At 37.7% G+C, this 72089-nt stretch overlaps 2 protein-coding genes and 2 pseudogenes across 2 annotated transcripts; 2 read left to right on the top strand and 2 right to left on the bottom strand.

Moving 5' to 3' along the window:
* Positions 1-40690: 40690 nt before the first annotated feature.
* Positions 40691-43463, top strand: LOC143593097 (G-type lectin S-receptor-like serine/threonine-protein kinase At4g27290). The gene is made up of 7 exons (XM_077072831.1): positions 40691-41657; positions 41746-41880; positions 41963-42120; positions 42183-42393; positions 42522-42759; positions 42849-42999; positions 43111-43463. The coding sequence occupies exons 1-7, from the start codon at positions 40760-40762 to the stop codon at positions 43396-43398; spliced, it is 2079 nt and encodes a 692-aa protein (XP_076928946.1). The 5' UTR covers positions 40691-40759; the 3' UTR covers positions 43399-43463.
* Positions 43464-47267: 3804 nt separating this feature from the next.
* On the top strand, positions 47268-47870 carry LOC143593094 (secreted RxLR effector protein 161 pseudogene; annotated as a pseudogene).
* Positions 47871-49609: 1739 nt separating this feature from the next.
* LOC143593096 (chlorophyll a-b binding protein 6A, chloroplastic-like) lies at positions 49610-51396 on the bottom strand. Its single transcript, XM_077072830.1, has 4 exons — positions 51161-51396; positions 50403-50505; positions 49923-50211; positions 49610-49827 (listed from the first exon to the last, which is right to left on the bottom strand). Exons 1-4 carry the CDS (start codon positions 51352-51354, stop codon positions 49673-49675), a joined length of 741 nt encoding a protein of 246 aa, XP_076928945.1. The 5' UTR covers positions 51355-51396; the 3' UTR covers positions 49610-49672.
* A 4589-nt stretch (positions 51397-55985) lies between these two features.
* On the bottom strand, positions 55986-56543 carry LOC143593093 (secreted RxLR effector protein 161 pseudogene; annotated as a pseudogene).
* Positions 56544-72089: the final 15546 nt, after the last annotated feature.

The raw sequence follows: 72089 nt of genomic DNA, 5'->3' as shown, positions 1-72089 counted from the left end.
GTCATATTGCTAGAAACTGTCCACACCGTCCATATGTGCCTCACTATGGATTTTACCAGAGGAATATGCCTCGTGATACCTATCGACGAAATTTTTGGTATCACAAGGCAAATCCTTCTGACGGTGATTGGAATAGGAACAAAACTGGTAGGTTTAGTCCTCATCAGACCAAGCCTAACATGTCTAGTAAAAGAAATAGAAACTATGTTTCTACTTCGAAAACGAACTCGATTTCTAAGCCTCGACCTGTCGAGAGAACAAATTCATTTGTTCCCTCTACACGCAAACCGGAGATTAAACCATCTATTCATACAAACAACATTAAATCTTTCAATGGTAAATATAAATGGATGCCTAAGTCTCCGGTAAAGAAGGTTTCTTCTTCCGTTCTAGATAATCGAGAAGATATGTCATGGAAGCCCGTAACCAGGATAGACAAGTCAGGAGTACCCAGTGTCACTATGGACTGGGTGCCAAAATCTAATTAATCCCGCACTTTGTGCAGGAGCAGCTATGGAGGAATATCATCAGACCTTGGTATGTTGATAGTGGCTGTTCCAGACACATGACATTAGACGTTTCCCAGCTGCACGACATTCAAACTTTTAATGGTGGGTATGTGTCCTTTGCGGGTGGAGAAAAGGGGAATATCACACAGAAGGGTACTGTAAGCAACGGTGTTCTGAAATTTGAGAATGTTAATTTTGTTCCAGAGCTGAAACATAGTTTGTTGAGCATGTCACAAATCTGTGATAAAGGGTTATCAACTCATTTTACTAAAAGGGAGTGTTTGATTTTGAAATCGGGTATCATTATACCTGAAGACTGGATTCTTGTTCGATCGCAAAGAAAAGATAATGCTTACGTGATCGACATGAACAAAAATGTTCCTGATGAAATAACCTGTTTGTTCTCAAAAGTGTCTGAACATAATACAATGCTTTGGCATCGTCGTCTAGGTCACGCTAATATGAAAAATCTAAATCTTCTTGCTAAAAATGATTTGGTACGTGGATTACCCGTTAAAAATTTTGTTACCATTGAAAAATGTGTGGCCTTTGCTCTGGGCAAGCATCATCGAAAATCTCACAAGCATCTCATCAGTTTTTCAACTATTACATATGGATCTTTTTAGTCCAGTTCATGTCTTAAGTCTTTCTCGCAGCTCTTATTGTTTGGTTATCACTGATGATTACTCACGTTTTACTAGGGTATTTTTCTTGTCAAATAAGAGTGAAATTGCAGAGCTGATCAAGAGGTTCGTGGTGCTGATGAAAAATCAGCTGAATCTGAATCTGAAAGGAATTTGTTGTGATAATGGTACGGAGTTCAAGAATGCTTCATTGAATTATTTTTGTTCAGAAAAGGGGGTGCTTCGTCAGTACAGCTCGGCTCGGACACCACAACAGAATGGTGTGGCTGAAAGGAGAAACAGGACTCTTATCGAGGCAGCAAGGACCATGTTGTGTGACTCTAAATTGCCTCTGTTCTTCTGGGCTAAAGCCATCAACACGGCATGCTATGTTCAAAATTGGGTGTTAATCAACAAATCAAAAATGAAAACTCCGTACGAGATTGTTTATGGTCATAAGCCTATTGTAGCACACTTCAGAGCCTTTGGTTGTCCATGTACTCTACTGAATCTTGAGCCTACTCCGAAGTTTGGCGCCAAAGCTGATGATTGTTACTTTGTCGGGTATGCTGGTCACACCGCCTACAGAATCTACAATAAGTCAACTAAAAAGATTCTCGAATCTTATGATGTTCGTTGGCTGGAAGAAAACGAGACTGATGCACGTGTTGGTCTTGATTGGCTATTCGATTACAATGAACTCTTCAAGCCATTCAATGTAATTCCGGTCATCAACACAGAAACTTCGGGTGGTGCCACTGAAGATACTGAGAAAGAAGGTTCACATGTAGTATCTCACATATCTCCTCTGTTGGATGATGATGTCGCAGAACCACTTGATGACAAACCACCTGCGTCCGTCAGCCAATCGAAAGAAGTTACAGAAACCGTGCATATTCCAAACTCTTAAGTAAATGATTCAGCAGTTGAGGGGGAGAGTCCTATTCGTCAAATCTTCGGGAGCACTTTGTTTCCCAATGTCATTCCGAATGAATACGTTGCCAGCACTTCGTACTCACATAGTACGACAGCTTCTGGATGGAAGAATCCACTCACTGATGTCGGTGAAAATCTATCTAACTTATTTCCTGTTGGAGATGTTCCTGAATAGCCAATTCCGACAAGAATCCAACGAGATCATCCTATTAAGAATGTTATTGGCTCTCTTGAAGCAGGTGTGTCCACCAGAAGTCAGACAGGACACATAAACAGTTGTTTGTTTTCTTGCTTCATCTCTCAGATTGAGCCAAAGTCGGTGGAAATGGCTCTTCAAGAACCAAGTTGGGTGGATGCCATGCACGAAGAGTTGAATCAGTTCAATAAGCTGAAAGTGTGGAAGTTAGTTGAAATGCCAGAGGGAAAGAAAGCACTAGATACAAGATGGGTTTTCTGAAACAAGCAATATGAGACGGGAGTTATTGTTAGAAACAAGGCACAGTTAGTTGTTTGTGGTTTTCGTCAGGTTGAAGGGTTAGATTACACCGAAGTCTATGCTCCTGTAGCTAGACTTGAGGCCATTCGGCTTTTACTAGCCTATGCGTCCTTCATGGGGTTCACGGTATATCAGATGGATGTTAAGACCGCGTTTTTGTATGGTGAAGTTAACAAAGAAATTTACGTGGATCAGCCACCGGGGTTTGTAGACTCTAAGAATCCTAATCATGTCTACAAGTTGGATAAAGCACTATATGGTCTTCACCAAGCCCCTCGGGCATGGTATGCTATGTTGACGACACATATTCTGGGACATGGTTATGAAAGGGGGACCATTGATCAAACTTTGTTTCTTAAAACAGTCGGGAAAGATTTGATTCTGGTGCAGATTTATGTGGATAACATTATTTTCGGTTCTACCAGTGCGGCACTGTGTTCAGAGTTTGAAGAGTTCATGAAGAAGAGGTTCAAAATGAGCTCGTTGGGGGAGATGACAACATTTCTAGGATTGCAGGTTCGTCAGAGCTCGACGGGAATTTTGCTGCATCAAGGAAAGTACGTTGAAGATATGCTTGCAAAATTTGAAAATTTCAACATTCCAGGAGTGCCGCCACTCCAATGGCAGAAAGGCCTCTTTTGACATCTGATCCTGAAGGGAGTCCCGTAGATCAAACGTACTATCGATCGATGATCGGGTCTCTGATGTATATCACCGCCAGTCGTCCAGACATCATGTTTGAAGTCTGTCAATGTGCTCGCTTCCAGGCTAATCCTAAACTCTCTCATTTAATTGCTGTTAAACGTATATTTAGATATCTGAAGGGACAACCAAAGTTAGGTCTTTGGTATCCTAAAAACTCAGAATTTGATCTTTATGCTTTTGCTGATAGCAATTATGGTGGAGATGACATTGACAGGAAATCCACATCTGCCGGATGCCAGTTTCTAGGAGATCGTCTCATTTCATGGCAGTGCAAAAAAAAACAAACAGTGTCCACTTCGACTGCCGAGGCGGAATATGTTGCTGCGTCAGCTTGCTGTTCACAGGTTATCTGGATGCAACATGAATTGCTAGATTACGGTTTGGAATTTCTTAACACTCCCATATTTTGTGATAATGATGCTGCTATTGCAATTGTTAAAAATCCCGTTCAGCATTCCAAAACCAATCATATTGACATCAAGGTCCACTTTATTCGTGACTATTACGACCGGAAACTGATTCAACTTGAATAAATCCACACTGATAATAATGTGGCGGACCTATTTACAAAACCGGTCGGAATAGCCAGATTTAATGTGCTTGTGGGATTTCTTAAGATGCTGCGTTATGATGACTGAGTATTTTTGAGGTGTAAATTGTGTACATAAAATTTTTCTTTGTGTGTCATAATTTCTATACAAATTTAGGGGGAGAAAAAGAAAAATACAAAAAGAGTGTGTGTGTGAGTGTCTATTAAAAAATAAAAAATAGAAAATTTGTTCCTTTGCTTAAAATCTTGCCGGCCACTCAAGTTCAACGGACATATTTCATATGTTTGGTCCCGTCATCAATGTTTGACTCTAAGGATAGCCATTAACCTTAGGACTGAAAGTGACCGAGGCGACCGAACATTTAAAAAAAAAATTTGGTTTTGATTTAACTATCCCTTTTAATTTCCTCACTGAAAGTTATGTTAGCCGCCTAAAGTTTGAAGGACACATTTTATTATGTGTTTGGTCCTATTATCTACATATAGATACATAGGATAGCCATTTACCAGAAAACTGAAGGCAGCTAGGGTGATTGAGTTTAAATTGTCTTCGGGGTATCATCTGGGAAGTGATATTATTATTCAGCTAAAAGCTTTTTAGAAGCTCAAAATATTTTCAAATGAAAATTGATCCAACTTTTGAGAAATGATAGATCAATTGATTTTGTGTGCCTAACGTGTGAAGTTATTAGGCTAAAAAGGCTTTTGAAGAGTCATTGATGTGTATGGTAGCTTTCCATGAAAATTAAAAGTTTGAAGTGATATAAACTAAATCTGCTAGACTTATTGTGGAGAGTCATTTTGAAGATACTCGTATGTCCCTAGATATATCTCTCCAAATGATAGGCAGAAAAGCAATTACCCAGTCATACACAAGCCCGTTAGTGTCTTGATTGCCAAAAAGATTATATTTCATTTGTGTTAAAAAAATCATAAAATTGTTTTCTAAAAGCTTAAAGGGGTACCAGGGAAGTACAGGGGTGGGGCATTCAAATAAGTCTTAAACACCCTGAATGTAAGGCTTGTAAGTCCGGATGGCATGTAAGTCCAACGTTCAACCTTAAAGCTTAAAATTATTTTGTGTAGAGAAAAATATTTTGATCAAGTACTAGGGGGTTGGAATCAAATTGGGGTGATCTGGGGAAAGCCAAATACGCCTTGAGAATAGATAAGGAGCATCAGAGGTCCATAAGTGATGTCCATGTAAGCTTTATGCCTAATCGAAAATAATCATATCACTGGCGCAATGAAATACATGAAAAATTTACCTGCTATCAACCTTTTCACTATGTCATAATAATGCTGAAAATGAATCATTGTGAAAGTACCTTAATCAATATGATTTCATGTTCGGATCTTTTCATAAAAGGTGGTTCGTTTTTAAATAGCTGAAATTTGATCCCAATATATGTTGATTATCTAAAGACTGGATAGGTAAATTTTGTTTTAGTTTAAGTTTTATTTTAATCTTCCTATTTTTTTAATTTTGTTTTTTACCTCATGTTTACCTGTGTCGAAACAAATGGTCTAAGAAATCGTTTTCACATGAATTGGGTTATTGTTTAAAATGCCCTGTGATATATTTTGTGTCTAAAATACATGTTCTCAGTCCTACACATGTTCTTGGTTATACATGTGTCTCGGTTATGCATGTTCTCAGTTATACACAAGTTCTGGGTCCATCAGTTCTCGGCTCATGTGTGTTTACTGCTCAAATGGAGGCGTCTTGGGAGTTTAAAAGGCACTCATTACCTTTGATTTATTAATCCTGATTTGTGTGTCTTCTAATAACTTCTAAAATCTTCCCACATCATATCCATCAAGTTCTCTCTCATCTACTCACCGCCATCAGGTCTTTTCTTGTTCCTTCAAAATTTTTGAGTGACATCATTGCAAGGTACAGTACATCTCACTTGAGTGCTTATATTATTAGTATGGATGAAAGATTTATTGTGATTGGAATATTAGATACAATCGGTGCATGAGTTCGGTAAGCTGGTTCGTTTTTTCTCTTCATAAAGTTACTGAAAGTTGTCTTCATTATCATGTTACAGTTACAGGTTTGGTCTTCAATGGTGATTGGTAATATGGAGATGACAATGAATAGTGTTCTTAAGTTTTCGGTGTGGACTGATTAGATTCTTCTGATCAATCAAAGAGATCTTCAGCTCAAAGATGTTGTGACGAATTCTCGGTCAAACCATGATCGAGGATTTGTTGGTTCTATCAAAGATACATCGTGTTTGACTTTTCTGTGTCAATCAAATCTAATATTTGCTGCTATTCGTGATGACAAATATCATATTCATCTATCTTATACGGATAGTAGCATGACCTGTGCTGGATTACTAGCCAGGTTTTAAATAAAGGCCCTAAATAAGACACTGAACCTCCAAGTGTTTATTTAGAAGCCACAGTATATACACCAAAAGGTCTAAATGAAGATATAGATGTACACTGATCGTCTACAGCAGTAGCAGTTTTGATCAAGCAGTAAACCAAGAGGGAGAATGTTAGGCTATATTTTGTGGTGTATGCTTGTATTTTGGGGCTTAGGTTAGGTGTGTTATGTAAGCCGAGAACCTTATGGTTCTCGGTGGGCTTTGGGCTTTTGTTGGGCTGGTATGTTGGCTACCCTATTTATAGATATCTTGTATAGGGTTGAGGGGGTTGACGAATGTGTGATTTTGGCCGTCTAGTATCATAGATACATTAGACGAGTATTTTAAACATTGTACTTAAGCACCCGACGTTAATCATAGTGTGTGTTTTGAAGCAATCCTTTGTGTTCTTTATAATTACTCTTGTATCATATTATGTTGGATTTCTACACCAACATTAAGATCAGTTGATATCATTCTGAAAGATCCTCCACGGGACTTACAGAAGGATATGATTCTTTGAGTTGTCAATGTGGAAGTACGGAGAGGTCTTTCTCCGTTGTCCATCTTCGTTTCTCTGGAACATTTCTTAGCTGCTGAATACGAGGTTCCGCAGATGTCAGATCCTCCCGAGATGAAGGATACCACCTTAGCTCCGGGTGGTGGAGAAGGTCCCCTTTCAGGTATCTTGACAGGATCCTGGCTTTTGTTCTTGTTTTTTCCAAATAGTTCCTTCAGGTGTCCTTTACTGAGAAGGTATCGTATTTCCTTCCGAAGTGCTATACAATCATCAGTGCGATGGCCAAAGTCTTCGTGGAATGCACACCATTTTGACTTGTCTTTGTTTGATCCAGGCTTCTCATTCTTCTTAGGCCATCTGGCCTTGTCATCTAAATCCTACATGGCACAAATTACACCACCAATATCAAGGTTGGGGATTTCCAAAGCTTCCCTGCTAAATCTGATTATGTAATCCCTTAGGGATTCATTGTTATGCTGAACAATTCTATACAAATCACCTGTCATTTTCTCAAAAGATCTACTACAAGAAAATTGATTATTAAACAAGTTAATTAAATGAGCAAAGGAAGTGATAGTATTGGAAGGAATACTTAATAACCATTTGAGGGCCGGCCCTGTTAGTGTTGAACCAAACCCTTTACATAGACAGGCCTCTTTAATTTCTGCGGGGATAGGGTTGACCTCCATCCTTTCTCTGTATTGAGCCACATGCTCCTCAGGATCCGTAGTGCCGTCATAAAGTTTCATGTTGGGTGTCTGGAATTTCCTGGGGATCTCCACGTCGCATATGGGCCAAGTGAACCTGGAAAGTTTGTGACTGCCCACCGGGACTTCAGCTATGGGACGGATTATCCCGGGGATACTGGAGATCATGTCCTTCATTTTTTGTAACTCCGGGAGATATCCCCTTTTCCTGCACAGATCAACGGTTAGTGTATAAATTAGGATTAAGTAAACTGTTACCAGGATCTTGGTTAGGTCTCTGGTATCCTGAGCTTGGGTGGTTAATTCCTCCATTGATGGTAACCCCAGGATAAGGTGGTGACTGCATAGGGATGTCATCTCCAACATGCACTTCTGAGGGGACATCATAGGGGATCCTGATGAAAATATGCCGGCTGGCATGGTTGAGCGAGGCTGCATGTTGACAGACCCTGGCCTCGTTGGTCCGGGTAACTCCGAGGATACCGAAGGAAAAGCTCCCCAGCATCCTGATTGCTACTGTGGTGGGATCCTTGCCGACTGTGTCCCTAAGGATCCGAGATTCTGAAGGATAGAAGATCCTGGAGAATCAAAATCAAGGACCCTGGGCATGATTGGAGTGGCCTCATGCCCCGGTTTTTTCTTGATTCCTTCAATCTCCTTGAATAGCCTGGAGTTGGTCTTCTCTTGCTACTCCATGTGCGTTTTGACCTGTTTCATGAAAGCAAAAATATCATTGTTAGAAATAACCGGGTCTATCCGTGTGGAGGACCCCGCGAATGGTGGAATTTCTCCTCTGGGCTGGGTATTTTTCTTCGACAGTGGTAGAGGTCCTGGGTTGACACTTGTAGCTGTATTGACCACTGGAGCAGAGACTGAACTGGTTTTTGGTTGTAAGGCTATTGTAAAGATAATGAAGGTGAATGAAATAAACGGAATTAATGGATTAGAGCACCGTTAGCCCCATGGTGGGCGCCAAATTGTTTTGGTCAAAAATTGACAATGGTAATTTCGTAACCAAAATAGTAATCGGGACTAGGTGCTTGTATAAAATGAAAGCAAAAGTGCTTGAACACAAGAATTTGTTGCGAGGAAAAAACCTATTATCCTTAGGATAACAAGCAAAAAACCCCGGGAGGTGAAAACTATCACCACCGATTTATTAATAACAAAGGTGATTACAATGGTGAGCTCAACTTGATCGTGATTACAGAGAATGCGAGTACTAGAAAGTCTCGTGTGTCTAGAGTGTGTGTTATGATCCGGTTTTAAGCTCTATTTATACAAAATAAAAAGCTAACAATATGGCCTATATTTTAGGAAACTTTAGAAGGAGTCCAATTAGCCGTTAATTCCTTTAATCACCACGTTTCCTTATTGGCCACGCTCTAATAACAGCAAGTGCGAATCTTGGGGAGATCATGGCAACTGTCTTTGACCTAGTAAACATGGAAAGTAGCAAAGATCGTGTTAGTTATATAATGTAATTAGGATACTCGTTACCTTGGAGGATACCGCATCCTAATATGCTCTGAACATAACCTTTGCTGAGGATACTGAAAAACCATGCCCTAACAGGAATTACGATTGCATTTAGCGTATGCAGCAAGCCCTTTAAACCCCCGGTAGCCCGGGTGGACGATTGTGGTCCCGTGAGGGTTTTTAGTGAACTACACCCACAAAGTTCAAGTATAAGGGCACGGATTTTCAGTATCTTCAACAAATATTATATTCAGAACAACTCCTGGATGCGGTATCCTCCAAGGTAACATGTATCCAAAATATATTATATAACTAACAAGTTGTTCGCTTGACTTTCCTTGTTTACCAGGTCAAAAGACTTATCAAGATTAGCTGAAGATTCGGACTTGCTGTTAATAGAACGTAGCCGATAAGGAAAACGTGTTTAATTGAGGAATTTCAGGAACGGCTAACTAATACTTAGTCAATCATTTCCATAATTATAGGAAGTTTGTTAGACTCTTTTTGTTATAAATAGAGCAATAAAACTCCGATCAGCACACACTCTAGCACTCGAGAACTTACTAGTACTCGCATTCTCTGTAATCACGATCAAGTTTTAGCTTCACACTTGTAACCACTTTTGATTATTAATAAACCGGTGGTGATAGTTTTCACCGCCAGGGGTTTTTTTCTTATTATCCTCAGGATAACGAGTTTTTTCCTCGCAACAAATCTCTGTGTTCAAGGTCATTATTTACAAGCACCAAGTCCCATTTTACTAATTTGGTTGTAAAATCACTATTGTCAATTTTTGACCAAAACACAAAAATATACACGTGCCTAAATTAACTATAGCAAAATAACATGAAAGCACGTCGGACAGCCTGAACCTCGTAACTTATAATTCTTTCATCGAAACGCTATAAAACTCTGACTTTTCCATATGGCATCCCCACACTTAACTTTTTCTTTAGGGGTATGCTTTAAAAAAAATAGTTAAACAATAATAAAAAGAAAATAATCAAATAAAATAGAATACAAGATGAAAATAAAATCCGGGTTGCCTCCCGGACAGCGCTAAGTTTTAGTTAAGGTCTTCAGTCGGACCGTTACCTGGTTTCGCGGTTGTGGTGGTCGCATCGAACATTTACCTACTGAGTTTCCTACTAAATCTCGGTGGTTAGCATGCCTTGGCTCTATTTCCTTCTTCATGTTCAGCATGTCCAATAAACCAAAACGGGCCAGGGTGAATGCATTTTTACCTTCAGAATTTCCAGCATATGCTCGGTAGCGAATAAGTCGAGCCCACACACTCATTCTTATTTTCGAAACATCAAATATTGATTGAGCTGAACCGAGCATTTTCCGACCGAGCTTCCCTCGTAAGCTCGGTATTTAAGGTGTTGCATCCTACCTTCTTCTTTGTGGTTGAAACGTCTGTAGAACCAATGTAGGACCATTTATTAATATTGTGCCCACTATCCTTCACCTCTACCTTCTTCTTCCTCGAGTTCAAACTAGTATCCCAAACTTTATCAATATGAAGAATATGTAATAGATGCTTATCTGGATGATATTTAACTATCTTAGTCTCTGCCTCTTCTACTAATATATCTTCAGTCAGGTCTAGGTAATCAATTCTATGTTGTAACAAGTACGGATCATCTTCTTTAACTTCATCATTAGCAACTACAACCGATGCATTTGTTGGGTCTTCAGTAACTTACGAAGTTGATGTGGTATTATTCTCAACAACCACCTCCTCAACTCCATTCTCTGAAAGATCAAGAGCCTCTTCTTCCAGTTCATCTTCTTTATCACCAGCCACCATTTCACGGTCTCGCTTAATCTGGGCCAAATCATCAATTAGTTGGCTCATCAATTCATCTTGAGAAACATTAACCTTTTCATGAACTTCCATCCTCAGACCGATGTCCTTAAGTAGTGCCAACACCTCAGAATCTTGATTATTATATTGAGGAATTTCTTCATATGCTAGCTGAAGGTACTCATCTGAATAGTAGTCATACTCCTCCTCTTGATAACTTACAATGTCTCGGGCCCATCACTATCATACTCATCTGACTCATACTATTCCTGATAATTAGGTGGAGGTAGTGAATAATTTTGGTACTTCCTATTGCGACCGAAGTTCCCTTGGATATAAAAATATGACTCCAAATAACATTGAGAATGGTGAAGATGGTTCATCATATGAATGCAGATAGTCCAAATTCATCATCATCCACCACTTTATATCCTTCATGTTGGTCATAAACCCAACTCCACGTCATCTTGAGTTACCTGCACACATGAGACACACAATTACCAAGCATAAAACTGACAAAAATAAAACAAAACTGAAAGTAAACAAAATAATAAACTAGCACTCTGCGCGTTGATTCCCCAGAAACGGCACCATTTTATATGTAGATGCCGTGCTCTAATAAAAACAAGTATTTAAAATCACTTAAATACATATAACTAGTATGACTAAGTAAGGTCGTCTCCACAGGGTTCAATGGAAAGTGCAAGTTTGACTCATGACTTAAGCTAATGTTAAACTAAATGGATAAACAATGTCAAGCAATTCAAAAGGATTGTTTGAAACACACAATTAGTTTTAGTTATTGTAAACAATTATAAGGAAAAGTGATTCACTTCAGGTTCAGGTAATGCGATAACAAACTAATCACGGATTCAATTAATTGATTGTTCAATAATTAGTAAACCTAACAGTTGGTTGTGATGACAGGCGAAACCCTATCCGAATTATTGAAACAACTGAACTCGGGTTACCTAATTACCAGTTTTATATTATGAAAACCAATTGACATGAAATGACTAACGATATTGGTTTAATAACACAAGAATCTAATTCTAAATGTTAATGAATGCAACCGGGTAATTGATGCATACATTGATAACCAAAAATATAAAATGTTTAAGCAATCAATTGCGAAGGTAAAACAAGATCAAATAATAAACTCAATCAAGTTCTTAATCATTCAAACACAAAGAATCCGACCAAAGTAATTTTACACAAAACCCCATCCTAAAGTGAACACAAAGGTTTTAGCCTAACATCAACATGACAATTGACTCCCTTATCTGATGAACGGTTGAGAGCATGCAATCAATTGATGAACTGGAAGCTCTGGGATGGTGTAAAATCACCCTAGGGTAGGTCTCTGGCTGCTGGAACCGAAGATAGGTAAATGGGGGCCGAAAACTAAAAATATATCGATTAGCGTTCTTCTTCTAGTTTTTAAGTCGATTCGCGTAGCGCGAAGGGTTTATGAGCCTCAGTTCGCGTAACACGAACTAAACTAACACCATATTTAGCTTTATCTCATTGAGAAAACTGAAATTCATATATTATGGGTCCCGTATCTCATTTTCTAGGCTGAGATATGCTCGTTTTACTAAAAGACACTTTCCTGATAACCCGTCTTGTTCAGTTTTTGCTTCGGCTTCAAGTTTCTCATCCAAACCTTTCCCAAATCCTTCTTAATCCCTCATATATGTTTCCCTACGCTTCCATCTTCTTGAGTCTTGCTTAACCTTCATCTGGATGTGTAAGTCCCATGACGGATCTTTCAATGTGATATCAATACACTCAACGATTAGGCGGGAACTAACCACTAAGTTGATTCTATAAAACAACCAAGAACACACCAAACACGATACAAAATCTTCAAAACACACGTATATTATACGTCGGGTGCTTAAGCCATTTTATCAACTTACACGGGTAAGATAATAACAATGAACGAACAACTCTAACTTCGTTAACATACATGAATATATATCCTACCAACTAGGCCCAAACCAATCTAAAAGTCCACCGAGATCAACTGATCTCAGCTTACATACAAAAGCCCAAATAAGTCCAGTACTACAAAGCATAAACCATAAACTACGTCCCAACAATCTCCCCCTTGGTTTATTGTTTTTTTCATGCTCAAGGATATCTGCATCCGCTGCACTACGAGCACCTGCCCCTTCACGAATAATTGCTCCTACCATACCAGTATACTCCTTAGCAGCTGGTTCATAAAGTGGCTCAGCAGTTATTTGAAATTTGCTAAGATTCTTGAGATCCTTCTCTCCAAATTTCAGTAAATCCTTAGGATCAACAAGATGATACTGACTTTTGTTCAATCTGATAATAACAGTAGCTGTCACACCATCATATGTCCAAAACTTCATTTCATCAAGTGCTCCTTCAGGAAACCTCTTGGAGATCGGAATTGATTTCACTTTATCCGCCGGTGGCCACATAACATTTACCACGGTCTTATTGGTATGAGGGTCACGAAAACCCTTAGCCTTCTTTAGAAAAGATTCAGCAGTAGGCATGCTTGGAAATCTACGTTCCACTTGAAAGATCAAATACCTCCAACACTTGTCAGCTTTTGGCTCGTTGTTTGGTTTGTGAAACGGAGCACGAGATAAGTTAGCCAGATCAACTTTCGTCGAAGACCCAAAACTTTTCATTTTATCATAATCCTCGGTACTACCGGATTTTCGTTTCACCCACCACATTTCTTTGTCTACTGCGTATCCCCATGAAAGAACTCTAGATCGATCACCGTATTTATCCAAGAAACCCTTGTCAAGACTTACAACAAATTTCTCTGGATGATCAGATGACACCACGTTCTTGTTTGAATTCTTCCTAATCAACATTTTCTTCATTAATTTTTCCTTTTGTTCATCTGTCTTTGGTGGATCGGACAAATATTTCTCAATATCAGCAAAAGTATCAATGTTTGAAGCTGGACGCTTATCATGTTCAATATCTGCCGAGCTTCTAAATTCATCTCCAAATTTCTGAATCAGCTTCTACTGGAGATCAAGATACATCACAGTAAGACCACCCAAGTTAGCTTGAAGTTATAAAATCTTTGAATCTTTATCAAGTTGGCCCTCTTCAAGACCTTTAATGCGAACATCTTTTACAGTCGAGTCTTGTTCAAGTTCGAATACTCTATGTTGTAAAGCATGAATGTCAACTGGATCAGCTTCCAAAGCGATACCCTTGCCCCTATCTTAAAGAAACTTGTCTTGCATTGCCAAAATCTGGGTCACTTTGTCAGCTGCACTTGAGCTTCCTTCACCAATCGGATTAGACGATTCCGATGGTTTAGTGTGGGAATAGGCATCAGTTTCAAAATCAAACATACAAGTAATCTCTTCCATGATTTGTTCTTGAGCAGATGGATCTTGAGAAACTTGAGCTTCAACATTTTCGGGCTCAGCAATAGTTTGAGGTACAATTGAAGTTACTTCAGCAGCCATCACCCCTGGTCTAGGATCTTTCTTTTGTCTATTTCGTGGAATGAGATCAGTGGCCTACTCTTCTTCACCCTCATCTTCTTCTTGTGTTACAGTGACTGATTGAGGAGGTTTCAATGCAGTCGACTGAATCTGTTTCTTGAAAGTTTCAAACTCTTCTAGCTGTTCAGCAGTAGGTACGGACTGTTGTGACAGAGATAGATCAATATCATCATCATCGGACAATACCACAAAAGAAGTTGCCTTTGAACAGGAACCTGATGTTCCTCGACAACAACAGCACCAACATTTCCCGCAATCTCCTCAATCTCAGCAAATTTCCCAAATTTTACTAACAGATGAATTCCTTGATAAACTACTTTTGTTCCTTTCCTTGACTGTTTCATTAACCCGAAGGTGGTTGGTCCCAATGCCTTCACATCAATCGTTTCCAGTGACTTGACCAGATCAAGGTAATGAGAGTCAAATATCATTTGCAGAAACCTTGGATACATTAGAAACATCTCCTTCTTCTTCCCTTAAAGATTGCTCATCATCTCATCAAACACAAAGTTGGAGTAATTATAATTCCAATCCATGATCAGAGCAGTAACAGCTGACATCTGAGTGAGACTTATCTCATCGGTACCTCCCTTAAGTCCAGAGACACACGAAAAGAAGGTGTGAATCAGAAATCTCCAATACGGATGAAAAAGCTTCTTGATGGCAGGTGGGTAATTTCCTTTATAGTTCATTAGTCTGACAATCACTGCCACATCATCAACTGGGAACTCAGTGGGATAGTGAGGTTGATCTCCGAATAACAGTACCTCATGGATAATGGACTCAGAAATAATAACAGGCCATTTCTGAATGTTAGCTTCAATTACAGCCAAGCCTCCAGCACCCCTTGGATTGATAGAAGCAGTCTTCCAAAAATCATTCACCATCTTCTTACAGATGATAGGATTTTCCCGCAAAGCATGAGAAATTTTGCAGGTGTTCAATCAAACAATCATGGACATGAATTCCTTGTGGTTCAATGGGGGATCAGTTAAGCATCCAGCGACATTGTGAGAGTCATACCCCTTCAAAGGTGCTTGATTAGCCATAACTGCAACAAACGAGTCAAATTAGTGATTTATAGAGTAGAATAATTGCAGCTTGTGGATAGAACACATTAGTAGGCATTATCGGTCCAGAAAAGAAGTTTTTCGGTTGTGTTTTCGGTTCATACATTTTAGAACCACCGAGAACAACAACTTCTTGGATGACCGAACAGATTCTCTTGTTGGAATTTGACCGAAAACACAATTGAACTAAAGGACTTCTAGTTTGACCAAGGGATTTCGGTCAACCGTCACCGAAAACCCTTGAATGCACCATCTTCATCTTCACAGACACGCCAATCACTGTTGAAGAGCAACTTGCAACTACATAAGAACTCACAACACCATTAATCACTCCTAATCGTTCAATGCAAACGTCAAAACGAGCATTAACACCCACTACAACCGATTTGAGATAACCCCAATGTATTAGCAAACTTAATTAAAAATCAATTTAGTTCAGGTTGATTACCTTTGATGCTTGACGAAAACGATATGTGAAAGATGATTAAGCTATTTGAGTCTCGATACTTGAAGGCGAGAGAGTTGAGTATTGCAGATTTAAAAAAAAATATAATAACCAGAATTCGTCTCTTAATAATCTAATAATTGTCTGGGCCGAGTGTCCAGATGGGCCAACAAGGAAGAACCTGGGCCAACTTGATTAGGCCGAGAACCAAGACACTTGTTGGGCTGAAGAACTGGCCCACTAATCCAGTCCAGCAATTGTCAAAGTTTCATGGTTAAACAAAATCCCGAGTCATTGAAAAATTGATTTATTAAGAACATCTGTTTCGATACGAGTACACATGAGGCAACAAAAATGGAATAATAATAATAATAAATAAATAAATAAAAATAATTTACATGTCTAGCAGATTTATCAAATATTAGGATCAAATTTCAGCATTTTAAAAACAACCAGCCTTTTAAGAAAAGATCCGAACATGAGATCATATTGATTAAGACACTTTCACAATGATCCATTTTCAGCATTATTATGACATAGTGAGAAGGTTGAAGGCAGGTAATTAAAAACTTAGCATGACTTTCATTGCGCCAGTGATATGCTTAGGTTCAATTAGGCATAAAGCTTATATGGACATCACTTATGGACCTATGATGCCCCCTATGTCTTCTCAATGCTAATTTGGCTTTCCCCAGATCACCCCAATTTGACTCCGACCCCCTAATGCTTGATCAAAAGAATTTTCTTTATACAAAAACAATTTTAAGCTTTAAGATTGAACGTTGGACTTACATGCCATCCGGACTTACAAGCCTTACATTCAGGGTGTTTAGGACTTACTTGTATGCCCCACCCCTGTAGTTCCCTGGTGCCCCTTTAAGCTTATATAAAAAATTTAATTTGTAATAATTTTCATATATATATACAAGTTTTTTTTATCAAGTCACTAACGGGCTCGTGTATGACTGGGTAATTACTTTTCTGCCTATCATTCGGAGAGATGTATCTAGGGACATGCAAACATCTTCAAAATGAATCTCCACAATAAGTTTGGCAGATATAGTTTATATCACTTCATACTTTTACTTATCATGGAAAGCTACCATACACATCAATGACTAATCAAAAGCCTTTTTAGCTTAATAACTTCACACGTTAGGCACACATAATCAATTTATCTATCATTTCTCAAAGGTTGGATCAATTTTCATTTGAAAATATTTTAAGCTTCTATTAAGCTTTAGCTAAATAATAATATCACTTCCCAGATGATAATTTCGAAGACAATTTTAAAATTCAGTCACCCCAGTTACCTTCAGTTTTCAGGTGAATGGCTATCCCATGTGTCTACAGGTAGAGTATAGGACCAAACACATACGAATATATGTCCCTCAAACCTAGGTGACCGACATAATTTTTAGTGAAAGCTTTAGCTGAATAATAATCACTTCCCAGATGATAATTTCGAAGACAATTTTAAAATTCAGTCACCTCAGTCACTTTCAGTTTTCAGGTGAATGGCTATCCCATGTGTCTACAGGTAGAGTATAGGACCAAACACATACGAATATATGTCCTTCAAACCTAGGTGACCGACATAATTTTCAGTTAAAGAATCAAAATAAAGTTTTATGTTCAGTCACCCCAGTCACTCAGTTCTATGGTTAATGGCTATCCCATGAATCAGGAGTTGATAACGGGACCAAACATATTAGATATGTCCGTTGAACTTGAGTAACCGACGTAATTTTAAGCAGCATAACAAAACATATATGTATGTATGTATATATATATATATATATATATATATATGTATGTATATATATGTATGTATGTATATATATATACATTAAATAACGCAGACACACTCTTTTGTCGTTTTCTTTTTCTCCTCCTAAATTTGTACATTAATGAATGAAAAACGAAAAAATTTATGTACAAAATTTAACCTCAAAGGTACTCAATCTTCAAAACGTAACATCTTAAGAAACCATACAAGCACATTGAATCTGGCTGTACCGACCGGTTTCGTAAATAGGTCCACCACATTATTATCAGTGTGGACCTGTTCAAGATAAATTAGCTTCTGGTCATAACAGTCACGAATAAAATGAATTTTTATATCAATGTGCTTGGTTTTAGAATGTTGGACCGGGTTTTTAATAATGGCAATTGCAGCATCATTATCACAGAAAATAGGAATGTCAAGAAATTCCAAACCGTAATCCAGCAATTGATGTTGCATCCATATGAAATGAGAACAACAAGCAGAAGCAGCAACATGTTTAGCCTCAGCAGTGCTTGTGGACACCGTTTGTTGTTTCTTGCATTACCACGAAATGAGTCCCAAAAATTGACACCCAGCAGATGTCAATTTCCTGTCAATATCATCACCTCCATAATTGTTGTCAGCAAAAGCATACAAATCAAATTCTGAATTATTGGGATACCAAAGACCAAGCTTCGGTTGCCCTTTCAGATATCTAAAAATTTGTTTAACAGCAGTTAAATGAGAGAGTTTAGGATTAGCCTGGAAACGGGCACATTGACAGACCGCGAACATGATGTCAGGGCGACTGGCAGTAAGATACATTAGGGACCCGATCATCGACCGATAGTACATTTGATCTAGGGGTTTCCCATCAGGATCCGAAGAAAGAAGAGGTCTTTCAGCCATAGGAGTCGCTGCACTTTTGGAGTCCTGAAACTCAAATTTTGCCAGCATATCCTCTACGTATTTCCCTTGATGTAGCAGAATGCCTGTCGAGCTTTGACGAACTTGCAAACCCAGAAACATGGTCATCTCCCCCAATGAGCTCATTTCAAACCTTTTCTTCATCACCTCTTCAAACTCAAAACAGAGAGCAGTGCTGGTAGAGCCGAAGATGATGTCAACCACATAAATCTGAACCAAAATCAAATCCTTTCCAATAGTCTTTATGAATAGTTTCTGATCAATGGTTCCACGCTTATACACGTGCTCCAAAAGATGAGCAGTCAACGTCGCATACCATGTTCGAGGAGCTTGATGAAGGCCGTAGAGAGCCTTGTCCAGCTTATAGACATACGATGGATGTTGGGAGTCCACAAAACCCGGTGGCTGATCCACATAAATTTCTTCCTTTACCTCACCATATAAGAACGCTATCTTGAAAATCCATCTGATACACCACGAAACCAATGTATGATGCATAAGCTAAGAAGATCCGTATGGCCTCAAGACGAGCCACTGGAGCGTATATCTCAGTATAGTCAAAGCCCTTAACTTGACGAAAACCACGAACCACAAGCCTTGCCTTGTTTCTAACAATAACCCCTGAGTCATCCTGCTTATTACGAAAAACCCATCTCGTATCTAGTGACTTCTTCCCTGCGGGTAGTTCAACCAACCTCCAGACCTTGAGTTTCTCAAACTGATTGAGTTCCTCATGCATGGCGTCAACCCAGCTTGGTTCTTGCAGAGCCATGTCAACTGTCTTGGGCTCAATTTGTGAAATGAAGCAAGAGTACAAGCAGTTGTTGATTATTCCAGTCTAACTTCTGGTTGAGACGCCAGCTTCAAGGGGACCAATAATACTGTCAATGGGGTGATCCCGTTGAATTCTTGATGGAATGGAGTGACCTGGAACAGAACAGTTTACTGGTAAATTGGTTGGATCTTCGAGTGCTTCAGTGAGAGGCTTCCCCCATCCTGATGCCGCAGTACAGTGCGAGTATGAGGTACTGGCAACATATTCATTTGGAATGGCATCAGGGAATAGAGTACTACCAAATATCTGATGAATAGTGCTCTCCCCCTCAACTGATGACATCTTTGCTGGGGAAGGTTCTTGTGGGGGTACAGTGTCAGTGGGATTCTCTTCCAGATCCTCTAATGACGACTGAGTGATGTCTGCAGGTACAGACGGGCCCACACTCAGCATAGGAAGTTCTTGAGTATTAGCAGAAGCATCTTCTTCATCATCGTCAACAGTAGAAGTTCCTCCCCCTGAATTATCTGAATCAATTAGAGGATACAAATTGAATGGCTTGAACAATTTGTCGTAGTCAAACAACCTGTTAGGCCCTACACGAGCATCTTTTTCATTTTCTTCCAACCAGCGCACATCATAAGACTCTACAATTTGTTTCGATGCCTTGTTGTAGACTCTGTAGGCAGTTCGACCAGCATAACCGACGAATTAACAATCATCTGCCTTGGCTTGGAACTTAGGAGCCGACTCAACATTCAATAAGGTGCACGGACACCCAAAGGCTCGAAAGTGTGCAACTGTGGGCTTGTGACTATAAACAATTTCATAGGGAGTCTTCATATGAGATTTGTTTATCAACACCCGATTTTGAACATAACAGGCGGTGTTGATCGCTTCAGCCCAAAAGAATAATTCTAACTTTGAATCACATAACATCTTTCTTGCAGCTTCAATCAAAGTACAGTTTCTTCTTTCAACAACACCATTTTGTTACGGGTACAAAAGTGATTCAACAACACCATTCGCTTCAACCCAGAAAAATTCCCTTTTCGGCACAAAAGTGATTCAGTGTAGAATTCTTGAACTTCGTGTCATTGTCACAACGAATCCCTTTGAGCTTCAAGTTCAACTGATTTTTCGTGAGCACCACGAACTTCTTGATCAATTCAGTTGTCTCACTCTTATTTGATAAGAAAAATACCCAAGTGAAACGAGAGTAGTCGTCGGTGATGACCAGGCAGTTATTGCATCGAAATAGACTCAAGACGTGAACTGGACCGAACGGGTCCATATGAAGCAATTCAAAGACACTTGCAATGGTATTTATCATCTTTGGCTTGTGTGATTTTCCATGATGCTTACCCAACGCACAAGCCACACACTTCTCAATCGTCACAAAATCTTTAACTGGCAAGCCTCATACAATGTTGTTCTCTGCAAGATTATTCAGGTTTTTGATATTGGCATGACCAAGACAACGATGCCACAGCATGGCATTATGTTCTGACGCTTTCGTGAACAAGCATGTAATTTCGTCAGGAACATTCTTGTTCTTATCAATCAAATAAGCATTATCTTTTCTCTGAGATCTGACCAGAACCCACTTCTCTGGTATGACAATACCAGGTTTCAGAATCAAGTATTCTTTGTTGGTGAAATATGTAGAAAAACCCTTATCACAGATCTGTGATACGCTGAGCAGACTGTGTTTTAGTTCTGGAACATAGTTAACATTTTCAAACTTCATTACTCACGGTACCCTTCTGAGTAATCTTTCCATTCTCTCCTCCCGCAAAGGAAACATATCCGCCATTAAATAATTGAATGTCACTCAGCTGTGATATGCCCCTTGTCATGTTCCTAGAACAGCCACTATCAATAAACCATGGTCTGATAATATTCCTCCATAGCTGTTCTTGCACAGTGTGCGAGATTAGTTAGTTTTGGGTACCCAATCCATTGTAGTCCTGGGTAATCCTGACTTGGTTAACCGTGTCACGGGTTGCCATGACATATCCTCATTATTATCAAAAATAGAATTCGAAGACGTTAAGGACTTTGTTACCGGAGACTTGGGCAACCATTTGAAGTTTGGCTTTAAAACTTTGTGACTTACACAAGTGGTTGACTCAGTCTCTAGTCTGCGGACATGAGACACGTTTGAATTTACCCTGGTAAGCGTTCTCGGTTCAGAGGCCCACTTTGGTCTAGGAACCGAGACCGTGTTTCCTTTCCACTTTTGGATCACAATGGGCTTAGACTTGGTCTGATGAGAACTTGACCTGTCCGCCTTATTTTTCTTCCAGTCACCATCAGAGGGCTTTGTCTTGTAATACCTCATGTTATTTGAATTAAAGTTTGTGGAGGTATTCCGAGGCATAGTCCTTTGATGGCGTCTGTAGTATGGAACATAGGGAAGTCTAGAGTAATTTCTTGCAATGTGACTAGGAATGCCACAGTTGAAACAGGTTTGCCTTTTAACGTAAAAATCATTGTGGCCGATTCCGGTCTTTCTCTGTTGTGTGAGCTTGTTTTTCCATCTCTGGATTTATCATTAAAAACTTCACAGCTAACATTACAGGAACCCTTTTCTTTCACAAACTTAGGTGACAAGTGTTTATCTTGATTTTTAAGTTCATCAGTTTTATTAAAGAACAGATCACTGCCTCTTGAAGTTCTAGAAAAGGTAACCAAATGATTGTCTTTGCTCTTAAAAAGAGAGCCCACACACATATCAGTAGCATTGTTATTTAAAACAGACAAAACATGCAAATTTAATGAAACAGTAGAATCAACAGGTGATTCATCATCTTCCTCAGTCCAGTCCTCAAATATTACTTCATCTGCACACGAGCTACACACATTAGAATTGTTCACCCTTGAGGTTGATTCAGTTGCTGAGTCTGTATCAACCTTACCCTTGCCAATTGCAGTTGACTTACCATACCGCATACATTTTTCTTTTTCTTCCTCTTCCTTAGTAAGAGGAAGGCTAGTGTAGTTATTATTATAAGGAAGGGGAACCATGTTGTAACCTAGACCTACACCTTTATTCTCTTTCCATTTTAACTGTTTCTCTATCATTGATTCCACAACAACACTAGAGACGTCAAATTTTTTGAAGTTGAATTCAGCATTTTCGAATTTATTTGTTAGTTTGACTATCTCCAATATCGATGCTTCTAACTCAGTAGTTAGTTCAGCTATTTTCTTTTTAGCATCTAGATGATGACAGAACTTTATGCTAAAATCCGATTGCAGTTTGGAAAAATCTTGTTTTTGCCTTCTGTTTCGATATAATCCAATATTTAATATTTAAAAAAAAAAAGGTTGTGATTGGTTAAGCAATAATTAAAAATTTCATTAATTGTTGAGTTTTCATATTTTACACTTTCCAATTCCCTCATTAAGTTATGGGTATGTATTTTATACAAGCCTACTTTGTCGATGCATGATTGAGAGCAAAGTACGGGACTTACCTCAGTTTGTTTGGTGGAGGTGAAGGCCATGAAAGCATGCTGAAGATCCCTGACCTGCTCCTCAGCTTCGTTCTCCTCTTCATCAACACCCATCTCAGCAAAATTTGCAACCTCATTGCTCAAATTTAGAGCTGCCATTTGATCCTCCCAAGAGAAGTTCTGAACCACCAAACCTCGTTCACCCGTACTCGAACTCGCCACGATCTCTTCTCTTCCACCATTAACCGGAACCATTGCCCTCTCTATTTCCTTCCTTAGCTGGATTGGTACACTAACGTGCGAAATGGCCTGGCTCGTGACAGTTGTAGAACCTTAGAGAACTTTTGTTAAATCCCACTTTTTGATTAGCAGGGACATTCCAGTTGTTCCTGCCTATTCTCTTGGTGAATTTCTTGGCTCTAAAAACGGCCATGGCAATTTGCCATGAAATATCCATCTCCTCCACATCATCAGGGTGTATTTGATCTAGCTCAGCAGCCACAACAGGTTGCACCAGGTCTCTAGCAAGAAAGGCATTGTAGCAGTTCATAAAACCTGCCATTAAGGCTATGTTTTCTTGAGTCTCTTTGGAAATAATAAGAGTTTGAATGAGAGATTGGCTGGAGGTGGCCATGGAGGCTTGTGATTTCGGTGCAGGAGTCGGTTGTGGAAAGAAAACAGGAGTAGCTGGTGCAGATTGAGGAATGGCTTGACTTTGTGATGAATTGAACATGGAGAAAGTCTACTGAGGATGTTGCGATTGAGTTGGCTAACTCTAGAATAATGAGAAATTTTCTTGTGAAACTAAAGCATTGTTAGCAGGAATGCCATAACAAGCAGTATTGTAAGTACTTGCATGATTGATAGCACGTTGCTTGTCGTCCATGTCACAAGCTTTGATAATCGCCATCACCTCGGAGAGAGTCAGTCTAGCTAGATCTTTTGTCTTCTTAATAAAAGCCACATTTAGATCCCAGATTTGTGGCAAAGAGTTGACTAGCTTGCTGTTGATCTCAGCAGATGTGAGGTTTATATTTGCAGACCTATTCTCCGTGATCAACGAGATGAACCGGTGAAGCTGTTTCTCAAGAGACTCTCCCAAGACATGGTTGAACATGTTGAATTGTTGTCTTAGGAGATCTTGCCTACTTCTCCTCATGTCCTCATTTCCTTCGAACACCTCAATGAGAGCCTCCCAGAGTGCTTTAGCAAAATTTAACACTCTAAATCCCAAGGCAATTTTAGGAGAAAGTGCCATGGTCAAGGTAGCCAGAGCTTTCTCATGTTGCTCAACAATGTCAAAATCTGCATCTGTATACGACTCAACTGGCTTTGTCTCCACTTCTTGGGAACCCTCTCTCTGATAGGTAATAATCTGAGAACCTCTAACTATGCTTCTCCACAGTTTTGCATCCTTTGCTTTTATGTACTTATCAAATCTGAATTTCCACTTAACAAACCCTTCTGATTTCAATAGTCGTGGTACACGAGTGGTGGTTCCCATAATAGAGTCAAGTTCATGATGAAGGGTGGCATTGGAAGACGCACTACCATCTGATTGATCCATAATATACCTAACCGAGAACTTGATAAAATGACCAAAAACAGCAAAATTCTTCCGAGAACTCAGAAAGTTGACCGAAAACTGTCAACAATGTCCGTTAACACACACCAGGTTGCCTGAATACGAAGAATTCAATCCGAGAACTTTGAATGTTAGCCGTGGACCCTGAGATCTTCCCGAGAGCTTGGAACTCAAACAAAGAACTGGAGCAAATTTTCCGAGAACCTGGAATGATTCAAGATATCGTAATCTTGAATATTTAACTAAATCCCGAAAATGATGGGATTTAAATTAAATATGAGATATACCAAAATCTATTTCGAACTTAACTTTTACCAACCGAAGAACACGATGAATAATCTTCTTCAAGCTTCAGAAATCTTCAACAAAGAAGAACACCCGCAAATCACCTGTAGAATCCTTGATATCACCAATGAACGAGCCTAGAATAGGTCTATAGGCTTTGATACCAATTGTAAGTCCCGTGACGGATCTTTCAATGTGATATCAATACAGTCAATGGTTAGGCGGAAACTAACCACTAAGTTGATTCTCTAAAACAACCAAGAACACACCAAACACGATAAAGAAGCTTCAAAACACACGTATATTATACGTCGGGTGCTTAAGCCCTTTTGTTAACTTACACGGGTAAGATAATAACAATGAACGAACAACCCTAACTTTGTTAACATACATGAATATATATCCTACCAACTAGGCCCAAACCAATCTAAAAGCCCACCGAGATCAACTGATCTCGGCTTACATATAAAAGCCCAAATAAGTCCAGTACTACAAAGCATAAACCATAAACTACGTCCCAACAGGATGGCTTTGAATTAGCTCGCTTAAGCTCCGAACACCTGTGAACATAAAATAACTTAAAATAATTGTGCTCACCATATATAAACAATTAAAATACATGAAATAACTCATATATACACATGATTTATGCCCGACTATCAATAACTCAAAAAACTAATTACCACTCTCAATCCCTAACTCGGTTTTGACTATTGATGAACCCTAACTTTGTTGCATTAACTTCATTATCTAAAATGTCCAACCATAACTCGGTTTATATAGACTAACCTAACTTGCTACCCAAGACATTACCATATATAATAAAACTCTTTTAATTCTTGGGTTGGACCTTACACTTAAGCCAAACAACAATTGAGCCAACCATCTCCCCCCCCCCCCCCACAATTGTTGTATCCGACTCACTTGACTCACACCCTAATTTCCTACTTGAAACTGGCGGATCTTCAACTTCATGCTTGTCATCCTTTTCTTGATTCTCCTTAGTCTTTTCATGATCTCTTGCAATGTTCTTTAGGCTTCACGTGGCTTGAAGAAACACTTGCTTTGTTTGATCATTACATGTTTCCCTTGAGCTTGAATCACTTTCTTGACCAAGCGTTTAATTTCTTGAACATTCATCTTTGGACTATGAAATTTTGGAACCAGGATCTTTGATTGGAATTTGACTCGTACTCGACTTTCTTCTTTCAGTCCAATTCTTTGAAGATCCCGACCTGCAAAGTTTTTCATTCCAATGATAGTTCGTTTACTAGTACTTGTTATCTTAAGGCTAATCTTGTACAATCGGTTCTTGGTCCTTGTCACCTTCATAAAAAACTTACTTGTATCATCTTTAATGGTTAGCAAATCATGTTTTATGTGAATCTCGCATCCACCTTCTGTTGCTTGACCAAGACTAATAATATTGCACTGTAGGCTCGGGATGTAGTAGACATCGGTTAACAGGCGTTGCTCCGCCGTTTTTTCTTTAATTAAGACTGACCCTTTTCCCCATATATCAATAAAAGATTCATCTCCGAACTTCACCTTTCCCATGACATGTTCATTCAATTCATAAAAATAGGCTTTATTACCTGTCATATGATTCGATGCTCCGTTGCCAAGGTACCAAACATCTTTCTCCATCGGCTCGGTTTCGAAATACTTTCGAATCACACCGTCTTCGTTCAGTAAAACCATCTTTTAATCACCTTTAATTATAAATAAAGATAAAATCATCAATTTTGTTAAAGTTAGATTCTTCCATTTTCTTCATATGCTCCGGCACATAGATGCATAGTGACCGAACTCATCACAACAGTAACACTGAACCAGTAATCTACCCTTTGGCGATCAATCGTTCTTCTTTGACTTGCATGCCTTGACCCACGATGTTGACCATCTCGGTTGTCACAACCGTCTTGTTCCTCATCCTCTCAGTCTTGATCTCCAGTTTCCCGGCCTCTTCCACGTCTCTATGAACTCGATTAACCCTTATCTCGGCTACCAGACTGATCAGATGATTTGCCTTTGTAACTACTATCGGATCGATTGAAAAGTAACTAACCTTGTGAATTTGAAGCGCGTTCTCTCCCTCGTAGACGTTCCTCAAACACCTTAAGTCTTCTAATTGCATCTTCAAACATCATACTATCGAGATCAAACTCTACTTGATTGAGGCTACGAGTTGAAAGTATTTATCTGAAACCGTATCTAGTAACTTCTTCACCAAGACATCTTGCTCGAACACGTGACCTAGGCTCGTTGTTTGTGAAAACATGCTTGTTATTTTTCCTGCAAACTCGTCAACAGTCTCGTTAGCAGTCGAGCCTTTTGAACTCACTCGGCCCAACATACCGTGCCTTCAAAGCCGTCCATATTTATCGGGCATTCTTGTATTGAGAAACTGAAGAAGAATGTCACCTTCCACCACCTGAAACAAAAACGACCTTGCTTTTTATTCATCTTCATATCAATAACCGCATCTTCTTCTGGTTGAACAACTTCCCATAACCCTTGATCATCTAATATCATTTCCACCACAATCGCCCATGTGATGTAATTTGTTCCATTCAACTTTGGAACCTGCAGCGATATCCCCCGTTAGCTTTGGGTTGGATTATCGGATCTTCTTTGTCACCTACCATTGACGATGTCATATCTCCTTGATCCACTTCATTGGAACAAATAGAAATAACTTAGTCCCGAACAACTTTTCAGAACTGAACTCACTTGTTTGTAAAATAAATAAATCAATCCTTGGTTAAAACCTTGTTCATTTAACCCGACAAAATACGAACTCTTAATTGAATCGTCTTGTTTAACCCCACTATTAATTATTAATCAATGTTTAATGGTTTAACCAAATCATTGTTGAACTAACAAAAATCAAAATCAAATTTTCTTTGAATCAAAGTTTCAACAAAAACTTTTGTTGACTTTTGAGTTGCTAAAATCAAACGAATCTTTTTATGTTTTTTTTTTCTAATTGCAGCGTTGGAGCATAAACCTTTTACCTTTTATTATATATCTGCAAATAAATAAAATAAATAAACGGAAGTATGCTATTTTCGTTGCCGCTCCAATTGCAGAAAACCAACCAGTCAAGAACAAATCTGCGTACCACTCTTAAACTTACCTTTCCGATGTACTTCTGCTGCCGATTCTTCCTATTGTTGCCGCCGGACAACAACAAGCCGCCGTAGCAGGTCCGACCGACCTGCTTGTGAAAAGATACTCCGATACGGAAACCCGACCTGGTTCCAATATATGCCTATGATATCTTCTCCTTAAGCCACCACCCGCGCCACCTACCAATTATCGATTTTTTGAACTTGGCTATGATACTAATTAAAGCCCAGATCGATAATTAAACAACTAACTCTCGTTTATATTAATCAGAAAATATAACTCAAAAAACTGATTACGACTCTTAAACTCTAACTCGGTTTTGACTCTTGATGAACATCAACTTCATAATCTATAATGTCTAACCATAACTTGGTTTATATAGATTAATCTAACTTGCTAGTCAAGACATTACCAAATATAATAAAACCATTTTAATTCTTGGGTTGAGCCTTACACTTGGACCAAACTACAATTGAGCCAACCGGAGGTGTTCTTTCTTAGTAACGCATACCGATTTTGGGTACTGATGATGTCTCTCTCCCCTAAGGTACCTAGAGATCCTGAAACTTTACAAATCTTGTTTTTAAAAGTATTATTTATTTTTTTCAAAACTATATAATATTATTTTGACTAACTCGATGATTGTCACTCATAATTATATTGACATCAAGAAGTTGTGATTCTAGTTATGATATATATTCAAGACGATAATATATAATTTGCAATTTTGCATATATCTAAACTAACTACCTAAGCTATAACTCTATTAAGTTGAAAAACTTGATTTTATTGCTCTAGTATATAAGGCTATGGGGTGAAAGTTATGGGTCTATTGACAAAAAAATTGTAGCATTCGTTATTTTTCAAACCCGAAAACCCAGTCCATTTTAAATTTTTGGTTTTGATTATTAATATATATATATATATATATCAAGTTCATTTAATGTATTTTATATTCGTCGATTTTTATTGAAATTGTTAAATCAACCCGGTTTATCGTTTCAATGTATTCTTGTTCGTTATTAATATAATATTCTCGATGATTCACGGTTAACGTTCGTTCATTTCTATTCGTTTTGTTCATTTAATGAAGCTTTGAGATTTATAATTGATTATTTAAACGTTATTCAAGCTATTCAGGTAAAATAAAAAAAAAACAAATAATAAATATTCGAGATCTATAACTTCCAAATATATCATAGTACAAGGGCCAAGTTAACTTATATTTTATTTTGTTTTTAATATAATTTTGAAGGTTTATAAAAATTCAGGGACCAAAACTATAAAATTCATTTAAATCATTTCAACCTAGCCTTCCCTCTCCCTAATCCTATTTTTTCGGTATCACCTGCTCCGCCCACCGTCCGGCGGCTGACGAAGATTCTAGCAACGCGTTAAACTTCCTTAATGCCCGATTTAATCTAATTAATTTGTCGTAACGGCCATGGACCTTAATCATCGATCATAATCAATCGTCCTTGGAACATTATAACAGCTTAAAATACGTGTATTAACCCCACAAATACCCGATAACCGCCGAAAAATAATCAAACACGCATTAACGACCATTAAACCTCGTACATTCAAGTTTATCCTATAAATAGGATCCTAACTTGCATCTAAACTTGTCACAAACATCAAAATACATTACCAAACTCTCAGTAGTCTCTAATTAATCCGTCAAGTTAGTTATCAGGTGAGCCATATTCATCTTCTTTTCTTCACAATACCAAGTAATGCATGTTTATGAATCATTTTTCAGTAATAATCATAAGCCTTAAACTAATTTTAACAAACAAGATATGGAATTAACAGAATCAAATGTTAGGGTTTATGTTGAAGAAGATGATCTAGATTGTTAAGTTATATACATTTTGTTTCCATTTCGTTGACGACAAGACAGTTAGATCAGTTGGTTAAAACACATGTGTGATAACTTTAGGGCTCAGGTTCGAACCCAGGTCATGCCTATTTTATTTTATTTTTTTTTTTGCTTTTTTTAAGCCTTTCTATTTGTTATAAATCAATTAAACTTATTATTTTTTAACGAAACAAAATTTCATAAATTATAATTTATCGTTTTCAACTAAAACCCAATTTCCATATTTCGTTACTTTATTAACTTTAAATCGCTAAAAAAATTGATCTTATAAATTTCCGTTAAATTAGATTTATTTCATTAACTTTAAGATTCATTAATTTTTTTTTGTTTTAACTTTCAATTTGCTAAACTTTATTTTGTTAGCTTATATCCGCTAAGTTAGTTTTATAAATTCGTGAACTCTAATCCACGAGCTTTAGTTCTTTTGTTTGAATTCATTAAACTTTATTTGATAGTATTAATTCGTTAAACTTTAATTCGCTAAACTTTAATTCGCTAACACAATCATTTTCGAGTTAAAATTTTCCAATTAAAATCCGTACATTTTATTATCGTAACTTTCATATTAAAATAATATGAACCGTTAAGAATCGGTTAAAAACTTAAAATAATATTAAGACTTTAAGGTATTCAAATAGTGCAATATATCTAAAACCAAAGCTAATTGAATCCCGATAGTTAGTCTTGATTTTTGTTGCAATTTACATCTATAGTTCGTGACGTTTGATCGCTTTGGTTTCGTTATCATGCTTTCGGTTTTTATTGCAATGCTTATCTTCAATTTCTCAGTTTCTCACACCCCCTTTTTAAACGTTTTCACATTTTGGGGGTAGCATATATATCCTATTCAACCCAATTGTTTATTATGTTCGTTTACAAAGCTGCAATTCATATCATGGACTTGTGTGTTTACGTGCTTACTTGATTATTTGCTCAGCTCATGGTTGCCTCAATAAGTATGATCATACGCCCTCCTTTGCACTCAGGACCATCTTGTTATGAGTGGAAAAGAGACCCACGATCCGAGTACGTTGGTTGTTAGGGACTAGAAAGGACATTGCATGCGAAGTAGTATAATTATCGCAAGCTTCATGGAATTGAATGGTTTTTACGTACTTATACAAAACTTATGTGAACTCCCTAACTAATCAATTAGTTGACCGTATTTTATATATATGCTACAGGTACAAGCATTAGAGGATGATACTTTGAGAAGACACTAAACTTAGGTTATTTATACAAATGGACAAAATGTTTAGTTGTATTTATATTTCCTTGTATTCTTTGTTTACAAACTTGTGTATATGATGTTTAAATCAATTAATGATAATATTGTCACTTAATAGTGTCACGTGTGTCTTGAACAATCTGTACGTCACACTCGGGCGTTTCCGCTTTAGCCTGGGTGTTACAACAATCAAAAGCGACCGGTCAAGAAGATATGTCAATGGTGAAACCAAATATAACCGGTTTCATTATTCCAACATTCTGTTGATTTTAATCGACCTTGTTTCTTCATCTTCCAGTCTAACCACTTATTAGGAACCTTAACTAGTCGCCTGAAGTTTTATATTCAATCCAGTATCCTTTAAATATTCAAACAAGAGGGTTGTCAGTTATGGTGTTGAATCGTTGGGAACTGCTGTTAACATATTTTATTCAATCATCAATGCCATTATTTTTTTACTTATTATTAAATATAACGTGTAATCAACATGGGCATTTTATATTTAATTAACAAATTTGTTTCAACAATTTTGGACTAAAAGCTGAATAGTTAAGCCGTCTCTGTCGCTTTTATAATGGCACCAAAACAAAACAAGGTTAATTATTAAACTATTTTTATGTTGACATGTTGAGAAACACTCTCGAACACAATTCCATGTCGGGTTGGGTCGAGTGGGCCAGTTTTCAGTTATGGATTTGGTCATTTATAAATAAACCATGTAGGGATAAATTAAAGGAGTTAGTATATAGTTTATGATAGTTAATTAGATTAATAGACAAACGTGTGGGTTTTATTTATTGTCTAACTAGGAGTTCTGAATCTATCTCTAATTGTACAAGTCTAGTTAATATGATTGAGAGTTATTCAATTCAAATTCTTGTGTGTTTTTTATTTTGATGAGTTATATAAATTCATTGTTGAACAGGTTCATGCATATATTTAACTGGACCCACATAGGATAGGATGTGGAACACGTCGCTGTTGCTAGTAATAAATTATGACTGAACCGCTCAGAGTCTGATTGGATGGAGGTGGAACAAGTTGCAGTTACCGTACAAGTGGTTGACATTCATAGTTTCATCTCTAAATGAGTTATGAAAGCCATCCTATATCCAATTGCAATACCTCATCCTATTGTACGCCAATGACTTTGCCTGAAACATTTACTATATTGTTCTTAACTACCTTGTTCTTATTATCATCAGATGGTGAAGCATTTGATACCCTATCTACAAATCAAGAACTCAAAGATGGCAAAACGATTGTTTCGCATAGTGAGATGTATGAGCTCGGTTTCTTCAGCCCCGGAAACACCACGAAACGGTATTTGGGGATATGGTACAAAAATATATCAACAGGTACAGTTGTTTGGGTTGCTAGCAGGGAAACCCCACTCCACCATACATCTGGCAAGTTCAAAGTTTGTAAAGATGGAAATTTGTAGATTCTTGGTGGCGATAACAATGTGATCTGGTCATCGAATTCAATAGTGTCGGTATCGGTGGGGAGTAATGATTTCATGTTACAGCTTCTGGATACCGGAAATCTTGTATTATGGGATAAAAATAGAAATGCTGTTTGGGAAAGTTTTGAGTATCCCAGTAACACCATGCTACCAGGAATGAAAATTGGGAAGGATATGGTAGGAGGGTTACTGAGGTCCTTGATATCTGGAACACGTATAGTGACCATAAGCATGCTAATAGATCATTACGTATAACCAGCTATCTTATAGACGAATCTAATAGCTTTCAGCTTTGATACCAATCTGTCACACTCCAACCTACGGAGGAACATGCCGGGCATGACATACACGTATCAATATCTAAATTATTTATTCACAAAAATCATACACAAATAGTTCAAGGAAATAGAAATAATACAACATTTAGACTTTTATAATTTTAGCCTATGTCTAAACTAATTCTTCACTTCATATAACAACCTGCATTATGCGTTTCAAAAACACATGTGATCAAGTAGCAACGGTTTAGTATAATAATAATAATAATAATAATAATAATAATAATAATGAGAAATAAACAATTACGTGCGTATGTGAATTGCATAAATTGTCTTTTCGATCGTACCTAGATTATGGACATGTCTACTCAGACGAATTCGCAACCAATAAAAAAAATAAAGTAAAAGTGTCATTTCCCCTCGAACCAAACATATCGAGTTACTCTGGCGGCATACAATCATACTATGGGGATGAGGGTGAGATACCAACCAACCATAAAAGTAGTAAACACATAATTCATATAGCAATCAACAATTAATTGAGCAATATCACAACCACGCAAAATAATGGAATTGGTTTCGCTATAATACTATACTAATAATAATTTCTAATATGCATAATGCCCCCAAAACAAAAATAGAAAAAAAGGGATGTGATTCCTCACTTTATATAAATAAATGCTGTAAAAAGAAGGCGGGTAAAGTGGCTGGTTAGTTCCATGAGGCGTCCTTGACGAATTATCCTAATTTTATAGTTATAACTAAATAAACAATCTGGCGATGTAAACGAACAAGACATGATAGGTTTATAATGGATTTTGGGTTCGATAAAGCATTTAATAAATTTTATATTAGCTTTGTGAAAGTCAAATTTAGAAACATATGTGGTTTAAATAATATATATATACATATAGGGAGAGAATCAAGAGAAAACTCATCTTTAAAGAGAAAACTTAAAAACTCCATAAAAAATTATTTTTAATTAAAAATAAAAAAAATTTCAAATTTCTATTTTTACCATTATTCTTATATTTTCTTACTCTTTGCTCAAAAAAAATAAAAAAAAATACCCGATGTAATGCACATACGTATTACTGTGTGATACCGTTATATTACACATGTGTATTACTATGTATTTTTGAGTTTAATAGTGTTTAATTACATATATTCAATATTTGTAATATTGTATATGTGTAGTAGTGTTGTGTTATATGGAAAAAAAATAATAATAAAATAAAAGTCGATGTGGTGCACATGTGCGTTAATGTTGCATTACACATACGTACTAAATGTGTATTCAATGTGCGTATTAGTCTTATATTGCATATATACAATAGTGTATATCAAATATGTACAATAGTGTTGTATTCTATGCGATACAAAACTTTTGCATATATGCAATGCACACTATTACACATGTGCACTACACTGACGAAGTTACTGACAAGGTTTTTTTTTTTTTTTGAACCAATAACAACATATAAGAATAATGGAAAAAAAGAAAACTTGAAAAAGAATTTAAAACAAAAAGTTAAAAATAGTTTTTTAAGAGTTTTTAAGTTTTCTCTTTAAGAGGAGTTTTCACTTGATCACACCCCTATATATATATATATATATATATATATATATAAGGGATGAATCTTGCGAGAAGTCGTTTTCAACCATTGATTATCTCTGATTTGTTCAATGCATTAATTCCTCTAATTACTCTTAAAATATTCTCTACATTAATTCTTGTAGAAAATTACAAATTTGAATTATCTATTACCTACATATAAAAAATGTATATTTATGTGAATTGTATTAAATTGATCACCTACACAAGTAGCATAATAATCTACACATAGCTCATATTCAATTATACAAATTGTTAGCTATTTTTATTTTTATCAAAATGTAACTCATATTTACAACACAACTTATTTTCTCCTATACTAATTTTGTTTATTTTATTTTTCACCAACACATAACTAATATTTACCTACACATATATTGTATTCACCTACACAGCTTGCTAGTTCATTTTCTTTTACCTACGTATAAATTATATTCATCTACACATAACTCGTATTTGCCTACACATAAAAGATAAATTATAAAATAATTAAAATTATAAAAAAAATTATGATGTGTTCCTACGTTGCGAATATTTTACAATTTTATGTTAATACTATTAATAATTGTATGCGATATCATGAACAAGGTTGGTTTGTGTAGGTTAATATTCTGATATGTGTAGATAAATACAAATGTGTAGGCTATAACATGAAGTAAATTTGTATATGTAGGTTATTATTATGATTTGTGTATGTTAACATAAACTAGTTATATGCATGTATAAATATTGTGATCTGTGTAGATGATAACATAAATGTATAATTTTTTTGTAACTTAACATTAATTAGTATTAATTATCAAAAGAAACTCCTAAACTTTTTACTAATATACTTCTGCAATTAAATAATCCAAAATTAAAAAGAAAAAACTTATGATTGGCCAGAATCTCTTCTCGCACTTCTTACTCTAAAAACACTTCTGAAATGAACCCAATCTTACACACACACACACACACTGTGTGTGTGGAAACGTTTAAATGAAAATTTTAACTATGAAAGTTTAGCGGGTGTCGGTTCTTAAAACTAATTTACTTTAACTAATATAATTTTAATAGGTTAAACTTGTATGAAGTTAAATATTCAATATAGGTGAATATATATGTGTATATATATATATATACACACACATATAAAAATGGGTAATACGACAAGAGATTTCAAGTTAAGCATGGTGTTTGATTCGTTAATGTAAGGCCCCTAGCCCGGTGCCCTACATTGAGTATTGGATTTACTCATAAACACGGTTCTAAATATCATAGTGAATTAAAACTTTCATGGAATAATAAAAACTTCAACCATTTGTTACAAAAGTCTAAACTCTTTCAAATAATAATAATAATAACACGTTGTCTATCAAATTCAAATGTAAAACATCATATGACTCTTTCTTCTTCCGATGCCAGTTTCTATTCTTCGATGACATGTGTCCCACCTCAAGCTAGTTGTTTCATTCTACTCACCTGTGTACATACTAAAATTCAGCTACACCGAGTGAGTTCAAGGTTAACAAGTCGCAGGTTAATCTTACATATTCGTATCTGTAAATACTATTCTTACCTTTACCCTGTACTTACTTTCTTGCTTCTAATATACACCTTGTTTTACTCTTTCATAAACATATATTTACTCTTACATATTCATACAGTTATTACCTTGTTTTACTCTTACATATACATATATTTACTCTTACACATTCTTACATAATCATACAATTATTCATACAGTCTTGCACAGATATTATAAGGGTCTGCCGCCCTAACTCTTGCACAGATATTGTAACAGTCTGCCGCCCTAACTCTTGCACGGATATTATAAGGGTTTTCCGCCCTAAATTTTGCACACATATTATAAGGTTTTGCCGTCCTAACTCTCGCACCGATATCATAGAGTCCACTACTCTATTCTTGCCCAGGTATTAGAAGGGCCTACCACCCTAACTCTTACATTATACTCTTACTTGGATCTTACAATCACATATAATTAAGAAATTTAAGCACACAAGACAATTTCTTACAAAAATTCTTCCGTTCTTTGCAATGGTTATTCACACTCATCATACACACACACACACACACACATATATATATACACTATATGATCTAGTCTTACAAGTATGCACACAGCCCCAAAAACATTCCAAGAGAAGGGGCTAGAACTCACTTGGATCCGGTTCTTTTCTGAGTTTATAGTCACACCTCTTCTCAGCTGGGCAAGGCTAATTGTTTAACAAGTTACACGCGTCATTTAACTACTTCTAATTATCATAGTCTAGGTTTGTGAAATCCCTAATGAACGGGGGTCTAAGAGAAACGCCCTAGGTAGCGAGGTCTAGGGGCAGCAGCTCCTAGCAGGGTCTAAGGGGCAGAGCCCCTAGTTGGGATCGAGCTAAGTCCATTTTAATCAAATTTCAAACCAATCGAGTCAAGTTTCGACCAATCAATTCGAGTCAACCCAATCGAGTAGAGTCAATCCAATTGAGTTGAGTTATCCTGTTCCATTCGAGTCAATCCAATCGAGTCGAGTTGAGTCAACCCATTATAAGGGTCTGCCGCCCTAACTCTTGCACGGATATTGTAACAGTCTGCTGCCCTAACTCTTGCACAGATATTATAAGGGTCTGCCGCCCTAAATCTTGCACATATATTATAAGGGTCTACCGCCCTAACTCTTGCACCGATTTCATAGAGTCCACCACTTTATTCTTGCCCAGGTATTAGAAGGGCCTACCACCCTGACTCTTACATTATACTCTTACTTGGATCTTACAATCACATATAATTAAGAAATTTAAGCACACAAGACAATTTCTTACAAAAATTCTTCCATTCTTTGCAATGGTTATTCACACTCATCATACACACACACACACACACATATATATACATATATGATCTAGTCTTACAAGTATGCACACAGACCCGAAAACATTCCAAGAGAAGGGGCTAGAACTCACCTGGATCCGGTTCTTTTCTGAGTTTATAGTCACACCTCTTCTCAGCTGGGCAAGGCTAACTGTTTAACAAGTTACAAGCGTCATTTAGCTACTCCTAATTCTCATAATCTAGGTTTGTGAAATCCCTAAGGAACGGGGTCTGAGAGAAGCTCCTTTGGTAGTGGGGTCTAGGGGCAGCAGTTCCTAGCAGGGTCTAAGAGGCAGAGCCCCTGGCTGGGGTCGAGCTAAGTCCATTTTAATCAAATTTCAAACCAATCGAGCCAAGTTTTGACCAATCAATTCGAGTCAACCCAATCGAGTGGAGTCAACCCAATCGACTAGAGTCAATCCAATCGAGTCGAATTATCCCGTCTAGTCGAGTCAATCCAATCGAGTCAAGTTGGTCAACCCATTCGACTCGATTCGTTCCAGTCAAGTCGAGTTATCCCGTTTAACTCAATTTGTTTCGGTTGATTCGAGTATACCATTTGACTCAATTCGAAACTTTTTTTTTGTGCCTTTTCATTCTTGTCACTTCCTTACATCACGTTATGTCCGTTTTACTAATAAAACGAGTTCTGGGCCATAACAACCTCATTTTCTTGCTTTAACATGGTCCGAACACCACTAGTTTGTCCTAGCTTTAACCCAACAACTTGTTTATCAAAAGTTTTTTTGTTTTTCTTACCCTATTAGGCCCGATTTGCCTTAGTATCGGATCTTAAAACAAACGATAACAAAAACCTAACCTTTATATTAAGGACATACCTTACGGGTTCCAGTTGGTTCAGGTCTGGACAAACACGTGAATCTAAACGTGTTTTCTTGTTGTTTGATGATGTGTGAACACGAAATCTCTTTGTTTTCTCTTGGATCTCGGATCTGAATGAGAGGAAGGAGTGTTTGTGTGTGTTTTTGAGTGTGTGTGGAGGCAAAGATGATGGAAATGAGAATTAGTTAGAGTGTTAGGGAGGTTTAAGGAGTTTAAATACTCCAAGCCCATGGACCTCAGGCCTTCAACCATCTCCAAGTCTATGTATTATTTCTAAACTTACCACTTAATCTCATTATTATTTAACATACTTAAATAACAACACACATTTTAATAACAAAACTTTCTTTATTTATTATTTCCAAAATACGGATGTTACAATTAAATGGCTAAAAATGATAGTAGTTATAATAATAATAATAATAATAATAACAACGACAACTTGAAATTGGCTTGTAATTGAGCGCGAAAGATTGACGTGTAGAGTTGATTAATTCCATGATCTTCGGCTTGATTAACGGATTCAAGAATCAAAGGAGGGGGTGTTTGGGTTGCTAACGATGGAGGGAAAGGAAAGAGGAAAAGAATTTGAATGTTTTGCAATCTAGTTCTTGGTGTTAGCTTGGTTAGTCAAGTTAGTTCAAAACATGGTTTATGGTGGCTTTTGCGCATGCTTGATAGTTATAACATTTTATAAAATAACCTAAACTAATCCGAGCGTCGTGAAAAAAAATAAATGATTAAGGACAAAAAATAATAAATTTATTAATTTGATTTAATAACAACAGACCGAATAATAAAATAATATTTTAAACGTGTCATGTTTTAAAGTCCGAAATTTAACGAATGTTACACGAATCCCCTCTTATGCATGAAATATATATATTTTTTTTAAAGTTCATACACACACAATCATGACTTGACATGAAATCTGGGATTTCAATTTCTAATGTTTGGGTTTTTATTTTAAATAGCTTGAATGTATTCATTCTCTATGCTCCAACTGCAACGTATTGCTGGAAGCTAATTTAATACAGTATATATTCATTGTCATACTTCTAATTACACACAAGCATGTTCTTTGAGAATTGCTACAAAGGACACAATTACGGATTACCTGGATGGGATGTTCATGTAAGAACCACTGACCCTTAGTTAATCTTCCTTTAGTGATGTTTCTTTACTTGTTCTTTTCTAGTAAAAGATTTTTAGAATTTTAGTCTTTAATATAAATGACGCTAAACCGAATGCTTTAGTCAGAAATTTAAAGTTTTATAAACAAGTCAAATAACGGAAGGTTTAAAATAATGAAGTTTGGATGAAGGCCCTGTAGGCCTTCAAAACGGTTGAGCCAGCCATGACTAGAATGCATGTATGAATGATTATGTTGTAATTTGTTGAATTGAATTAGACACTTAGCCAATAACAACGTTTGTTTTTTGTTATTATATCGTATTTTTATTATGAATGAACCTTATCCGATCAGCTATGATTCCAGCTATGTAAATATTCAAGAAGATAATATATAATTTGCATATATCTAAACCAACTACCTAAGCTATAACTCTATAAGTTGCAAAACTTGATTTTATTGTCCTAGTATATTTGGCTATGGGGTGAAAGTTACGGGTCCATTGAGAAAACAATGAAAAGCGACGGGTCAAGAAGTCATGTCAGTGATTATGAACTTGTTTCTTCATCGACCTTGTTTCTTCATCTTCCAGTCTGAACCACTGATTAGGAACCTTAACTAGTCGCTTGAAGTTTTATATTCAATCCAGTATCCTGAAAATATTCAAACAAGAGGGTTGTCAGTTATGGTGTTGAATCGTCGGAAACTGCTGTTAACATATTTTATTCAAACATCAATGCTATTACTTTTTTACATATTATTAAATATAATGTGTAATCAACATGGGCATTTTTATATTTGATTAATAAACTTGTTTCAACAATTTTGGACTAAAAGCTGAAGGCTGTCTCTGTCGCTTTTATTATTGACATCAGAACAAAACAAGGTCAATTATTAAACTATTTGTTATGTTGACATTTGAGAAACACTCTTGAACACAAGTCCATGTCAGGTTGGGTCGAGAGGGCCAGTTTTGAGTTATGGATTAAAGGAGTTAGTATATAATTTATGATAGTTAATTAGATTAATAGATAAACATGTGGGTTTTAATTATTATCTAACTAGGAGTTCGGAGTCTATCCCTAATTATACAAGTCCGGTTAATAAGATTGAGAGTTATTCAATCCAAATTCATGTGTGTTTTTCATTTTAATGAGTTATATAAATTTGTTGTTGAACAGGTTCATGCATATATTTAACTAGACCCACAAAGGATAGGATGGGGAACACGTCGCTGTTGCTAGTAATAAATTATGATTAAACCGCTCAGAGTCTGATTGGATGGAGGTGGAGCAAGTTGCAGTTACAGTAAAAGTGGTTGACATTCATAGTTTCATCTCTAAATAAGTTATGAAAGCCATCCCATATCAAATTGCAATACCTCATCCTATTGAACACCAATGACTTTGCCTGAAACATTTACTATATTGTTCTTAACTACCTTGTTCTTATTATCATCAGATGGTGAAGCATTTGATACCCTATCTACAAATCAAGAACTCAAAGATGGCAAAACGATTGTTTCGCATAGTGAGATGTATGAGCTCGGTTTCTTCAGCCCCGGAAACACCACGAAACGGTATTTGGGGATATGGTACAAAAATATATCAACAGGTACAGTTGTTTGGGTTGCTAGCAGGGAAACCCCACTCCACCATACATCTGGCAAGTTCAAAGTTTGTAAAGATGGAAATTTGTAGATTCTTGGTGGCGATAACATTGTGATCTGGTCATCGAATTCAACAGTGTCGGTATCGGTGGGGAGTAATGATTTCATGTTACAGCTTCTGGATACCGGAAATCTTGTATTATGGGATAAAAATAGAAATGTTGTTTGGGAAAGTTTTGATTATCCCGGTGACACGATGTTACCAGGAATGAAAATTGGGAAGGATATGGTAAGAGGGTTACAGAGGTCCATGATATCTTGGAAGAGTCCTGATGATCCATCTAGTGGTGTGTATAGTCATGTAATAGACACAAATGGATATCCACAAATATTCGGGAGACGAGGTTCGGTTATACTATCAAGACTTGGGCCGTGGACTGGCGTTTGGTTTAGTGGCTTTGCTACTGAAATACCGAACCCAATATTCTCAGCCGAGTTTGTTATCAACGAGAAGGAAATATATTATAAATACGAGCTTGTAAGCTCAGTTATTGAGAGGAGAGTTTTGACGTGGGACGGAAGGATAATGATTTTGCGTTGGATCGATCAAAAACAGGAGTGGGTTGTGTATGCAGATAGTGGTGGAGATACTAGTTGTCCTTTTAAACATTGCGGTTCTTATGGACTTTGTAACATCAACAAGCATCCACCGTGTAGTTGTATGCAAGGTTTTGAACCAAAATTCCCACAAGAATGGGAAGCATCTGACTGGTCAAGTGGGTGCCAACATAGAAAGCCTTTGGATTCATGGAATCAGGTTGCGTTTCAGAAACTTTCTGGAATAAAATTACCTGACACACGATTTTCATGGTATGATCATGGCATGACCCTTGGAGAGTGTGAGATGGCCTGCAGAAGGAATTTTTCTTGTACGGCTTATGCAAATTTAGATATCAGAAACGGCGGAAGTGGATGTTTGCTATGGTTTAAGGAATTGATGGATGTCAGAGAGTATGGTGAAGATCATAACATTTACATAAAAATGGTTGCTTCTGAGTTAGCAGGTACACATGTTTCATCATTGTTTTTGATCTTTATGCTTTTAGCTTATGTTCTAGAACTTACTAGCTGTTATCTTTTGTTTAACTGAAGGCCACCAGTTCGATTCAAACAAATGGAAAGGAGTGATCACCACGGTCCTATCAGTTTTTTCAGCTACATTGGTTCTGTGTGTGGTAGCTTATGCCTGTAGAAAGAGAAAGAAAAAGATTCACATGAAAAAGAAAGGTAACAGTACAAATGTTTTGTTCTATAAGAGTATGATTGTTAGAAATTAATGCATGTGATGTAAATTCTTATCATTTTGTAGAAGACTTGGAATACGCCCTTGATAAGAAGAATACAAGTGTGCCGATGCAACTTCTTGATGATACACCTTTCATTAGCCTAAATAAAGTAGCAAAGGCCACAAATAATTTTAGTGCCTCCAATAAGATTGGAGAAGGTGGCTTTGGTCCGGTTTACAAGGTAATTTATTGATTTGACTATAATAGCATGGTAAGGAAAAACTGCTAACTTTTATTAATTAGGGTGTGTTGGAAGACGGACAAGAATTAGCTGTTAAACGGCTCTCAGACACATCTCAGCAAGGGACTGATGAGTTCAGAAATGAACTCATTTCTATTGCCAAGCTTCAGCATCGAAATCTCGTGAAGCTTCTTGGATACTGCTCTCATGGAAAAGAAATGGTTTTGATTTATGAGTACATGGCTAACAAAAGCTTGGACTCGTTTATATTTGGTTTGATTCTCTCTAGACTTCCTTGAAAATTAATGGTGTCACATGTTCACATGTTATCTAGTACACTTGTTGTCAAATTGACTCATAGATCAACAATATGCAAGGACTAACTATCAAATATTGCACAGATGAAACAAAAAGTTTAATACTTGACTGGGGTCAACGCTTTCAAATAATACTTGGAATGGCTCGAGGTATTCTGTATCTACACCAGGATTCCCGCTTTCAAATCATACACAGAGATCTTAAGGCAGGTAATATACTGCTGGACAGTAGCATGAATCCAAAGATATCAGATTTTGGCCTTGCAAGAAAGTTTGTAGGACATGATACCAACGCGAAGACAAAGAAAGTTGTCGGGACATAGTAAGTATATAAGAGAACTTGATCAATTATTTAATTTAAAATTCTAATACTGGTTTGTGAACTATGTTTCGTTATCAACTATTTTACAGTGGTTACATTTCTCCGGAGTATGCTTTACATGGGCGTTTCTCTATTAAGTCAGATGTATTTAGTTTTGGTGTTCTGTTATTAGAGATAGTTAGCGGGAAGAAAAACAGAGAATTCTCTCATGAAGACCATAGTGACAATCTTCTTGGGCATGTAAGTTAATTTCACTACATAAATCCTAACCTCAATATATAAGTTGTTTTTTCTTTGAAATAGGGTTCCTTTTAGTACGTATAATTAAATATGAACTTTAATCTTCTGTAGGCATGGAGACTCTACAAAGAAAAGAAGTCCATTCAACTAATGAGTGCATGCTTACAAGCCTCATGTGTGGTCCCTGAAGTACTAAGATCCATACATGTCGGCCTATTATGTGTGCAACATCATGCAAAAGATAGGCCAACTATGTTATCAGTTCTATTGATGTTGCTTAGTGAGGGTGTGCTACCTGAACCAAAACAACCAGCTTTTTTCACAGATGAGAATTATCGTGAAATTGACTATGTTTCCTCACTTGACGAATACATGATAACACGATTGCATCCAAGGTAGTAAACACATGTCTATAGTTGAAATAGTCTTAACAACCTTCGAATCCTGAAGAGTTCCCCTTGAAAAATCATAGCTCAGTGTCATAAAGTTCTACCTTCACAAAGTGATTGTGGCATCATGGTCTGTATATAGATCAGTCTCATAAAGTCACACTTTCACAAAGTGACTGGCATTATGTATCTTATCATGTTAAACTTCTTGTTTGATTTAAGATGCTACAGGTTTCTAGGTGACTGTTAACTAATTGTTGCTTGGTCACAAAGTTTCCGGTTGTTAAGGAGTTAGTTATGGGGTTAGTGGAAGATAAAATCAATTAATCATGTGGAGATCATGGGCCACATGCAACTTAGGATGTTTGTTTTGTTATTTTGTTTTGTCTATTTAAGCAGCAGTAGGTTTAGTTTGCTTTTCATGCAATTTAAAAATTATTTCCCATTCCAGTATTGTAATCATATTTTGAAGTTATAAAACCCAGAAAATCGTCCCAACTCTCGTGTTCTTGTTAGCTACTGATTTACCATCATTTGGTATCAGAGCGCTCAAGTTTTATGCCCAAATACCCGAAATTTAACAACATGTCTGTCGTAAACACAAATGCACAACCCCGAAAGAAGCCAGTTTAATTTCATTGCAAATCCCTACCCTAACCGCTACAAACTATACCACATGGTCCACCAAGATGGAAGCTGTCATGGATGCCCACGGGTTGTGGGATTCAGTCGAACCTCAGGCCGGTACGGCCGCTGACGAGAAGAAAGACAAAACAGCCCGAGCCTTCATTTTTCAAGCGATTCCCGAAGATGTCTTGTTGCAGGTTGCAAAGATGAAGACGGCGAGTAAAATTTGGGAGTCGTTGAAGACTCGGTACTTGGGTGCTGAACGAGTGCAAAAAGCGCGTTTGCACACACTCAAGCGAGAGTTCGACTCGATGAAGATGAAAGACGGTGAAAGCATTGATGACTTTACCGGGAAATTAAGTGGTATGATTTCCAAATTCAGTGGCCTTGGTGTGACGTTGGAGGAGAACGTATTCGTAAGGAAATTACTTGACTCAGCCCCCGAAAAGTATCTCCAACTTATTGCTTTTATAGAACAATGTTCGGACGTCGATTCGATGTTGTTCGAGGAGGCGATTGGGCGGCTGAAGGCTTATGAAGATAGGTTGAATCAGCGGAAAAGTAACGTGTCTGATGACAATGGGTTGTTGTTCACCCGAATTGAATCTCAACAGACCCAAAAGGGAACTGGAAGAGGGTTCTCAAAAGGCGGACGTGGCCGAGGTTCGTACCAAGATAGGGGCGGTTGTATTGGGTCGCAGGTTAGAGGTTCATACCGTGGCAGAGGAGGCCACTGGAGTGGTGGTTCAAACTGTGACTCGGGCGAAACAAGTCGTAAGCCGCGTGATAAGAAACACGTCACGTGCTTCAATTGCAATGAACAAGGGCATTTCACATCGGAATGTAAGAAAGAAAAAAAAGGTTGAAGCGAATCTGGTGGACAAACACGATGATGAACTTGGTCTTTGGCTGGCAGTTCATGAAGAAATTGTGAATCCCATGCTCATGTTGAATGAAGAAACAGTAGTTCCTCACAAGCATGAAGATAAAAAGGAAATGTTTTGTGACACTTGGTACCTTGATACAGGGGCAAGTAACCACATGTCAGGGGTTAAAGAGTCTTTTTCTGAGTTGGATGATAAAGTGACAGGCCAAGTAAGCTTTGGAGATGGTTCGGTAGTTCAGATTAAAGGAAAGGGGACGATATTGTTCGAGTGCAAAGATGGTAATCAATTTATGATTCCCGAGGTATATTATATACAGGCCCTTCGTAGTAACATCATCAGTTTGGGCCAAATGACGGAAGATGGGTATGAGGTCAGGATGAAGCACGGTTATCTTTGAGTATTCGACGAGACCGGTAAATTGGTGACAGAAGTACAGCGGGCTAAAAATTGGCTGTACAAAGTGGTTTTGAAGATAGTCAAACTAGTTTGTTTGGCACTAAAGATGGATGATGAGGCTTTGGTCTGGCATGCAAGGGTTGGACACGTAAGCTTCGGAGTTCTCGACTCTATGGTGAAAATGGGGCTGATAAAAGGAATGCCCAACATATCCTACCCGACACAAATATGTGATGGATGTTTGGTAGCGAAGCAAGTAAGGGAACTATTCCCGGGTGAGACACAGTGGAGAGCGAGCAAGCCATTAGAACTCGTTCACGCATATCTATGTGGCCCGATATCGCCTGAAACAAAGGGAGGTAACCGGTATTTCCTATTAATTGTTGATCATTATTGTCGTTTCATGTGGATCTATGTTGTCAAGACAAAAGATGAAGCACTTGAACTATTTAGAAGGTTCAAGCACCGGGTCGAAGGAGAAAGTTACTATAAGGTTAAGGGACTACGTATTGACCGTGGTGGTAAATTTAATTCTTGTGAGTTCGATTTATTTTGTGAACAGGAAGGAATAAAGAGAAAAAAAACGGCGCCATACTCTCCGCAACAAAACGGTGTGGTCGAACGCCGTAACCGCACCATTCTTGAAGTCACTAGGTCATTGTTGAAGACTATGCAGGTTCCGGAGACGTTATGGGAAGAGGCGGTGGCATGCGGTTTATATACTTAATCGGGTCATGACAAAGGGGTTCAAAAATAAAACATATGAATGTTGGAGGGGCGAATACCGAATCTCCACCATCTTAAGGTGTTTGGTTTTGTAGCGCATATGAAGAAATTGCCAACACAGATGACAAAGCTCAGTGATAGAAGTCCAATGATGATGTATCTTGGAGTTGAAGAAGGTAGCAAAGCGTACAGGCTACTTAACCCTAACCAAATGAAAGTCTATGTAGCCCGTGATGTGGTGTTTGAAGAAAAAAGAAAATGGGCTTGGAGTGAAAGCTAGTGTGAAGAACCCATTCTGAAACCAAGTTGGGCTATTATCCATTTTGACAATAATTCCCCACATATAACCCAACAACAACAAATGCCCTATAAACCAACTCAACCTCATAACGACACCCAAAACATGCCGTCACCAGTTCCCTCTCAAATCTCACCATCACCGATTCGTAAAGAGAACCAAGATGTGGGTAACACTAATTATGATCATACCCTACCTAAAGGCTTTCGATCCCTGTCAGAAGTCTATGATGAAACGGTACAAATTGAAGATCAAAATGAATAATTGTTGCTCGCAGGAGATGAGCCAACGACTTACAAAGAAGCTGTGAGTAATAGTGATTGGGAAGTGGCTATGTAGAACGAATTAGAGTCGATTGAAAGGAACCAAACCTGGACTTTGGTTAACCTGCCAAAGGGTCAGGAAGTAATTGGGTTGAAGTGGGTTTACAAGTTATAAAAGGATGCAGAAGGTAATACGGTAAAACACAAAGCCCGATTGGTGGTGAAGGGCTACATACAGAAAAAGGGGGTCGATTTTGATGAAGTTTACGCACCGGTGGCTCGGATAGAAACCGTCCATTTGTTACTCTTGTTGGCAGCAAAAGAGGGCTGGTTTGTACATCACCTTGATGTTAAATCGGCTTTCTTGAATGGTGTACTAAAAGAAGATGTGTTCGTTGCACAACCAGAAGGGTTCGTAGTGAAGGGTAAAGAACACATTGCATACAAGCTCAATAAGGCGTTATATGGGTTATGGCAGGCACCACGGGCTTGGAACGCCCGCCTTGATAAGTCATTGAAGGATTTCGGTTTCGTTCGATGTGCGTCGGAGCCGGCGGTGTACACTCTCAAACGATCTACGAGCACCTTGATCGTTAGGGTGTACGCGGATGATCTTAATGTTACCGGAGCATATGAAGTGGATGTATAAAGTTTTAAATTAAAATTGCAATCAGTGTTTGAAATGAGTGACCTTGGCAGGCTCTCTTACTATCTCGGTATTGAAGTTGATCAAACGAATGATGGGATCACTCTAAAGCAATCAGGTTACGTGAAGAAAATTTTGGAGTCCGTTGGAATGTGGAATTGCAATCCAACACAAAAGCCTATGGACCAAAAGTTGAGCTTAACAAGAGATGAAACTGGAAATGAAGTAAACCCGACCGATTACCGAAGGATTATCCGTAGTCTTCGATACTTGATTCACACAAGGCCGGACCTCGGGTACTCGGTTGGGGCGGTTAGCAAATACATGGAGAAGCCGAAAGAAAGCCACCTTGCAGCCATGAAGCATATCCTAAGGTACTTAAAGGGAACTATTGATTTTGGTTTAAAATATTCAAGGGGAGGAAATGGAAGATTGATCGGGTATAGTGACAGTAGTCATGCAAGTGATTTAGATGATAGAAGGGGAACCACGGGTACCGTGTTCTATTACTCGGGCAATCCAATAACATGGTCATCACAAAAGCAGCGTAAGGTCGCCCTCTCCTCTTGCGAAGACGAGTTCATGGCTGCTACATCAGCCGCTTGCCAAGCATTGTTGTTGAGAAATTTGGTAAGCTAGTTAACTGGGAAACAGCTCAACGAGTAAAGTTACTGGTAGATAACGAGTCGGCAATAGCTCTTATGAAGAATCCTATGTTCCATGGTCGTAGCAAACATATCAACATAAAGTACCACTTTATTCGTGAATGTCTGGAACGAGATGAAATCCAAGTTGAGCACGTGAGCGGGAAGTTTCAAAGGGCCGATATCCTAACCAAGGCGTTGGGAAGGATCAAGTTTGGAGAAATGAGATCACTGTTCGGAGTTGTTGAAGTCAAACCAAGTCAACATTAGAGGGGAGATTGTTAACTAATTGTTGCTTGGTCACAAAGTTTCCGGTTGTTAAGGAGTTAATTATGGAGTTAGTGGAAGATAAATCAGTTAATCATGTGGAGATTATGGGCCACATGCAACATGGGATGTTTGTTTTGTTATTTTGTTTTGTCTATTTAAGTAGCAGTAGGTTTAGTTTGCTTTTCATGCAATTTAAGGGTATGTTTGGTTGGAGGTAATGGAATGAAGGGGGAATAGAATGGAAGAAGGAATGGAATGGACAAGGGAATGAAATTGATCATTCCATTCCTTTGTCTTGTTTGGTTCATCTATGAGAATGAAATAAATTATTACTTTATGTTGTTTGGTATCCTAAAAAAATGTATGATTGAAATAAAAATAATAAAAACACTCATATCTCAAAATAATTATTTTTACAAAAAAAAAAATCCCAATGGCGACGGTGGTGGTGTTAGCTTCGGCGACGAAAGTGGTGGTGGCAGTGGCGACGGTGGAAATGGGGGTGGCGGTGGTCAACCAGTGGTAGCATTGGTAGTGATGGCGATGGTAGGGTGGCGGTGATGGTCAGGCAGCGGCGGTGACAATGTTTTCGGTGGTTACAGCGACGATGGTGGCGACGTCGGTGGCGGTGGTTGCGCTGGTGGTGGTGTGGTGGCGATGGTGGCGGTACGGTGTCGGTGATGGCGATGGTAGTGGTAGTTGTTGTTGTTAGGTGGTGATGGTGCTGTTGAGAAAATAGGGTGAAGGAGGAATGAAATGAAAAAAAAAGAAGGGGGGTAGGAAGGAATGGTTTTGATGGAATGGGATTCCATGTATAATGGATGATTCTATTCCATTGAGCAACCAAACACCACTTTTTTCATTCCTACGTAATGAATCATTCCATTCCCCATATCATTCATGCATACCAAACGCTACCTAAAAGTTATTTCCCATTCTAGTATTGTAATCATATTTTAAAGTTATAAAACCCAGAAAATCGTCTCAACTCTCGTGTTCTTGTTAGCTACTGATTTAGCATCAGCGACTACTCAAATCATTTCCATTATCTGGTAGATTTTGACTAAAAGAACAATATATGTTCACATCAAAACTATAGTTTATGCATTTACAAAACTGAGCAAGTTGGGTTAGTTGACAATCAATATTACGTTAATAAAGAACTATTGCCAAAAAAGTTTAGAGATAAATTCAAAAAGAAAACCGGTTTTATTTTTTAAATATGGAGATAGAGATTCCAATGGGAATAGTAACTACACATGTATTGTAGCTTAGGTAGCTTGCCTGCTTGATAATCACCAAACTCTCACTTGAGTTTTCAACTTTTTCATCTACTTATAAGAAAAACTACTTGTATCATATTTTACAGTCCCATGAAATAAAATGTAATTAATGAAATGCTGAATATAAATTTGAAACTAACTTGTAGATTCACAAAACCAATTCAACACTAATATAAGTTCATTTCATTACAAGCCGAAGAGTTACGTGTATTTCACAAATGAATTCAGAGACAGATAACGTATTTTAGTTTGGGAAAATTCCTTTAGGAATAATGACATCTCCAATGTTGTTGTGCCATGGGTCAGCCAAGTGAGTTGCCAAGTTCTCCAAAGGTCCGGTACCAGGGTAAGCTGATTGTTGCACGCAAAATCCCACGAATGCCAGCAACGCCAAACGTCCTACATTTCATAAAATAAATCCAAAAACACATTGATAAATACAAAAAAACTCATATTACTCCAAATCAAAAGAGTATATATGTTTTGGCCGTTACCATTTTTGATTTCTTTGACCTTGTACTTAGCAAACGCCTTTGGGTCTTTTGAGTAGCCCAACGGATCAAAAGCGCCACCAGGGTACTTCTTCTTTTCGGGGTCTTTTTCCATGCTCCTTTGGTGCTCTACAAAGGCAATGGAGAGGAACTCTATAGCCAAAATGGTGGGTAGGGTACCCCAAGGAACAGGGTTCCCGAGGTATGTAGCTTGTCCTCCCGGTACAGCACCCCATTCTTGTGCCTTTACCCAATTGCCCAATCCTAAGGCTTCTGGTAACAAAATTCCAGGCTGCAAGGTTTAAATTATTAGTCCTCTGTTTACTAGTTAATATTTTGTTTTCTATGGTTTTGTGTCACATGTAGCATATTAGCCTACTATAGCAAAGCAAAACTATTTGTCAAAACACATAAACTGGTGATATTATTGGTTCATTTATGCCAATTTAGTTATAACATATTTTGGTCAGATAAATGGCTTACAACTGCAAGCATAGCCCATCTGCAGTGAATGAGCTCAGACTCTTTGAACCTTTCAAGGTTCTCTGGGACCTCACCTAGACGAAGTGGGTCGAACCCGAAATCCCTGAAAAATGCAAAAACCACATTGAGAGGCCTAGAGATACTTATGAAAATAATTTTCCGGCTACATATTAGTTTCTATGCGAAGATTACAAGCCATAAAAATGAGAACACGACTAGCCTTCATTTTTTAATGATTTACAGTCGAATATTGAAGTGTCGCTAAAAAATATACTGATTTCAATGTAATACGTGTTCATGGAATTGCTTGCTTATAACATTATACACCATTTATTGCCAGGGAGCTGGACCCACGGTTGAACCGGTTCAATAAAGATATTTTTATTTGCAAATGTTTTTACCAATATTTTCATTGTCAAGATTTAAATTCGCCCCATATAAATGAAAATTTAAAAATCCTTTGCCATGAAGATATTATGTTGTAATCTAAATATACACATACATTTTAATTTTGTTTAATAGATATAACAACTTACTTATATTAAATTTTCAACTTAATATAGTATTTACATTTAGGTCTTATTTTCAAATATTTTTCAAAGTTAACTAATACGCCTATGGTTCTTAAATCCGACCAGGAAACCGGTTTGTTGACCTGTCCTATTCCCAAAATATTGCCATTTAGAAGTAAATAAACTAAAGAAACTCTTACAAGTTATAATACAAATATAAAAGTGTTAAGAGTTAGTAGTAATCACCCGGGTGCAGATCCGTCTAGGTAGGGTGGTCGTGGCTGGCCGGGCATCCAGTCAGAAGTCATAGTAATCCTAGAAGCATTGGTGGCAACACCAGAAAGTGGCACAGCAGTTGCAAATCTTGACTTAGAAGAAGAGAGAACCGAAGGCCGGCACACCGCGGGGATACCGCAGCTCATTAATGTATTAGAAGCCATTCCCAGAATAAAAATTCAATCTGGAAATGAAGAACTTTAGTCGGTAAGGATGGTGGCTGATGAATGATGGTTGTGGTGCATGTAATATGGAGGAGATTTTGTGGTGGTGTAATGCAATATCCAAATGCTGATTGTTATTGGCTAAGTGTTAGGGATACTGGCTTGTTACTGGACCACGTGGATGGTTCATCCAGATCAAAATGCTTGCGTGGCAGGTGAGGGTAGTTTTGGAATTTAGTTTGTGTTGTTTGATTTTTTTTTGTTCAGTTGGTGGTGGTTGTTATTTACTTATTTTTCTAGGGAATCAAAGGTTGTGGTCACTAATGAGTTCGGATGGGTTGTTTTGTTGCATTATTTTTTAGTTTTTTATTTTTTTTATCTAAAGTTTATCTTTGATTTTTTTTGGTTACTATTGTTTATAAAAGATTAGCTAAATACATATAACTTTAACATTACAATATTAACGAAGTGTGACATCATTCCAATTAGTCAAAAAGAAACTATTTTGTTTTTATTTTTTATAGGATATCACTTTAACGTTAGTTCTTTATTATTTATTATCATTACCTAGTTGAATCTCATTACCATTCCCATTCACAAACCATCCCAACCCAAACTTTATTATAAAATTAATTTCTCTCTCTTTCACATATCAAATCCAACCAAACCCAAACCTTTCACACTCATTAGCAACCCAACGTTTAATATTTTTTATTAAATAAATATAATTTGTAATTGTTTTTTATTAATAATTGTTGTTTTTATTAAAAGTGTTTATAAATATAAAAATAAATTTCTTTATTTAAAAATAACCAATACGAAGTTAACAAGTGTCGGATAATGAATTACATAATAAGATAATGTTAGATTGTTTAGATAATAAGTTTTATCCGAAAAATCTTATGAACCAATACGGAGTTGACAAGTGTCGGATTATGTATATCACTATATGTAGTTTATTATAAAAATATATTTTTTTGCAATCTTATATTTTTAATAAAATTTATACCTGTGTATTCACAAAAAAAAAACTAAAAAATACTGTGTTTTTAGATTTTTTTAAAAACTTATTTATTAAAAGTTATTAAGAAAAAACATTTTTATTGTTAAAATTAATTAGTATGAAAAAAAAAAAGAAAAACTAAATTCAAAGTTGAACCAATAATTTAGTGACATGTGACCATGATGGTAGTGGGCAAGCTAGTTTGTGGTGGGAAACTAGTTTGGCCAAGTTTGATGATTTTTTCTTTTTTTTTTTATTTTCAAATAGTGTCCCAACCCAAACTAATTTACCAATGGAAGTAATTGATAAGCTATTGGTAATGTTAGTTATTTCTTTGTTATATTTTATCAACATTATTAGTTTTCTTTAAATATTTTTCTATCGTAGAGATTCTGACGCGGTTTTAGTTGTTTTCTCTATATTTTTTTCCTTTATAATATGTAGAAAACGTGTCTATAAAGCTTTCATTGTAAATGCTCTTAGCTTCTATCAATAAACAAAAGGTTAACTTTTAAAGGATGATGTAACGATAAACACTTCATTCCTTTTTATTTTGAATTTTTCTTATACTGGTTTCTTATCATAATCTAATACAATATATAATTTGCCTGATCTTATTGATTAGTGGGGGCCTCGCCAGTTTGTGGTGGTGGTCTGGTGATAGTGGTGGTTGTCAGGTTGTTTTATCTAGAGAGTAAGGTGAAAGAGAAATTGAATGAAAAAGAAAAAAGGGTGGGGGGGGGGGTGGGGGGGAGGAATTGATTTAATGGAATGAGATTCCTTGTGTAGTCGTTGATTCCATTCCATTGACTAACCAAACACCGTTTTCTTTATTCTCTCGCAATGACTCATTTCATTCCTCTTCTCATTCCCGCCTACCAAACGCTACCATAGCGTTTTAGTGTGCTTGTGAGGTTCCTCAAATATAAGGTCAAGCTCATAACTTTCAAGTAGGGGTGAGTAGAAAACCGAATTAACCGAAAAAATCGCATCGAAAAAACTAAACCGAAGCATTAACCGACGGTTAATTTTTGTTTTGTTTTTTGAAAAACAGAAATTTCGATTTCGATTCGGTTATCCATTTTTAAAAAAACGAAAAAAACCAAACCGAACCGAACCGATTGATGATGATAAAGATTATCAAGATGATGAGGAATAGACCAAACTTTTAAAATAAATAAATAAGATGATGAATGAAGATCGATACTAAAATTTTAATGCTTTTTAATTTTTAAACCCTATTTAGCAACTTTGTATTCGCATAGTTCCACGTGCCTATTTTTGTTTTTTTAATTCAATATATATGTGGACTGTAGTACTATAACGCGTTCTTATACAAGCTTAAAATATGCATTTTCATTTTTTTAATTTGTTTGCAATGTCAACACATAATTGAAAAAAACCGAAAATAACCGAACCGACACCGAAATTAACCGAAAAACCAAAAACCGATAAACCGGAAAACCGAACGGTTTGCATATTCAAATAACCTATTACTTCTATTTCGGTTTGGGTTTCTCCTAATAACCGAACCGAACCGTGCTCAGCCCTACTTTCAAGTGTATCCGCGAGGCTCCTTGGGCCTAAGTTGAAGCCCATAACATTTCAAGTGTATTAGCGATCAGGTTTCTCAACCCCTTGAAAAAGCTCGTGACCTTCAAATAATGTACATGTAAATATACTTGCAAGTTGCAAGTAGCCATTCACTAAAAACGTATCGCACTTCCCCCATTCAAATTGGTAATTAATATTTTATTCATGTATAGATAACATGAAAGATACAATCATCAAAATCGTGAAAGCCTAAAAGTTTTCTCCAAAATTCAAATTAACATGATATTCATATATCCAATTCAAAGACACCATCAACAAAATCATGAAAGCCTAATATATTTCTTCATGTCGACTTTCCTTCCTGGTTCATCGACATGTTAAGTGCCATCCCATATAGATGCCAAATGGGCTATACGTTTGTGGGATTAGGTCAAATATGATAAGAACTCAAAATTTTAATACCCAAACACGACACAAACCAAAATATCATGTTAAACATATGAACCTAAACACAACACAAATATGTACGAGTTTTGCACAAAAAATGACTCTTATTGTTTACTTAGTAATACTTTAAAATTACAATTTATATAAAACAATATTTTTTAGAACGACGACTTTATTGTGCTTAGGCCACCACACTTTCCAAATTGGAGAGTCTTGTTCCCACTCTAGCCAGACTATGTTGTCTTAAACAGGCCTACGCTGGCTTCAAAGTTTGGCTTGGGGGTTTCTCCGATAAACCATTCGCTAGCTGTCATTTGATAGTCGTTATGCCACCACAACGACTGAACTTTCTGGCGTATCATATATCCATATTTGAACAGACAACCTTACACAAGGTGGGATTGAACACTTCGGCATAATATATGGTGAGGCGAAAACTCGGGCGAGCTCGAGATCGAACCAACAACCTTACACAAGGCCTAGCTCAAATCTTTTAATGCTTTAACCCACCGAAAATGACACAAGTGAAGATCAAACTTGGATATCCACGGAAGCAACTATGCCTTCTACTAGGCCACAATTTATATTTCAGTTGAATACTATGCCAATTTATATTTTGACTTTCAAATCTTAACATAAAATTATCTCTTAATTTTTCTACATAAAACTAAAACATATTTTTTAAAATTAAAATATATAAAAATACCCGTAATAATAATAATAATAATAATAATAATAATAATAATAATAATAATAATAATAAACAGGCTAATCCGTGAATAATCAGGTTAACAATAGCTTGTATGTTTTGACCCAATTGAATTTGGTGTTGGGTTCGTCTTATGTCTCTCTCTCTCTCTTGTATTCTCAATTCTACATCAGGTTAGATGATGCTTAAGTAGTTACGGCTTTCTTTCTTTCTTTCTTTCTTTCTTTCTTTTCAATTAAGTTCAACTGTTTGTTGGTTATACGGCTCTTGATTTAGGCCTGAGGCTCCACCCAAACAACTCACTTGTTGATATTGTGTAATGTTTCTGTTTCAGTTGTAACCAACAAAACTGGTTTTGATTAATAATTAGTGATAAACGAAGTGGATTGAATCAAAGCAATAGCAAACACACAAATTATGAAATTTGAGAAATAATCTCTTTTGTTTTGTTGTTTATTCAAATGAAAAATGGAATAATGAAAACTCAGATATAAGGAAAATAAATAGGAAAACAAGGCTGAAAACTAGGGCCACTACTCCATCGTTCTACTCCCTATAGAATTGGTACCCAACTAATACTAACAACCTCCTTCATATTTGCATAAGATAAAAACAATTAAAATAAAAATAACAAATAATGTAGATAAGCTCCAAATAAGCATGTGCAGCAACTTTTGACCAGAAGCACATGTTGGAAGATTGCCAATTTAATACTCCTTCTCAATCTTCACTTAAGTTAACCTCAACTTGCTACAGAACTTCAAAAGCTTGGTACTTGAAAGGCTTTTAGTAAACACATCTGCAACTTGGTTTTCTGTATCAACCCACTCCATTTCAATCTCGCCTTTTAGAACCTTTTCTCTAATAAAATGATAATGGATTTCGATATGTTTCGTCCGCGCGTGAAAAACTGGATTTTCAGCAAGTTTTATAGTCGAAACAGTTGTCACACAGCAGCTTTATTCCATACGATATGGGCTGGTTCAGATCCTTGAACAACTGAAACAGCCACATGCTCACTTGGGCAGCCATGGCTGCTGCCCTATTGTCCGCCTCCGTGGTCGAAAGAGACACGGTTGGCTGTCGTTTGCTGCACCACGAGATAGGACTTGACCCGTACATAAACACGTAACCAGTAGTCGACCGTCTTTTGTTCAAGTCACCTGCATAATCCGCGTCACATAGGCCCGTTAACTTTGGACTTGACTCCCTCTTGAACATTACTCCTTTATTCACTATTCCTTTCACATACCAAAGTACACGCTGAATAGCTAAGTAATGTGGCTTTCGAGGGTCTTGCATATAGCGGCTTAGAACCCCAACAACAAACGATATATCCGGTCTTGTGAGAGTAAGATAAATTAGGCTGCCAACCATCTTCCTATAAACTGTTGGATCATCAAGCTTTCTTCCAACAGTTGAGTATAACCTCAGTTCGGCTTCAATTGGTGTTGGCGCGGTTTTACACGGTCCCATACCGAATTTGTATAACATGTCACTCGCATACTTCGTTTGATGCAGAATTTACCCCATCTTCATTATAAGCTAGTTCCAGCCCAAGAAACCTTACCAGCTTGCCCAAATCTTTCATTCGAAACCGCACACACAGATTTGACTTGAGTTGAACGATAGGATTTGACCCGTACATAAACACGTAAATTGCTTAAACCCGTAAATTGCTTTCTGCAATTTGCATACATATTCGGAATGCTCTTTGCTTTCAAAACCACTCGGCTAGTCCATGAAAATTACATGATCGAGCTCACCGTAAAGGAACGCGTTGTTGACATCCATTTGTGCCAACGTCCATCGTTTACTTATAACAACAGCTAACAATGCTCGAACAGTTTTTAACTTGGCTACAGGGCTGAATGTCCCTTCAAAGTTAATACCATATTCTTGCGAAAAACCACGGGCTACAAGTCTTGCTTTGAACCGCTCCACAGAACCATCTATTTTCTGTTTTAATTTATAAACCCATTTACAACTCACCGATTTAACACCATCAGGTTTTGGAACCAAATCTATGTCTCATTTCGGTACAGGGTGGTTATCTCTTCCTCCATTGCTTGCCACCATTCTTGTTTAACCCGAGCTTCCTGAAATGAACTCGGTTCTGCCCATACATCCACAACAATAGCAACATTTGCATATTTAGGATTAGATTTGCGTACCCTTTGTGACCTTCTTAAATCTGGTTCGAGATGATCACCCGATTCACTTTCAACATCTGTGTGAGCCACATTATCTTGACCCGTGGTACTCTCTTCAACTTGTGCTTGGTCATCATTAGTGAACTCTAAGGCAACGTTGGAACTTTTAAGATCTTCTTTGAGTTAATCACTATCTGGCATCATTTTGTTTTCAGTTGACCACCATGATGATTGCTCATCAAACACCACATCACGGGAGACATGAATTTCCTAAATTTGGCCCAATGCACCTCCAACCATTTCGCTCTGAATCATAGCCTACAAACGAACACCGGATCGCCTTTTTCTTCATTTTATGACGGAGATGGTTAGGTACAAATACATAACACACGCACCAAAATACACGAAAGTAATGCACTTTAGGTTTAGTTTGAAACAACCTCTCAAATGGGGATAAGTACTTGAGGCTTTGTGAAGGAGTTTGATTGATGATGTAAATAGCGGTGCGCATCGCTTCAGCCCAGAAACGCCCGGGTAAATTTTTATCATGCACTAAGCTTCTAGTTACTTCTGCCAAGTGATGGTTTTTGCGCTCGGACACACCGTTTTGTTGAGGTGTGTTCAGGCATGTGAGTTGTCTTCTGATGTGCTTCTGCTTCATATACCAATCGAATTCAGAAGATAAGTATTCACCTCCGTTATCTGATCTTAAACAGCCAACTTTTCGACCTGTATCTCGTTCAGCCTCAAGCTCAAATTTTTTAAAATTTTCAAATACCTCAGCCTTCTCTTTCATAAAATAGATCCAAGTATAGCGAGAATAATCGTCAATAAATGTCACTACATACTTCATACCTGAAATTGACGCTTGTTTAATGGTGAGAACATCGGAATGAACGAGTTCAAGTGCTTCCACTTTTCAATGACTGGAAGTTGGATAAGGTTGCTGGCTTGCCTTTCCAAATTGACAACCGGAGCACACCGAGTCACTATTAACTTCAGTTTTAGGCAATCCCGTCACTAGATCCTTTTCCTTCATTAACTTCAGTTTGTCATACCCCACAAGTCCCAAACGCTTATGCCACAAATCTACATTCTTGCTTTCTTTTGTCTTTTCTACATAAGCAGATTCTGCGTTAAGAACATAAACCGTCTCCGTCTTACGCCCTTGAAGAATCGGTACCGATTGCATCTCAAATTCTTTAAATACCTTCACATCCTTAGGCCCAAATAAGACATAGTACCCATCATCAGTTAATTGTGGTATAGATATCAAATTTTTCTTTACCCCTGGCACATGATAAACTTCTCTTAGGGCCAACTCTCTCTTGTTGCTTCCCGTCGGAAACACGACACCACCAATATGGGCAATGGGGTGTTTAGAATTGTCAGCAATCACCACTACCATGCTGCCACCATACGTAGAAAAATTCTACAGCCGTTCCTTGTCTCCGGGTAAGATGATTTGAAGCACCCGAGTCGACAATCCATTCATCTAAACGGTTCTCGGCAGTTGCCGTAAAGGCTACAACATCTTCAGTTTGAGCTACATAGGCTTCCATATCCCAGCCATCTTCGTTTTCAACAGTGGCTGCATTTCCTTCGTCATTCTGTTGTTCCTGACAACTCCTTGCAAAATGACCCTTTTGCCCACATTTGTAACATTTAAACGAAGACTTCTTTTCATTATATTGTTGTTTACAATCACCAGAGTTTCTCTATTCGAACTACCTATCTTCTTCCCACCATATTCACGATACTTATTCTTGTAACCATATCGATTTCCACCTTTTTGCTTGTAGCCAGACTTGAATTTGCCCTTGCCTCCTTCAACATACAGAGCTTAATCTTCTATTTTTGTTGTTGATGTCGAACTAATCGACAAACCGCCCAATTGCTTGGCTAGGGCTTCTTGGCTTGCCAAGAGATTTTCGAATTCTCCCAATGACGGTTGGGTAGGCCAGCCTTGCACCGCTGCTACGAAGCTCCTGTATTCAACCCTCAACCCATGAATAATGATGCGTTTCATTCGAGCATCACCAATCATAGATTGCTGGTCAAGTTCAGCTATCTCTCTACAAAGGGTCTTGACCTGGTGAAAATATTGTGCAATCGATAGGTCTTTTTGTGAAATTGACAATAGTTCATTCTCCAACAATTGAAGACGAGCATCATTCTTCTTAGACAAGACTTCTGCTAGCATATCCCAAGCTACTTTTGGGCTCGTTGCATCATTGATATGATTAAGGATTTCTTCCTCTACCGTTGTCTTGAGAATAAACATAGCTTTGCCGGCTTTGACTCGCCACTTTCTTAGAGCTCCTTATGGTATTTCACGGGGAGGCTGAACGGAGTCATTCCCTTGTACCACTTCCCAAAGATCTTGCCCCTGCAAATACGAAGAAAGATACGTAGCCCAGGTCTTGTAATTCTGATTATTCAGTTTCTTCACACAACCGATTAATTGCAGGTCTGACATCTTCAATGGAGGCTCTGATACCACTTGATAAACAAAGTGGATTGAATCAAAGCAATAGCAAACACACAAACTATGAAATTTGAGAACTAATCTCTTTTGTTGTTTATTCAAATGAAAAATGGAATAATGAAAACTCATATACAAGGAAAATAAATAGGAAAACAAGGCTGAAAACTAGGGCCACTATTCCGACGTTCTACTCCCTATAGAATAGGTAAACCTTGACCCAACTAATACTAACAACCTCCTTCATATTTGCATAAGATAAAAACAATTAAAATAAAAATAACAAATAATGTAGATAAGCTCCAAATAAGCATGTGGAGCAACTTTTGACCAGAAGCACATGTTGGAAGATTGCCAATTTAACAATTACCACCAATTATTAGTAAGAACAAATATACGTTTTTTATGTTTAATTCATATTTCTTTTTAGATTACTTTTTCTTTGACTGGTTCTTAGGGTTGGATCAGTTTGTTTATATGTTTATCCTAAAAGATTTGAAAATAATTTTCAAGTTGATATGCAATTTTGAGAAGTTTCCTTATACTTTCAGAACCTGCAATCAAGAGCTGGCTAAGATTGGAGACGCATATTTTGGTTATTTTGGTTCATCAAAGAGTTTCTTTTAAAAAATTATGGATTCTAAACACACCGAAGGGATATTAAGGCAATCTTTTCTTAATTTCTTTTTTTCCTTGTGCCATTACCGTTACATGGTATTCATCTTTTATTTTATGTGTAGACACTTGGAGAAGCAGGATGAACTCCTCATGGATGCATATAGATCAATGTCGCATGAATTACATAAACTTCAAGTAATGGTCTTTAAACTTTTTTTAGGTCGAGGAAGAAATGTTAATGCGCGCATTTTATGATCTCATGGAGGTTCAAGGTCTGACCATGAAGGTAGTGTTATAAATTACTACACTTGATCGATCACACATACCCTGTTTTCTTTCATGTTAATTGCATAACTTTTTGTATTCGGATCTTAAATGAAATTTGAGTGTATCTTTTTATATTTATTTGCAGAAACAAGATAGAACTAATGTTTCAGAAAAAAGTGAGCTGCCCCAATCAAAAGCATTGGTTAGTGTGGATAGCTTAGAAAAATAGTGAAGATGCCTGATATGTCTCGGCCCGACCCAACGTATGAACCAGCCCAACCGTCATTCCAAGACAAGCCCAAGCGTGAAAGGAAGAAGCCCAGTCACTATTTGGATTAAGAAAAGAATCCCGTTATCTATTTTTAGTTTTGCATGTGCTTGTTTCTAGTATTTGACTTGGTATTTGCATGTTTATGTTAGTGCATTTAGATAGTGGACGTGTTCAACATGTTCTCCATGGAATAAGGAACATGGGTAGTGTTTTGGTCAAAAATTGACAATGGTAATTTCGTAACCAAATTAGTAATCGGGACTTGGTGCTTATATGAAATGAACGTAAAAGTGCTTGAACACAAGGATTTGTTGCGAGGAAAAAACCCGTTATCGTTAGGATAACAATCAAAAAACCCCGGGTGGTGAAAACTATCACCACCAATTTATTAATAACAAAGGTGATTACAATTGTGGAGATCAAGCTTGATCGTGATGACAGAGAATACGAGTACTAGTAAGTTCTCGAGTGATAGAGTGTGTGTTATGATCCAGTTTTGAGCTCTATTTATACAAAAATAAAAAGCTAACAATATGGCCTATAATTAATGAAACTGCGGAATTATTCTAATTAGCCGTTAGCCCTTCAATCAGCATGTTTCCTTTCTTGTCACGCTTTATTAACTGAAAGTGCGAGTCTTTAGGAGATCACAATAACAATCTTTGACCTGGTAAACATAGAAAGAAGAAAAAATCGTGTTATATATATAATGTAATTAGGATACCGGTTACCTCTGAGGATACCGCATCCCAAATCGGCTCTGAATAATGTTTGCTGAGGATACTGAAAATCTGTGCCCTAACAATTGTCCCCAAATTTTAACAGCTGTAGATATGCATTACAGCTGTAAAATTTTTAAATTTTGAATTTCAAATCTTCCGTGGTGGATTTTTAATGCACGTGTCAGCCGTTTTGATTACTCGCCAAACCCTAAGCCGCCTTTATAATTACCCGGATAAATAACCTTTTTATCCGTCTTTCCTTTTATCAAGGTAAACTCTTTCTTCTTATTCTTTATATTCTGGAAATCATGAGTCCGAAGCTTCATGATTCTGGTATTGAGGATTTCGTTTCCCAAAATCTTCTTGCAAACCCTGTGAACGAGATATGTACGTTCAATAATAATGATATTGCGAGGTTACAATCCTGAGGATGCTTCCCTTCGGGAACTGTCTTCTGACTCTTCAATCCAGCTGTCTTATCCGATCTTTTCTCTAAGACTTGGATTTGTTTTCCTTTTTTGCCGTTCAAGATCGGCTTTACTTACCCCTTTCCAGCTTTTACCATGGAGTTTTTCATCAGAACTGGGCTTAGTTTTGTCCAAACCATGCCGATGGTTTGGAGGACATTGTTTGTTCTGGAGAGAATAATTGTCGATCATGCTCTAGATCTTACCCTTTCTGAGCTTGCCTCCATTTATGACCTTCGTAGCCACGGCTCCTCGAGATACCTTCTCAAAACCAGATCTGGCCGGAATCCACTAGTTTTGAAAAACACCCAGAACAATGACCAATGGAAGAAGCAATTCTTCTTTGTTAGGAGATACTCGCTTCCGAACCCCAAAAACCTTCCATACCTTTGGGTGACCAAAAGTAGGATACGTTGTCTTGAAACTGTATGTTGTTATTCTTGTGACTGACATGCTTTTATCTTATCTTATCGCAACCTTGAAGTTATTCGAATCGCTCCTCCTGGCAAAGAAACTGAGAACAAGCTAAATTCTTTCTACCTCATAAACGAGGAAGAGAGAACGTTTCTTTTTCAGTCTGGTCTCCAAGAATCATCTCCGTCCATGAGCTCCGTTATGTCTGGTAAGGGACATTGAAATGTTAGTATAAATATTTTAAGGATTAGAGATACTGACCTGTACACTTGTAGGTAAATTTGCTTCAACCTTTGCTTTGGATGACATTGACAACATGGTCTCTACTCGTAGTACCAAGAAAAAAGAAGCCGCCCCTGCCTCCTTACCAAAACCTGAGAGCAATCGCGCCAAGGGATCCAAAAAGAGGAAAACCTAGGAAGCATCCGATTCTTCTCCGACCTGCAATCTAGAGTTTAACAAGGTATTCCTCCTGCCAGTATCCTCATATTTTCGAAATAATATATGCTGAGGAAGGTTTATTTTAGATAGGGTTTGGAACAGCTATCCTCCTGCTTTAATGATCTTCATTATGAGCTTCTTGGTTCCAACACACGCATAGCTGAGATGCTGAAGATTACAACTGTCAAAACCAATCTTCTTGATAAGCAGACCAAGGAAATTGAGGAGTTGAAGCAGGAACTCTCGATGGCCAAGAAGGAACTTATCCACAAGAAGCGGATTGTCTGGCTCAAATCCAAGAGGTTACTGAGGGTGAGAAGAGGTCTGCGGCTAGTTCCATCTTCCAGTCTTGGCTTAAGATGGCCAGGGAGGCCAAAGATGCCGGTGTTGACACCTCCTTTTGGGATGTGGCTGCTTGGGAGAAAGTTTTGGCTGAGCTTAATGGCGAGGATGCTGGTCCTAGTGGCTTGGAGAAGGTTGTGGATGTGGCGATCAAGGGAGCGGCGAAGGCGGTTGGTGGCGAGGTGCAATTGGGTGATGATAGTGGTAAAGAAAAGGCTTGAGCCCAATTTTTATTTGCGGTTTGATGTTGGGTTGTAATGGTCTGTTGAACAATTTTTATTTTCCTGTCTTGAACAAGTAGGCTTAGGATAATAGGATACATGGGTGGAGGGATCTTGACTTTCCAAGATGAAGCCCATGATATCTTGACTTTTGAACATCTGGCAGTATTCGGGTGGAGGAATCTTGGCTTTTCAAGACGAAACCTGGGTGTTGCCTTTCTAATTTCCTGCACTTATGATTAGTAATAGCATAATCTTTTGGCTTTAAGTGTTGTGTTCAATATGTCTGTTACTTTTACATAACGAACAAGTTTTGGTTGAAATATTACTTATCTTTCATTTTCTAGAGATAAGTTATTTTGGTAATAACGTATCCTGAAAACATGTTTCTCAAGCATTTTAGGGATAATATGTCTTTAAGACTTTTAATAAAACATTGTTGAGATTAACGTATTTTGATAAAATGTTTTAACGATTATATATTTTTAGAAATGATGTGTGTCTAATGACCCTATAAAAATGACCCTCACAACTAAGCTTTAATATTAAAACGAAAATCCTAAAACCACACACAACCGGCAAGTGTACCGATCGCAAGTAGTATAGACTTAGGAAGTCCGAGTATCGAACACGTGGACACGTCAGAACGCTAAAGATCACTAACCCTAGACGAGACCTACCTTAGAATAATAATTAATAGATTTTTGAATTCTTTTAACTTAACTGAACTAACTGGATTAACTAACAAAACTTACCAAAAATAGAAATCGTAACGGAAAACTAACTGTGTTAACTTAAGATGGAGAAAAACGTCTACCTAGGTCTGAATCAAATTGTAGGCCTAACAAGCTAATGGATTGAATAACTTCAAGACACCGGTCCCTAAAGATGACACGACTAAGGATCACTCGGGCTCACTGGATCACCTCTCGGTCTCACTCAACAAGCCTAAACTACTCAAAATCGCCTAAAACGACCAAACCGGGAAATAATTGCTAACGTGTTCTAATGAAGGATCACCTCTCGGTCTCACCAACACTCGACCCTAATGGTAATGAATACTACACAACCAAGGATAGAGGAACAATTCAACTTAAACCAAAATAGATCAACTAGTCGCTCAAATACCTAAACCTGACAAGAAACGAACTCGCTCTCGCGCAATCCCTATTCTAGCATGCAAAGGCAATGAGACGACCCTACTTCCTATCACCTCTCGGTCTCAAGAAAGATGTTTAACCGCTGTACTTTAATCACAAATTCACGCAACAAAACCCTACGGTGGTACCTACCGCAAACAAACCCTAAACACAAAGTCTAGAATCAAACAATGCACCGATCAATCAATACAAAACTAATCAATCAACACACGGGGTTTATGCAATGAATCACTAAAATTTCCAGCCACTAAACACAACCTATTTCATGTCTAAATCAAACTTTACAATAGCAATTCAAGTCCATTAATCAAACAATCCATTAAACTCATCAAAACTCAACAATTTTCATCTTCCCTAGGTAGAACTAACAAGTTTAGCCGAACATAGTTTTTGGACAGCAGCTAATGATCAAATAAAACATCATAAAACTCCTACTAATCATCTCAAATATCATTCAACAATCAACAATACTAATAAACAATTCAATCTATCAATCAATTGCAAAAAACTAGTAAACAATTGAACAAGATAATCAAAGTAATGAACAATGTGAAAAAATGAAAGATATATGATGAATTCCCGGCCGTTCCTTGCTGAGTAAATTGATGTCGAACCTTCCCGAGGCTAGATTCTTGTGTATTCTTCCTTCCCTAGCCGTCACACGATCAAACCCTAGCCGAACAACACTTTTTTTTCTTTTCTTTTCTTCCTGCTGTTGTTGGTTGCTGCTGTTGTTGCTGCTGTGCTGTTGTTGGCTGCTGTTGTGCTGCTGTTGGCTGCTGTTGTGCTGCTAAATCCGATCAGCAGCTCTCTAGGCTGATTAAGGTTTTATTTTTTTATATAATATAATATGGTCTTGGGCCTCCATGATGCATACGGGTCGGGCCTTGAGCTTTGTCTTGAACTTGTATGCGTAAAAGGCTAGTAAAAAGCTCGAAAAGTCCCGGTTTCTTCCTTTCTTTTACCCAAAACCTACAAGGTTATTAAACTTACGTAAAACCTAAATAAATCAAGTAAAAACACATAAAATATAATATATTACGCAGATAAAAGGTACGGAAAATACGAGTGTTTTACAACACATCAAGAAAACATAATGAAAAGAATTATCCGGATATCTCAAAAAATATCTTAAGGATAATGTATCCTTATTCTTTGTGTGAGTTATCACAATCGAACCAAAAGATCATACCTTTCAATATAAATTGTGTAATAAAACTAGGTGTAAAGAGTACCTTTGTGGAGATTATTTGTAAATCTGATAGGCTTACATGTGATGTCCCCAATCGTTGACCTTTTTAAGTATCAAGCTTCTGGGATTTTGTTAAGTTAAAAACAACTTAGTAGCCTTCTTAGTAATCTGTCAAAACAGAGTTAGACAATTCTGGCGACAAAGCCTATTAACTGGCTTTTTACTGGCGACTAGGCCTTTACTTAAGAGACATGAAAATGTCTAAACTTGAGATAAAACTGGGGAAGGTCCCAAGCGCATGGGCATGATTATGCCAAGACTTTAGATAACACGAAAGTGTTATAAACCTTAGATAACATGAAAATGTTATAAACCATTTGTGTGACACGTCTGCCACTTATCTTAAGGATTCGGTATATAGCCAACAACAGACGGATTGTCAGCAAGTCTGATCAGCCTGCCTCGAAATATACCCAAATCATCGTGCGCTCCAGGCGTCGTTTGAAAGGTGAAGACCTTTAAACCTTTTGAGATATCCGGGATATCATATTCGTGCGCCCCTGGCATTCGTTGGAAAGGTGAAGACCTTTAAACCTTGAGGGATATTAGGGATATCATATTCGTTTGGGAGGTGATCAGCCTCAGACTGTTGTCGAGATAACATATCCTTAGGATAACTGCAAAACACTAAGCTCTTGATGAGGGGTGGGTGTTAGCCTGGCTAACACCCCTCCGATGCTTAAGTTAGTAAACTTGATTTAGGGATAATAAAGTTAAAAAATGTAAGAATAGATAAGGGAACATACCTTCATCTTGAGGATACCAACATACCGGTTAAGTATTCTAACAAAAATATGCCTTGAGGTGGATAGCATTCCAGGCTCTTGGTATAGGAACACCTTCCAAAGTGATTAGCCTGTAGGCCCCTTTTCCTGCCTCCGAGTCTATCTGGTAAGGACCTTACTATTTTGGAGCTAGCTTTCCATCTGCTGGGTTAGTGGTATTCTGAAATGCCTTTCTTAACACCATGTCTCCTACTTGAAATCTTCGAATTCTGATATTCTTGTTGTAGGACTTGGATATTTTTTGTTGGTATGCAGCCATTCTGATTCTGGCGAGATCTCTGAGTTAATCAATGGTATCCAGATCTTCGGTAAGATTTTTGTTGTTGGACTTAGTATCCTGGATGCTGGTTCTTGCTGTGGGGATCACCATCTCTGTTAGGATAACAGCTTCGGCCCCAAACACCAAGGAGAAAGGTGTTTGTCCCGTTGCATTTTTTGAAGTGGTTCTATCGGCCCAAAGAACAAATGGTAGTTCTTCAGCCCATCTTCCCTTCTTGGACCCCAATTTCTTCTTCAGGTTGTTGATGATGATCTTGTTACTAGATTATGCTTGACCATTAGTCTGAGGATGTACTGGGGTTGAGGTCACCATCTTGATTCCCCAACTTTCGCAAAATTTGGTTGTTCTTCTTCCGATGAATTGTGATCCATTTTCGCAAACGATCTCAGCTGGAATACCAAACCTTGTCAGGATGTTGCGTTTGATGAATGAGATCACATCCTTTTCTTTAACTTGGACAAATGCCTCTGCTTCGATCCACTTGGAGAAGTAATCAGTCATGGCCAGCATAAAGACCTTTCCACCAGGAGCTTTGGGCAATTTTCCCATAATATCCATTCCCCATTTCATAAATGGCCATGGGGATATGACAGGATATAATGGTTCGGCTGGTTGATGCAATATGTTAATATGCCTTTCGCAAGCATCACACTTCTTGGAGAAATCCATTGCATCTCTCTTCATTGTTGGCCAGGAGTATCCTGTCCTTAGTATCTTGGATGCTAAGGCTCTGCCCCCAGTGTGGTTTCCACAATTACCTTCATGTATATCCTTGAGAACTTCTTGTGCTTCTTGACTTTCCAAGCATCTCAAGTATGGACCTGCAAGTGATTTTCTGTATAACACATTATTTAAGATAATGTATTGGGTTACCTTCATGCGGAAAGCTCTGGGATTTTCCCCTTCTGGGATCTCGTTATCCTGAAGATACCGTATTATGGGATTGGTCCAAGATGCTGGATTATCTTTAGAATTTGAAGTCTCTAGGACTTCGAGGTTCTCTTTTGTCGCTGGAGTCAAGATATGAACGATGGGTATCTTGATATCATCTGGTATCTTGAGAGCTGATGCCGAATTTGCTAAGGCATCTGCTTCAGTGTTCTCTTCCCTTGGTACCTGTATTATATCAAATGTTTCAAAACACATAGCTAATTTCTTAACTATTTCTAAATACTTTGATAGGTTTTCTGCATTCACTGCATAAGAGCCATTAAAATGGTTAGCTAATAATAAAGAATCAACATAAACTTGAAGATACCTGATCTTCATATCCTTGGCTAATTGTAAACCAGCTATTAGGGCTTCATATTCAGCCTCATTATTAGTAGCCTGAAATTCACAAGATATTGATAGAGGTATAATGTCCCCCTGTGGCGATTTTAGCAGGATACCTAGACCTGTTCCTCTTATGTTGGAGGCACCGTCAGTTTGTAGGGTCCAACTTTCCTTGACCTCCAATTGCTGAACTTCTTTTTCAACTTCTTCAATTATATCCTAGCTAAAATCAGCCACAAATTCGGCAAGTGCTTGAGACTTGATGGCTGTCCTTGGCTCATACAAGATATCATATGCGCTAAGTTTTACAGCCCACTTTGCATCCTACCTGACATCTCTGGTTTTCTCAAAACAGCCTTGATAGGATAGTTAGTCTTTACGTGTATAGCATGAGTTTCAAAGTAATGTCTAAGTTTAGTAGAAGCCATTATAAGTGCTAAAATTAATTTTTCAAGATAAGAATACTTGGATTCAGCATCTAGTAGACTTTTACTTACATAATATATCGGATGTTGTTGACCTTCATGATCCTTGACCAAGACAGCACTGATTTCACTCCTGGAAAAGGCTAGGTACAGGGATAATGGCTCACCATCAATCGGCTTCATCAGGAGTGGTGCTGAGGATAAGTATTCCTTCAGGGATACCAATGCCCTTTCTTACTTCTCTCCCCATTCAAACTTTTGATTCTTTCTTAAGATATCATAGAAGTCTTTACACTTCTCTGAAGATCTTGAGATGAATATGTTGAGAGCAGCTATTCTTCCAGTCAATCTTTGGACATCTTTGACATTTCTTGGTGATTTGATATCCAGGATAGCCTTGATCTGCTCTGGGCTTGCTTTTATTCCTCTTTTGGTGACCATGTATCCCAGGAATTTTCCTGCTTTGACCCCAAATGACACTTGGCTGGATTCAATTTAATGTTGTATTCATCCAGGATATCAAACGCTGTTGCCAAGTCTTTGAGATGATCCTCAGCCTTCTTCGACTTTACCACCATGTCATCTATGTAGACTTCCATCGTGTCCCCCAGTTGGTCTTTAAAGATCATGTTGACGAGCCTTTGGTATGTTGTACATGCATTTTTAAGTCCAAAAGGCATTGCAGTATAACAGTATATACCTGTGGGAGTCATGAAGGCCGTGTCTTCTTGATCTGAAGGCTCCATTTGAATCTGTTGAAATCCTGAGGATGCGTCCATGAATGTTAGCAGATCGTGGCCAGCAGTTGCATCCACCATTGAGTCAATGTGCGGGGGTGGGAATGGGTCTTTTGAACAAGCCTTATTCAGGTCTGTGAAGTCCACGCACACTCTCCATTTTCCATTTTTCTTCTGGACAACAACTAGATTGGCCAACCATCTAGGATATTGGACTTCTCTTATCATCTTGGTTTTGAGAAGCTTCTATACCTCTTCTTGTATGATAGCGTTTCTCTCAGGAGCAAACTTCCGTTGCTTTTGATGTATTGGCCTGAAAGATTTGTCTATATCAAGTTTATGAGTGATTATAGATTTAGATATACCTGTCATATCTTCATGTTTCCAGGCGAAGGTAGAAGCTCTTTTCTTTAGAAAGGATATCAATTCCATCTCAATATCCTCAAGAATACTTGTTCCTAACAATACTTTGACTTCAGTATCCTGAGGATCCAAAGATACTTCCTTTACATCCTGCTCTCTTGCTTGCAGGACCTACCCTGGTTGTTGCTGTAATTGCTATGCTTGAGTAAGCTTTGTAGTCCACTTCATTGATGAAGCATAACATTCCTTGGCATCTTGCTGATCACTTTCAATTTTGATGACTCCTCTGGGACTTGGGAGTTTCACACACTGATGGTAGGTCGAGGGTACTGCCTTCATGTTGTGGATCCAGGGCCTGCCTAAAATCACATTACAACAAGATGAAGAGTCAATAACGCAAAACTTTTGAAGGGAGTTAGTTCCCTCAATATATATTGGAAGTTTGATCTCTCCCAAGGTGTTCTTGGTTTTGCCACTGAATCTGACAAGAACTGAGGATTTCTGGATAATCTCTGTTTGTGGGATATCCATTTTCTTCAATGCATCCATCTGGATAATGTTTACAGAGCTTCCTCAATCAAAGAGTATCCTGTGCACAAAACAGTTAGCTATACATAAAGTGATTACCAAACCGTCGTGGTTGGGATTCACAAGGTCACATCTATCCTCCCCATCGAAGGATATGATTCTTTGAGTTGTCAATGTGGAAGTACGGAGAGGTATTTCTCCGTTGTCCATCTTCGTCTCTCTAGAACGTTTCTTGGCTGCTAAATACGAGGTCCCACAGATGTCAGATCCTCCCGAGATAAAGGATACCACCTTAGCCCCGGGTGGTGGAGAAGGTGCCTTTTCAGGTATCTTGACAGGATCCTGACTCTTGTTCTTATTTCTTCCAAATAGTTCCTTCAGGTGTCCCTTACTGAGAAGGTGTCCTATCTCTTTCCGGTGTGCTATACAATCGTCTGTCTGATGGCCAAAGTCTTCATGGAATGCACACCATTTTGACTTGTCTTTTTTGGATCCGGGCTTCTCATTTTTCTTATGCCATCTAGCCTTATCACCAAGATCCTGCATGGCACAAATTATACCACCAATATCTAAGTTAAAGCAATATTTGGATATTTTAAGATATTCTTTGTCATCTTCGTCTTCTTCCACTGCGTTGATCTTGGGATTATCCTGCTTGGAATAAGGCTTTGGCCTAAAGAACTTTAGGGGAGAGTCTGATTTTCTGTTGGTAGACTCATATTTCGGGACAACCAAACCTCCATGAGCCTTCTTATCATCTTCCAGCCGAATGTATCTCAACGCCCTGTTTCTGACTTCATCAAGATTCCTGCATGGAGTCATGACGAGGTCATCGTAGAATGGAGAATCCTTCCTAAGTCCCATCTTGAAGGCTTCAATAGCAGCTACCATATCAAGATTAGGGATTTCCAAAGCTTCCCTGCTAAATCTGATTAAGTAATCCCTTAGGGATTCATTATTATGCTGAACAATTCTATATAAATCACCTGTCATTTTCTCAAAAGATCTACTACAAGAAAACTGATTATTAAATAAGTTAATTAAATAAGCAAAGGAAGTGATAGTATTGGAAGGAATACTTAATAACCATTTGAGGGCCGGCCCCGTTAGTGTTGAACCAAACCCTTTACATAGACAGGCTTTTTTGATTTTTACGGGGATATGATTGACCTCTATCCTTTCTCTGTATTGAGCTACATGTTCCTCAGGATCCGTAGTGCCGTCATAAAGTTTCATGTTAGGCGTCTGGAATTTCCTAGGGATCTCCACGTCGCATATGGGCCAGGTGAACTGTAGGTTCCCTGGACGGATCACACGAGATATCCCGATATACACAGGTGCGGAATCCTTGTGTAGATCGTTACGGACGTAGAACACAAACACACGAACACACGAATACGATACGAACAAACACACATTATATTAATAACTTAACACGTGATATAATCACAGTTACAGACTCTCGACCTCACGTCACTTGACTCACTGATTTACACTTACTACTGAACCACTAGCCGTAACCTATATAAATACACGACAACTTCGCCTCAGGCGAAGTTGTCCATAACTTCGCTTGGTTAACAAGTTCGCCTAAGCGAACTTGTCAACAACTTCGCTTGGTTAACAAGTTCGCCTAAGCGAACTTGTCAACAACTTCGCTTTAAACAAACAAATACATAAACAATATTACAGACTCGATTACAGACACTAGACATATGAACTACTGACATTTATGCACCAACATGAACCTGGATAATTTATGACTGCCTACTGGTACCTCAGCTATGGGACGGATTATTCTCGGGATACTGGAAAT

The sequence above is a fragment of the Bidens hawaiensis genome, unplaced genomic scaffold (genome assembly GCF_021521415.1).
Source record: "Bidens hawaiensis isolate Kalapana, Puna unplaced genomic scaffold, B.hawaiensis_p1.1 tig00041675_1, whole genome shotgun sequence".
In the NCBI taxonomy this organism is placed as follows: domain Eukaryota; kingdom Viridiplantae; phylum Streptophyta; class Magnoliopsida; order Asterales; family Asteraceae; genus Bidens; species Bidens hawaiensis.
Note: the sequence above shows the minus strand (reverse complement) of the source record. Positions and strands in the feature narration are given on the sequence as shown.

Coding starts and splice junctions, on each gene's coding strand:
- LOC143593096 (XM_077072830.1), bottom strand. CDS start 51,354: ATGGCTTCTAATACATTAATGAGCTGCGGTATCCCCGCGGTGTGCCGG. Junction 50,506..51,160: donor CTAGACGGATCTGCACCCGG/GTGATTACTACT, acceptor TGCATTTTTCAG/GGATTTCGGGTTCGACCCAC. Junction 50,212..50,402: donor GATGGGCTATGCTTGCAGTT/GTAAGCCATTTA, acceptor TAAACCTTGCAG/CCTGGAATTTTGTTACCAGA.
- LOC143593097 (XM_077072831.1), top strand. CDS start 40,760: ATGTTACAGCTTCTGGATACCGGAAATCTTGTATTATGGGATAAAAAT. Junction 41,658..41,745: donor GGTTGCTTCTGAGTTAGCAG/GTACACATGTTT, acceptor GTTTAACTGAAG/GCCACCAGTTCGATTCAAAC. Junction 42,121..42,182: donor GCTTTGGTCCGGTTTACAAG/GTAATTTATTGA, acceptor TTTATTAATTAG/GGTGTGTTGGAAGACGGACA.